Source organism: Emys orbicularis, chromosome 16 (assembly GCF_028017835.1).
Source record: "Emys orbicularis isolate rEmyOrb1 chromosome 16, rEmyOrb1.hap1, whole genome shotgun sequence".
NCBI lineage: Eukaryota > Metazoa > Chordata > Testudines > Emydidae > Emys > Emys orbicularis.
Genome location: NC_088698.1, coordinates 7,976,091 through 8,048,179, shown reverse-complemented (window position 1 = coordinate 8,048,179; position 72,089 = coordinate 7,976,091).

Here is a 72,089-nt window from a genome sequence, read left to right as displayed (position 1 = left end):
CTATGTGGGCCTAGGACCAGGCCCTGCAGCCTGGGGAGTTGCTGGCCTAGGGCTTCCCAGCCCTGCCTCACTGTAGATCCCCGGGTGAACTCCCTGCAGCCAGGCCTGTCTCTCTCTCCTGTCAGAGGGAGACTCTGCTTCTGGCTACCCTGGCCTTCTTATAAGGCTGAGTGGCTCAGTTTGGGGCGTGGCCCCAGTTGCAGCCACTTCCCCAATCAGCCGGGGTTTTGCTCCTTTACTCAGCCCCAGCCCTCTGCAGGGCTTTTCCAACCCCTTCAGGGCTGGAGCGGGTGTTCACCCCGCTACAGAGACACACAAATACCCTTTAAAATCTGGCCCTAGGTGTCTTACATGCTACGGTAACTCTTGAAAATCCCACTAAGCACCTATCTGCGTCTTTAGGTGCCTAAAACCTTAGGAGCCTGAATCCCTTTGACTTTCAATAGGACTTAGGTCACTTGAGCACTCTTACAAATGTTACCTATAATCTTTGTGCCTAAATGTTTCTACTATTTGCCTTGCTCAGCCTGTGAGTTGGTGGTGTGCATTATTATCCCTAAGTACCAGATGGGGAGGGACGAGACAGAGAGGTTTGGCTACTCACTTGCTTGGAGCTGAGCACGTGTTTTTCAGTGTCAGGGCCTTTATTATTTACTAAGCAATGCCAATGCCCTCAGTACGGTACGGGAGACCAAAGAAAACTGGATTGCTGCCTCGAGCCTGGAGAACAGATTTAGGTGCAAAGAGGGTGAGGACTCCGCGTTAGAGTGATACGGAGGGAGGGCATGAAGATCAGTGAGGAAGGAAGCACAGCAGTGAGCGTAAAATGAGGAAGAGATGATGTGGGACTCAGTGGAGCAAAGAGATGAGTAATGAGGCGTAAGAGTAGAGATGCAGGTGGGAGCCTTGAGAGAAGAAGTTTAAACGAGGATTTTGCCCCTTCCCCGAATCTCCTTCCTCTGTGGCATGATGCATTGGCCACAAGGAATGAAGGGTTGGTTCAGATCGGCACTTGGAAGCTGGCATGCTTCTCAGGATCATCTATGAACTCTTAGGTCTGCGATACAGGGCCAGAAATCTGGTGGGAACCGGCTTTTTTGTGCGGTTTCTGGTATATCCAGCTGTTTTAGAATAATATTACCATGAGAATGGACTTATCCATCATGGCGTTTTGGCAACTGTGGTTCTGCTTCTGTCTGAACCATGAAACGGGGCATGTGAAGGCAGGAGGGGTTTAATCAAGCTTCTTCGCCGATCTGTATAAAGGTTCAGATTCCAGCACGGGCTGGTTGATGTTTTGTCCCATCTGGCCAGCCCATCCTTAGATCTGATCACTGGAGATCAGACAAGGTGGATCTGGTATGGACAATCCTCTCTCCCAGGGGGCCTGCTTAGAGGTTAGAACCAGGAAGGATGGAAGAGATGGTGACCTGCAAAGCATATTGCACAGGACGCCTCCACCATGCAATGATTCAGTGTCAAGGATTTGCTTCAAATGGAAAAGAATGGGGTGGGAGGGGCATAGGTGCATGCTGCTCTGTGGTGGTGGGGAGTGCAGGCCAAGTAGCCACAGGGCCCTATCTTCCTCTATGGGCGCACCACAGTCACAAACATTGGGGCAGGGAGCATGGCAGAGGGGAGGGGGAAGCCCATCCCTGCTGGCCCCTTTGAGCCATCGCGATCTGACAGCCCTTTCAAAACTGTGACTGTCCAGCTGCCAACAGGCCAGCGATGGCTCTGTGTGCTATGCGTTCTTTCTCTTGCCTCCAGGCCTGAAGAGAGCACAGCACTGCCTGGAGTGGCTTCCTTACACATCCTGCTCTTTTCAATGCCAGCGAGGGCGTCTGAGCAAAGACATGGGCTTGAGTGGCATGTGCCGATCATATTGGCTGCAAGGTTCTCAAAGAGAAGGAAAACAACCCCCTGTTCCTTGCCCCCACCCGCTTCCCCAGCCAGCCTCCCACGCGGCCTATCTCCTGACGTGAGCAGGCACTCGGTACATTCCCTTCCTTTCAAGTCCCCTCTTAATGTAAACCTCTCTCGCTCCCCTGTTTCCCACTCTAGCTGCCTGCAACAATGCCCAGAATGTTATTTCTCAGCTGAGCCTTGAAATCGTCCTCTTGCGAGCGCTCACGGGGTCGTTTCCACACAATGAGGGCGGTTAGCAATTTCCTCCGATCCCCATCTGCTACCTGCCTCAAAACGGCATGAGGCAATTTCCCTTGATGCTTCTGACAATTTCTGTTAAAGAAAACCTGAGTGCGTATCAATTAAATAAATATATTATGTAGGCACAGGCAGCCTTCAGGATGCACTTTCTATTTTCTGCAGTGCCCCTTGATGTCTTGCCTTCAAGATATTTTACCTCTGGTGGTGGCAGCAGCCGTGGGCGGGGAGAGGGGGCGGCTGTTTTGGATCAAGGGAGGCTGAGTTCCTGGGAGAGAATGAGCAAAGCCGAAGGAAGGAGGATTGTGGCACAGGAAGATCCCCCTTGGGAACTAGCTAACAGATATTGGCTTGGACTTAAGAAACGGGGTGTAGGAACCAGGCTAAATTTAAACAGATGAAGAGACCGATAACAGGAAACCAGCCAAGCATTAAGTTCTGTGAAGCTAAAAATCAGGTTGTCCCTCTACAACCAAATGCGTTTCTCTGTTGTTTCCGACTGGACTGGGCAAAGCACGAGGGAATGTACACTCAGGGCCGGCCCTGTGGGTTTTGCTGGATTGTGTGTGAAGTAAGACGTAGGGCTGCTCCAGGCAGAGCCTTGTGTAGTCTAGAGGGAGGGGGATTTTGGCAGCTCAGGGCACTTGTCCCTGGTCTATGCACCCGAGTTGAATTGGTGAACTTGTCACTCAGGGAGGCTGCAGGGGGAGGGAGGTCGTTGAGTGCATCTTTCAAGTGGGGAGGAATGGTTCACGGAGGAATCGCAGGCCTGGCAGGGGATGTAGATGCAAAGTGGGTGTGTTGGTCTGGGCATAATGAGGCTCCTGAAAGCACAGAGCTGTACACGTCTGCGCTCAGCCTTGGATCAACTGCAAATATCCTGCCTTGGCTAGCCTCGATGATTAACGCTTTGGTCGGTTAGGACCCTGAGCCATGAACCAGACCTGCCAGATCCCTTGCTTTGCAGTGCCCATAGGGGTTTCCCAAGTGAGATTTGTCTGCCATGTCCCTTAAACATGGACTGGGAGCTAGCGGTTCATTGGACCGGGAACCCTTGTGTGGAGGCAGAGTGGTGGATTTCACAGCATGTCTCCTATTTTGAGAGAAGGTGTCACAGCCAGGGCATGGGCAGTCAACCCTAGTGGATGGAGCTGGAGTCAGGCCTAAGGGGTAGGGCCAGAGCCAAGAGTCGGAGCCAGAGTCAGAGGCCAGGAACCAGAGCAAGGTAAAGGAGCAGGACCCCTAGACCAAATGGCGCTCCAGGCAAGGAGCATCTTCGGCACCCCTGCCCTCCGTTTGTTAAACTTTTGAATATCTTACAGCAGCCCAGCCTGGTGCCCCCTCACCCAGCCTGCCACCCCAGGCGGTTGTCTGGGTCACCTGCCCCTAAATCTGGCCCTGCCTGGACCAATCAGACCCTATATGGGTGGCACATCTTGTGGTACTTGGGCCCACAAGTTTCACAGCGTGTTGAGCGCTGCTCTGACAAATGGTAGCGGGGATGCAGCAGTCACTCGGGGACTAGCAGGCCTAGGTTCTAGACCCATGGCTCCTCCCAGGAGGTGATATTGAAAATGGAGTGATGAGAGCTCCATGTCACCCCTTGATCTCACAGCTTCCTTGATGTCTATCCAGGATACAGTTTGGAGATGGTGCTATCTATAGTACATGATCTTGTAGTGAAGCTGCTGGGAAGGGTCCATCCTGATTTTGTTTCGGTGCCTCTGAAAGTGCGCTGGGTGGTCACAGGCAATATGGAGATGTGGTCCCAGCTCCCTGAGGAGCTCACAGAGACAGCCTTAGGCCATCATTGCTAACTGTACACTAATCTGGGCTGCCTCGGGTTTGGGTGCCCAACTTGAAACCCCCAGCCCTGAATTTCAGTGTTGCTGACATTTTGAAAAGCAGGTTTCGAGGTGTTTCAAGTTGAGCACCCACAAACTGAGGCACCCAAAATCTCTGGCTTCTCTTCAAAAAGTGTGACCTCAATAAGTAGACCTGACAACAATCTTTGCCATTGACCTGCTGGAGGTTTTGGTGATTCATGGATCTTGCAGGATAGATGCGATGGCTTTTGCTTTCTCTACTTAGAGAGACTCCAAAGAGTGGTAATGGGTACCTGCTCCTCTCCCCTAAGGCTCACCGCAGCCCCGCAGGGCTCCAATTGTAACCTCACCTGTCCAGTACACACATGCAGCTTCCAGAGGAGACAGAGAGGAATTCTGTCTGCAGGTTAAGACAGCCACTTTAAAAATTAATATGCAGATGACATTCACACCCACACCTGTTTTCCATCAAACCCAGGCACTGCTTTCCCAGTGTCCAAGAGAAGCAGGGGCATGGATGGGAGCAAATTGGGTTAGGATCGACCCAGATTACATGGGAAGCGATGCTGAGAGGCATGGAAGTACATAAGGAGGGTGACTGGGCCAGGACTGTGAGTGTGTCTCCTACCGAAGACAGCTGTCTGACCTTTGTCAGTGTAACTCACAGGCCTAGGGTCATACTGTGTCCATCCTTGCTCTTAGGTTCTCGGGTGTCAGCAGTAACACTGTTTTATTTCACAGTTACCCCTGAGGCTATGACCATTCCTGCGGGCTGTGGCCCTGCCCACTGCAATCATCAGGCATGTTTCCTCCAGGCTAGGTTGTGGCAGTGCACTTTAACTGGAGTTATATTTGAAAAACATGTCACGGCTTTGGCAGGTACAGAATGCAGTGACTCATCTGTTGTGTGGCGCAAACCCTTATGAGCATAACCCAAGTGCTTTGCATCAGCGACCTGCTCTCTACTGAGGTCTAGGTTGGACATTAGGAAAAAGTTCCTAACTGTCAGGGTGGTTAAACACTGGAATAAATTGCCTAGGGAGGTTGTGGAATCTCCATCTCTGGAGATATTTAAGAGTAGGTTAGATAAATGTCTATCAGGGATGGTCTAGACAGTATTTGGTCCTGCCATGCGGGCAGGGGACTGGACTCGATGACCTCTCGAGGTCCCTTCCAGTCCTAAAATCTATGAATCTATGAAAGCAGTCCAAGGCATCGGGGTGATCCATAAAGTCTAGGACCCAGGCAGGCTTTTTCCCTGGAACCTGCTCCTGCTAGTGAGCTACCAGAACCTGTCTTCAGTATACTTCAGGGTGCAGTCCTGGGCTACACTAGTGGGGGGGTTCGAACTAAGATACGCAACTTCAGCTACGCTATTCACGTAGCTGAAGTCGAAATACCTTAGTTCGACTTACCTGGCCGTCCTCACGGTGGCGAGTCAACCGCCGCGGCTCCCCCATCGACTCCGCTTACTCCTCCTGCCGAGGTGGAGTACAGGCGTCGATTCAGGAATCGATTTATTGCTTCTAGACGAGACGCAATAAATCGATCCCCGATACATCGAAAACTACCTGCCGATCCGGCGGGTAGTATAGATGTACCCTAAGATGTATCTATTTGATCAAGCTCTTCTAGACTGTGAGACTGATCCAACACCCATTGCAGTCAGTGCAAAGACTCTGACTAATTTAAAGGGGCATTGGATCAGGCCTGTATTAATGGCAGGAGTCAGACTATTAAATACCTCTTTTGTGAGGGTAGTATTTATTTTTTAAAGACTAACGGGCTCTTAATGATGGGTTAATAAAAACATAAACAAAAATGCCCCAGATCAGAATCCAGCTCTGAGTCTCCAAGTGGTCCAGAATATTGAAATATCTAATATTTTTTAATATCAATGTACTATCAGATATCTCCTCTCCCAGTGGGCTATGTCTTGCCCTTACAGAGGAAGGGACTCAGGTAATCTAGCCATGTCCCTTCTTTGAAAAGCTTCAAAGAAATCAACACATCTGGTTTAAAATCTGAGCAGATTAAGAAAGCGAAAGCTGTAAGAAGTAAAAAAAGGAAAGGATCATAAACCTCAAGGAATTTTACACGTTGGATGTTTGGCTTTGTTCAGTTTTTGTTGCAATGAGGCTTAGTGAAGATTAATTAAGAATTTGCCCCCAAACCAACTGACCACTATTTGCAGAAGGCTTAAATGACTCTTCCCTTTGCATCAATATTCACCTCAGATTGCCCTGCATGCAGCTAGGGTTTTCCTTAAAACCAGGGGCGAAAGGGAAAGTTGCTCTCTTGCTGTCTCTACTCTCCCTCTTTCGTTTGGGCTCTTAGCCTTTCATGTTTTTGTTTGACATCTAGGAAAGAATCATGAGGTGCTGAGTATTATTAACTTCTAAACACCTAAGAAATCAGTAGGAAATCGCAAACATTTCGGCTCCCTGACAGTCTCCGTAAATGACCCGTCCGAAATCCCACGCCTTCTGAGATGAAAAGAGGGAGCCAGGCAGAACGGAGGAGAGAAGGGAAAAGCGAGGGAGCGAGAGGGACACGCAAAATAAATGAGAAATATGATTAACTTGCTTCCTCCGCCAGTCCTACAGCTGGTTCTGGGTATTTAATAAACAGGTTGACACTCCAAGTTCCCCTCATTAGGTGATCACTAAGGTCTGGGCTGTCATAAATCAAAGAGCCAGGTTATCAAGGCCTGTGATCTTTAACTGTACTGGGGCGCCCAACTGTCTGCTATAACGAGGCCTAAAAAAGTGCAAGCTGTAAAGAATTAGCTGGCCGCGGCCCTTTAATACACACACGCAGGGGCACGGACGTCACGCCGTCTGTGGAAAGGTTAGCCAGGTATATACAAGGATGGGCCCCTGCCCATGGGCAGGAGCAGCCTCTGCTCTGGTGTGTGTACATGTGTGGTGTTGTGTATGAGGTTCCATGCAGGGAAGTTATGAAATCTTTGGGCTGCACTGTCCTGGCCCTTGCATGGGTGCCTGGTGTGAACGTCCAAGGAGCTACCTCAGCTTATGATGCCCGGTGCAAGGGACAATCTGCATGCTGGGGAACCACAGGGACTGCTCCCTCCATCCGCCCCAGGGGAGCCAGCTGTTCCAAAGGGGGCTGGGGAGGAAGCAGTATGTGCCCCCTATCTCTATATGCAGTGTCCAATAGGCCAGGCATACCAGCAGAGAATCTCTGTATGCACTGGGGAACCTGGGGAGGAATTGTCTCCCTGTGGTGCTCTTCTTCCCTGGAGCAGCTTCATTCTGCACTGCCCCTTACCCCGGGCACTGCCTAAATAGCACAGCTTAGCCGTGTGGGAGTATGGTAGCAGGGCCGGCTCTAGGTTTTTTGCCGCCCCAAGCAAAAAAATTTTTGGCTGCCCCCCACCCCAGCCCTGGGCTCTCAACTCCCCCCACCAGTGCCCTCCCCCACCCGCACCCCCTGCCACCCCAGCCCTGGGCTCTCTCTTTCCCCCCCACCCACACCCCCTGCTGCCCCAGCGCTGGGCTCTCACCCCACCCCACCCCACCCGCGCCCCCTGCCGCCCCAGCCCTGGGCTCCCCCCCACCAGTGCTGACTCCGCCCACTCCCCCCCTCGCCTCCAGCCGGTCCGGCGCTGGCAGGGTCAGGATAAGCAGCGGGGGCTCCCAGGCCGCGCCTCAGCCCAGGGTCCCTCCAGCCGGGGCTCCCGCCTCCAGGACCAGCCTGGACCCGGGAGGGCAGAGCTGGGGGGACCGCCCCGGCAGGGGGCTGAGGAGCCGGGGCAGGGCAGTCCCAGCGGGCGCGGAGCCCCGGAGAGCGGACACGGGCCCCGCACGGCAGCGCCCCGCCCTCTATGGCCCTGCTGCTGCTGCTGCTCCTGGCCGCCCTGCCACAGTCCCTGGACAGCTCGGGCCGCTTCGCCCAGCCCCGGCTGCGGCGCTGGGGGGCGGCCGCCCTGCGGCACCTGCAGGCGGCTCTGAGTGCCCCGTGGGGCAGCCCCCAGCCCAAGTGTCCCCTGCTCGGAGCCTGCCTGGCCCAGCCACAAGGTGCGGGCGCTGCTCCCCCACTTCTTCCCTATTGATTTTAGGGCACTGTGCACCCTTGGGGCACACATTGAGAATGGTCCAGCCCTTGATGTGCAGGGGCTACAACTACACGTAGCCCCTTCATGAGCTCCCCAACTGGTGTGTATGTGGGGGGCCTGTAGCGGGGTGGCCACCCCGCTCCTGCCCGGAGGGGTTAAAACAACCCTGGAGAGGGCTACAGCTGGGAAAAGAGAGGCTGATTGGGGGAAGCAGCCACAGGTGACGCCATGCCCCAATCAGGTCATGGCTAGCCCTAGAAGAGGGCTGAGGGCCAGCAGCTGAGAGAGACTCTTTCTTTAGCTTTCAGAGAGAGAAGGACCTGGCTGCTTGGGAAGCTGAGGAGGGAACCTAGGTTGGAGCAGTGCTGGGGAAGGGCAGAGGGAGCTGGGGAGCTCCAGTCTAGCAAAGCCCCAGGCTGCAGGCCGAGTTAAGGGCCCACAAGGGTACTAGGGCTGCAGAGGGGCAGCCCAGGGATAGGCGGAGGCAGCTGGTCCAACCCCCCTGGCCGATGATGAGTGATTAACAGACTGCCGTCTGCCCCAGGGAGCGGGGGCTAAATGGAGACTGACAGTAGTCACTGAGGCAAGGTGGGGATAGGGGGTTGGGGGTCCCCCTGGGAGGGGACACCCAGAGTGAGGGGGTACTGCGGTGGGCAGAACCCCTGAGCAAAGGGCACTGGGGTCTGGGAGGGACACGGGGCCAGCGGCAGGCGAGACACCGGCCTGCAGAGGGCGCTCTGGGCTGGAAGAGCTAATTCCCAAGACGACCAGCAGGAGGCGCTGTGCTGGTGAGTCGTTGCCCTGCCACAGGGGCATATAATATATTTACTGGGAAGACTAAAACAGGCCACGCGCTCAGTCCCCTGAAGTGGAGGGCAGGAGGCAATGTCTAGCGCCGTTCAATAGTGACCCCCTGTGGATGTCTAAGGAGCAGTGTTGTCGGTAATGCTCTGGAGGACGGCTCAGCAGAAGGATGATGGATGTGACAATCCCTGCAATGCACATGCATGTGAATCAGGGGCATTTTCAACAGGGAGATCATGGGAATCCTAGCCAGTATGAGTTGGATCCCTTGGGGTACTGGTAGAGGGAGACAGTGAAGGGTCTAAACCGTAGGGATGACCATTGTAGCCTCACAAGCTAGGACTTAGTTGCTGTTCCCTCATTTTAGAAAGAGAGACATGGATCTGTAGAAGCAAGAAGACTATAGGAAATTAGCTTAAACAGCAACAATTGCTCTTCTCGGTGGCTAGAGGCCCCTAGTGCCTCCTTGTAGTGCACCAGAGTTACATGGCAGTCAGATGTAGCCACACACCGTGTCCCATCATGTGCGAATGCTCCTGTATACCTGTCCAGCAGATATGCAGCTGATAGGAGAAGTGATGTCCCCAGAGTGAATCCAAAGCTGTAATTCCCTCCAGGGGCTGTGATGGAGTCACTTCGGGGTATTCCTTTGCTGTTTATAATGGTTACGTGGGTTTCCTTTCTTTACAAGGTTGTAATGCAAGACATTACCATGGGGGGGGGCAAATCTAACTCCAAAGCATAACATGCAGCCCCTTGGACATCAGACCATGTGGTTCATATCAAGCTGTGAAGTGGAAGCATCAGGTTCGCGGCACTGATTTTCTCCCTTGCTCTGCCTTCAGTGGGCTAAAACCAGGGATGTGTTTGGGCCATTATGGGTCAGATTTTCTAACAAGGTCACATTCACACTGGGGCCGGATTAAGTTCAGCTGCCATTTAAGTGCCTGCTTTTCAAACCAGCTCAGCGTGCAACATGCATCCAGTGTACTGGGTTCTTTTTGAAAATCTGGCCCTGTGTTTATTTCTAACTCTATAGGCTAAGGGTGGGATGTTCAAAAATGTCTACATGGCTTAGGAGCACAGAGGGAGATTTTCAAAAGTTCAAATGGCAGTGAGGTGCCTAATTCCCATGGAAAGCCAATGGAAGTAGGGCACTTAAATGCCCCTTTTTTGCATTTGAGGATCTGCCCTGTGCCCTAAGTCACTTAGGTGCTTTTTAAAATCTCATTCTAAATCCTCAAAAAGAACAGGAGTACTTGTGGCACCTTAGAGACTAACAAATTTATTTGAGCATAAGCTTTCGTGGGCTACATCCCACTTCTTTGGATGCATCCGAAGAAGTGGGATGTAGCCCACGAAAGCTTATGCTCAAATAAATTTGTTAGTCTCTAAGATGCCACAAGTACTCCTGTTCTTTTTGCAGATACAGACTAACACGGCTGCTACTCTGAAACCATTCTAAATCCTGACATCTTGATTGAGCTTTTGCTCAGTTCTTACTCAGGCGAAATTGCCGTTGACTTTTCTTGGGTAAGAAGGATATGGATTTTCTTACACTTAACTTTCTTTTAAGTGCAAGAAAAATGTAGAATAACTTTTGCAGCAATTTATCTGGTGGACTGAAGTGAACAAATGACTGTAATTAAAGTGCCTGATGTTTACCTGAGATACAACCAATCTCCCAAGTCTACCTGCCGACAATGAGCTTTCCAAACCTGTCTTGAAATCAAACCTGTATGCTTGAAAAACATTTATTCTCACACTCTCCTAGATGCCAGTATATCATGAAACTGGTCCAGTATGTTTCACATTCTCATATGTACAGTCTATATTATTAATCACCAGATTGTGTATCAAGACCTTGGATTTCAAGCTAGGATATGAGATACCAGCCCAACCAAACAAGTGAAAGTCTTTTAAGCTACTACAGGAAATTGCCAACACTCCCAATTTGTGAGGGGTTTCCTGTGCTCTGGTTAACTAGTTCCTTACTGTATCACGGACCATGAGTGTGACACACAATACACACAAAGTGTTGGCTGTCTATACCAATAAACATGACTGCCAAAATGTAGCCCAATGAGGGATGTGTCAGTGGTGTCTGGCCAGGGAGAACAGGTTTCCTGGATTCAGACATCAGGGAACAGTCACTTTGGTTCAGCCTATTTAGCTTCTCGTATTTTGAAATCTTTATTTGTCATCATGTCCCTGAGTCCACTTGCCTTAATTCTATAGCAAGGTCTTTGGATTCTGCAGTACCCTGTTGGAAATTCTGCCACAGCTTCAGATATATTTTTCAAGGGGGGGGGGGTATCTGAAATTAAATCTAAAATGAATACTACACTCTATTATATATGCTGTTATTGAATGCCATTTATTTTACGCTGTGCCAGTGATGTCAGTTTTCAATATGCTGCAGCATTTTCTACTGACAGCATCAAGCTGCCTCATAAAAGTTATTTAGGAGGAAGCTGGGGGTTTAGGCAGCTGGTTTGGGAACAATTTGGGTTTTTGGCACCTGGGAAAGCATGAGTGGCAGTTGGGGAATAAGCATATTAGCTTGATGATCAGCAGTCAAATAGTTAACACCTTTAGGTTTCAGATTTAACAACCCATTGAGATGAATGGGGCAGTCCACACCTCTGAGAGTTGTTGTTTCAGGCTTTCTACAAACTCTGGACACAGTAACCCCCTAGAGCCCCCAGTGGCACTGTGTCTCCATACTAGTCCCAACAAAGGAGCTTAGGGTTTCACCATCTACTCTATTAACACTGGGCTAAATGCCATTTAAGCACATGGCATCATTTAAATGTGTCCCTCTTATGCAGCTGAGCCCATTGTACTTTTTATTTTTTAGAAATTGGTGAGTTCTCCTCATTGAACTTTTCACTGTAACTGAGTAATATCCCCAAACTAATCTACCCATATTGTCCATTGCTGTGTCTATATAGCATCTGTATGGTGATAATTAATACATCAGGAGCAGGAGCGCCGCCAGCTTTTCTGCTTCCCTAGGCGGTGGAAGGTCCCGCCGCCGAAATACCACCGCGGTTGCCACCCCCCAAATTGTAGCGCCCTAAGCGACCGCCTAGGTCGCCTAATGGGTTGTACCGGCCCTGATCAGGAGTCCCAGATCATAAGTCAAATCCGACAACTTATTACATTGCACTGGAAAGCAGTGAAATACTGATTTGGAATGACAGTCATCTCCTAACGGAGGAAGGTCAAATCATTGACTCTAATTGCATATCAAGGGAGAGCAATATTAAATAGCCTCGAAGGAACCCCACGTGTGATCTTTCGAATATTTCAGAAGAGACCAGATTATTAATATTGGGTCAAATATTCTCCCCAGTTCCAACATTAGGCACCCCATTGATTTAAATAGGGTTTCACCAGTATGCACTGTTTGGGGGAACAAGAAAGGTGGCCCATATCAGGCAATTAGCTTGACTGTCTCCGAGCCAAACCCTATGTTATTGCAGATGGAAGCTGTCTCTACTCGAAAAAGAATTTGGCTGGAAAGGCTATTTCACGAGCCTTGTTGAGTTAACTATGACTTGACTCCTGTGAATCCATTCCCCTGTTTCATCCGAGAGACACTTCTGTTATAGCTCTATGAGCACCTGTATGTTACTGTAAATTGGGTGAACGCACCAAAAATCTGCTATCCTGACATCCGAGTGAATGAAGGTACATCTTTGGGCCCAGTGATCACATTTATTTTATTTCCCTCTCTCCACCACTTTGTCATGAAAGCAAACCCTGTTCATACCCTCATGTGATCTCCATTTCGTCGTTTAGAAACTCTTTTTCTGGGGAGGACATAGCCTTCCCCTACCGCCAGCATTTCTGACACTGGCCTTGATTCCAAACGGATTCTTTTGTGAGTGCATGGATGGCAAGAGGACTGTGCCAAAGCATTTGAGAATGCATATTTATACTTCCTAGCCCCTCTCGGATGTAGTTGCCCACCACAAGAACACGGTGTAATGAGCAGTAGCCTCAGCACTGGCTAACCTCAAAAATGGAAGGTTGGCGGGTGCTACAGCTCAGGACGGGTGAGAAATGGCCGTGCTGTGAGAGCGTGGGAGTCTGCACATGTGTGCCGTGTGGTTGTTGGGTGTCAGGACTGGAACATCAGGCAATAGATGCACTGGTTGAGCTGTGTGGTGGATCAGAGCTGAAATAGCGGGGAGGACTACAGTCCGATTGAGATACCCATGCAGAGTGGTGGGATGGGGGTGGACAAGGACTATAATAGCAAGGGCTCTTGCAGGCCCGAAGTGAGGTACATTATTGACAGATCTCTCTCTGGAGAAGTTCTCATGTTACTGTATTTGCCTGCCCTGTTTGACGGTAGCCAGTGCTACCTTTCTTTTACACAACTACTCTTGATTGATTTATCAACACCCCTCCCTCCCATCCCTAAACTGTATGTTCATCCCAATAAATTCAGTGGGACTGCTTGAGCTACAAGTTTGGTGCAGAAGTTGGTCCTCTGCTAATATTTGTGTGTGGGGGGGTACTACTAAGCTCTCTCTAAATCCCATGGTCCCACTGGCGAATCTTTGTTTGGCAACTTCTCTTCCAAAAGACAACTTAGGTTTCATATCTACGCTGGTAAACTCTGGCTAAGCATCATTTAAGCACCTGACGTCATATAAATGTGTCCCTATTATGCAAAAATTATGTTAATTCCATCCCGATTAAGCAGCTGTTGAATTCATTAGGCTAAAGCAGTTCTCTGGGAAAAGTCACAAAAATTCACAAACTTGATTCATTTGGAGTGGGCTGTACCATTAATGGTATCTATTTTTAGATGGTTTTCTCTTCATTGGCTGATAAAGGGGCTTCATCCATTGATTGTGACCATGGGGATTTGGGCTGACCTTGTAGTTTTACTTCCTTTATTATTATTTATTTTATTTTGTTGATACAGCTGCTGAAATATTCAATGACTTTTTATTCAGGCTGCTGAGCACTAGGTCACCAGAGGAGTTTTGGACAATGAGGTTAATTAGCTGTTTGGAACGACTTAGCTAGGGATACGGTGAATTCTCTCACCGGAAGTCACCTTCAAATCAAGACTGGATTGGTCTTGCTAAGAGAAATGCTCTAGCTCAATCACGGGGTCTTGAGTCTGGTGCAGGAATTATTGGGTCAAATTCCACAGCCTGTATGATGCAAGGAGGTCAGACTAGGTGATCTGATGCCTTCTGAGCTTAAAAAGTTATGAAGCTTTCTCAAGTGGCCCCACTGTCTTCAAAGGCATTACTCATGTGAGTAAGTGCTCACTTGGGTAAGTGTTGCACAGCCTAGCCCAAATAAAGTGTGTGTATGTATGTGTGTGTGTATATATATGTATAGATAGATTATGTTAATTCTGTCCTGATTAAGCAGCTGTCATAAATTATTGGTTTTACAATCTAATTTTATGACACACTAAGGCCTGGATCCAATTAGTTCCACACAGGCACAGATGACTGGCTTGGGAAGAGCAACTTGGCCAAACCATGGTTTGGCCGCCTAGGTAAAGGGCCAACGAGGATTATGATAATATTATTGGGTTAATTAGGTATATTGTGTGCATCTTTTCCTGGCACTACTTTCCTTGTTTTGTTCGAAGCAGGGCAGTATTTATTTGAGCATTTTCATAGAGGAAATGAACAAGAGAGAGATGAAGAGTGAAACAGAGAGGCCTTGACATGTTTAACTTGTTACTGTTTTCATGATGTCATGATTGAAAAGGAAACAGGGGAAGCCTCAGAAACCAAAGCACTTTTGGCTGCCTCTCTGTTAGGATCACCCGGGTGAATTATTTTTCTTTCTCCAGTCAGGATTATGGCAGATCAAAGAAGAGCAGCGCTTTGGTTAACCTGACATGGGAGCTTCATCCTGCCCCCTGAGAGACAGAGGGGGAAAAAGAAATCCAGGCCCAGGCTCCATAACAACCACGAGCTAGACTGGGTTATGAGCCATGAGAGCCAGGAAGAATGCTTGGAAAGATATATTGCTGCCATACTGGAAGAGATACTGTATCCCAAGCCAGAGTGGTTTCCTGCTATTACAGTGGCTGCTCAATAACAGCAAGGCAGGCAACCGGACAGAGGCCTGTGGTTTTAGGCCTGCAGCAAAGGATTTGGGGTGGGTGGGTGATATATCCTCATGCCTTTTTCAGTTAGTGTGTATTGGAGATGTAGGTAATTCCCTCCTCTGTTTAAATTGACTTGATTTCCTGGCTGATTTTATAACTACAGAAACGGAGAGATTTGACACAGCAGGTCACCATTTTGCCTGGATTTGACATCATCACGCAGCGCTGCTTTGTGACAATGAAAAATGACACTGTGTGGAGTGGGTGTCTCTGCCTGTTGAGTTACAATATCACAGAAAAGGGTTGTGTTCTGGGCTGTTGGATCCAGAAGAAAACAAACCTTCACTAGGTGCTGGGATGGGGATCAGGAAAGTGGGATTCGGCATCTCTAATTCCCATCCCTGGCAAAGCTCACAAGTCTCATAATCAGTTTGATTAGTATTGTAAATGTTTGACTGCTGCTGAACATTCTGGGCCTGTTCAGCTACCGTACACTTTTTTAATGGCCCACTGCCAACTCTTGTAGATAAAGTCAACCCCCTTGGCCTCAGCAACAGGAAATAGGATGCTGCCCCTTTAAATGGACTGTAAGGAGTATGGAATTACGGCTAACTTGGTTTGGAGCATTTGTGTAAGGCTTTCAGGAAGAGATAAACCATTAATCATGCACAATTACTCTGACCTTGCATGAACTAAAGCCTCTCTGAACACATAAGATTACTGTCTCTGGGGACCTTGAGATCTTGACACGATCAGCTTAGTACTAAGGCATTGGAAATGGCTGCACAAAATGGCTGGGTGTCTGGCCACTGTTTCCCTTTTGAACTGGTGGCTATCTTTCAGTCCAAAATAAGTGTCTGTCTGACTTTCCAGGTCATTCATAGTCTAAACTAAGCAAAAATTATTTAACTCAGGCCTGGAATATAGCTGTATGGGCGTGGGAAATCAGAGTCATAGGACTGGAAGGGACCTCGAGAGGTCACCTAGTCCAGTCCCCTGCACTCGTGGCAGGACTAAGTATTATCTAGATGACAAGGGGAAGGGTGGTTTGGGAGGATAAATGTTTCCTCTCTAGAGGTGGAGTCCATCTTCCTTATCTCCTACAGCAGTGGTTCCCAAACTTGTTCCGCCGCTTGTGCAGGGAAAGCCCCTGGCGGGCCAGGCTGGTTTGTTTACCTGCCGTGTCTGCAGGTTCGGCCGATCGCGGCCCCCACTGGCCGCGGTTTGCCGCTCCAAGCCAATGGGAGCTGCTGGAAGCGGCAGCCAGTACGTCTCTCGGCCAGCGCCACTTCCAGCAGCTCCTATTGGCCTGGAGCAGCAAACCGCGGCCACTGGGAGCCGCGATCGGCCGAACCTGTGGATGCGGCAGGTAAACAAACCGGCCTGGCCCGCTAGGGGCTTTCCCTGCACAAGCGGTGGAACAAGTTTGGGAACCGCTGTCCTACAGGGACCATCTTTTTGTTCTGTATTTATACAGTGCCTAGCACAATGGGGTCTTCTACCCAGGTACCTTACTAGCACTTCCCCCCGTTCCATACACCTCTCCATAACTCCACACAAACTCTAACAGCCCCTTGGGTGTACGGATACCCCTCTATCTTCACTAGCATTAGCGTGATGGGGTCAGGGAATGGGAGGAGGGGTATGCTCAGAGTTTGTAGGTGATGGTCTATAGTGAGAGTACGTTTCTAAATAGTGCAACAGAGGGGCACGCTACAGGGCCACCGGACTCAGTTTAGTACTTCACATTCTTGCCCACTGCATCTATGTCCATTTAATAGCTCATGCAGAGCCCAGTTCAGCACTTCCTTATACCTTCTTCAGTTATTTGCACCAGTGCAAACTGGCTGTAAGACACCACTGTTCTGGCTTGGTAATGGTTTGCACCAGCTTTGCACTGGTAAACACAACAGCAAAAAGAGAAGAGCAATAGTGAGTCTGGGACCTAGTGAGCACTGTGACAGGGTGCTATCCCCGGCACCCTGATCCCTTGCATTGCTGCAGTCTGCTGCAGGCCCAGCTGAGGGCAGTTATACACTTTCTGGTGGGGGACTGAGAGCACCTGGGTGACAATCGCAGGGCTAACAAGGTAATTGGGGAGAATATAAGGGGAGGAAACAGGCAGCAAGAGGCAGACCATGAGGAGTTCAGGGGGTGAGCCTGGACTGGGGAGTGAGAGCTGCAGGGAAGTCTAGCCTTGCTGTAAGCCTGTGTTAGACAGTATTATTGTGTAAGAGGGAAATAAATGCACACCTTGGTAAAAGATAAACAGGCCAGTGTGTGACTGGGAAACCGTATGAACTGGTCAGGCAGTGAAGTTTGTGGGTAGTGATGGAGCACCCAAGTGACAAAGGCCTCAGCTTGTACTGGTATAAATATTTTGGTTAGGGATGTGGTTTGTTAAAAATGAAATATAACCCTTAATGCGGGCACTGTTACACCAGTATAAAGGTGTCTTATACCATATGGGAATTGCTATACTAGTATAATCATCTTTATACCTGTATAACTGGATCCACACTGGGGGAGTTGTACTGCTTTAATTTACACCAGTATAATTAAACCAGTACAACTTTTGTGTGTAGACAAGTCATTAGGAGCAAAAATCCTGCGGATCTCCTTAGTCTCACTTCAATAGGAGTTATTCAATAGGTTAGGTACTTTTGAAAATCTCACTAGGTACCTGTCTGCCTCTGTAGGTGCCAAAATACCTTTCAAAATCTGGCCCTTAGGCACTTTTGAATATTCTACCCACAATGTTTAAGGACTTGATTCTGCACTATTGACCTCTATGGGAGTTTTGCCATTTGCGTCAATGGTGCAGGATCTAACCCTAAGACACTAGTGCAGAGTTGACTTGTTAGCTATCTTTATTCAATCCTATCTTGCAAACACTCATCTCTAGGGGTCAGTCTAGCAAGACGCATTTCTTATAAAGAAGACTAATGCTGAATACACCTGTGCTAACCTATCCAATTTTTTTATGCATAATCACTTGTGCTTAAACCAAAGGTTTCCTGAATGTCTTTCGGAATTTGCTGATTTGGTCTAACATGAAATGCTGTCTCTCCTCTTGCTTTTCATTACAAATGTGACAAAATCCTTTGAAAAGTTGTGATATGTCCTGGATTTTTAAAAAGGTGCAAATATTTTTCAGATAAATTTTTGTAGCATTCCCCCTGGTGAAATGATAGGTGCTGCAGGAAAAAACCATAATTTACATTTTTCTGGAGACGAGATTTTAAAAAGTGCTGTTTCTCTCCTCTTCTGCACTGCATGCGGGCTGGACCTACTTGCCCTCTCCTCTAGGCAGCACTCCTCTCTTTTTTTCTCTCTTATACTGTTTGCCTTTCTTCAGTGTCCCATTCTCACTCTTGAACTTTTCCATTCCAGTCCTCCGTACTCAACCTTTCCCAGATGAATAATGGACACACAAAGACTTCCATATTAAGAGAGACCAAAAAGATGGGTATTGTTTAATTTGGAGAGGAGATGAATGAGAGGGGACACAAGGGTATACAACATAATGAAGGATATGGAGAGGTTAGGTAGGGTGAATAGGCGTTCCCATTCTCCTAAGAAGAACTGGGAGATACTTCATGATTGAAAGATAGCACATTTTAAACTAATAAAAGGAAATACTTTTTTCACATAAAGCACAATTAGTCTGTGGAACTCATTGCCACAAGATGTTTAGGAGGACTCAAAAAGTACTAGACAATTATATGTGTAACAAATATATCCAGGGTTATAAAAGCAGGGCCGGCTCCAGCTTTTTTGCTGCCCCAAGCGGCGAAGCCAAAAAAAAAAAGATAAAGCTGCGATCGGCGGCACTTCGGCGGCAGCTCTACCGCGCCACTTCATTCTTTGGAGGCAATTCGGTGGCGGGTCCTTCCCTCAGAGAGGGAGTCAGGGACCTGCCGCTAAATTGCCGCCGAAGACCTGGACCCTTTCCATTGGCCGCCCGAAGCACTTGCTTCTATTGCTGGTGCCTGGAGCCGGCCCTGTATAAAAGTAAGGATTCTCTTTAAAATGCAAGATTTTTTTGGAAGGGATGTCAACCCTAATGCTTCAGGGCATAAGCCAGTTTTGAACTGATGGGAATTAAGATGAAACCTCTGCTAGGGGAAAGTTATCCCTTAACTGTATACTGCAGGGTTTCTTGCACCATCTTCTCAAGCATCTGCCACTGGTCATTGTTGGTAACAGGATACTGAACAAGGTGGACTGCTGGTCTGATTCAGTGTGGTGATTGCTATGGTTTTAATCAACCAGTGGGTTTTACATCAGAAGGGCATTAATGGGATCCCTGCCCCACCTGGAAAGCACTATGTGGAGCCCCTGCCTGTAATGACAGCTTGGCTTCAGAAGGAGCTGTCCAGTACTGGCTGGAGAAGATAATTATCATCCTTCTCTCTTTCTTTCCCTCTCTTGTATGCACTTTCCCCTAATCCCTTTAAAGGAACATTGCCAAGAATAGTTGCCTGGTTTAAAAGTCACAATAATTTATACCAAGCATCCAACTTCTAATTCACCTGCTATGAAAAAAATATGGCTGCTAAAGCAATTGTTCTGCTAAATGCACAGACCTGGTTACAATTATACAACAGCAAAGCAGAGTACAGTATGTTTTTCACAAGCATCATGATTTTGTGCAACTTCTTTTCTCACTCAGCCTGTTTGCTGTGCTCTCATGCCTGTTGATTGTTCTTGAATCGCCCCGCCCCCCCTCCCCCCCCCCCCCCCGCATAGTAAAGTGAAATTCTTGGCCTTTGAAGCAGGAATCTTCTATATTTACTGTAATGCCTGTGTTTAGGGCTAGAGCAGACAGGAACACAAAGGCTGGTGCTCAGTGAGTACATGAACACAAGCTGTGTGCACACACTGAGGGTTTTGAAAGCACAACTGCTTGGTCAAAGTTTGGGCCTCCTAATCTTGAAACTATTTTCACTGTCTCCCTTTTTCTCTTTCCTTCACTCTCTCTCTCTTTTGGTGGAAGATGACAAACAAGTAGAGCAAGAGAAGTAGAATTGTGTGGACTTAAGGGGCTAACTCAAGCCCGAAAACATCCTTTTTTGGGGCGACTGTCTGAGTCAAGGTCAGTGAATGGAGAGGAGAAGAAACAATCTAAGGAGCTACCTACCATGACACTGAGAGTCAAGGAAGATGGTGCAGCAGTGCTAAACAGAAGCCAGTGCATGAGCCGGCATGACTGGCCAGCTAGGGATTTTTTTCCTCCAACCTTGGAAATGGTGGTTACTCTCTTTGCTACCTGTTTGGCTAAGCTATGGCTGTGTAGACATCACATGATTGAAATACATTGAAGGTCATGCTAGACACTGGTTGAGAGTGTCATCTAGAAGGAAATCCATAACAATGGTATAAGATGGGAAAGACAATGGTTCCCAAAGCCACATCATGCAGTCTTTTTAGTCACAGGAAATTGGTCATCTGACCAATCCCCTCTTGGTGCCCCCTTGATCCCAGGGAACTCGACTAGACGACCTCTCGAGGTCCCTTCCAATCCTATAATTCTATAAAACAGTCCACATGAATGAAACTCTCCCATTAGATCCTTGTCCGTATATATTGGGGGGAAGAATCACCTCCTTTAAGAGGGGTGGGGAATCCCTGTTTTATATGTCAAGATACCATTTATGTTCAAATAACTGCCCTTTCTTCCCTTACATCCTGGGCAGGTTTATTCTGCCAGTATCTCAGAATTCTCAGCCTTGAATTTGCTTGTATTCTAGACAGAGGTAACTAGGAAATAAAAGGCAAAATGATTACCCTGCCTGTTAACAACCATTGGAAGAGATTTCCAAGGGATGTGGTTAATTCATCATCACTTGGAGCCTGCAAATCGAGACTGGATGTCTTTCTTAAAATATGCTCTAGTTCAACCGCAAGATATTGGTCTTGATAATGTTCACTTTACATAGCGAGACAGAATCATTCCCTCCACTGCAGGAATTGCTGGATAGCCTGTTTTATGCAGGAGGTCAGATTAGATGATTATATTGGTCCCTTCTGGCCTTAAAATCTATGAATCTATGCAAACACTTAGTGCTAAATTGTGGGATTAAGCCACATCCTTGCATTGTGTGTGGCACAGAGCTGCATGGCCCTAGCAGGAGCTCCGGGGGGGAGGAGGGGGTCTGGTGCCTCCTGGAGCTCCTGGGACATGCAGGCACAATGCATCTCTTGGAGAGGGTGCAGCATGCACTCCCTGCCTCTCTTTCAATCCTTGTTCACTTCAGGGAGGATGTTGAAGAAAGGCGGAGGTGGAATTCTGGGTGGAAATCCAGAAGGGTCAAAATGGGGAAAAAGTCCAGGGGAGAACATGGCATTTGCACAGCTGGTTCAGAACAGAGTCAATAGGGCTGGCTTCTAATCTCACGTCTGCCAGGACAAACCAGGAGTGACTCCACTGAAGCCAACAGAGTAACATCAATGTAAAACCAAGAGGAGATCAGTAACAAGCCATCTGTTTTTATTTCTTTAATCCTGCTGTGTCATGTTAGAACAAATCACGTGGAAGAAGGATCCATCATGAGATTTAAAATAGGAATATTTTACCAGCGGAGGGGAAATGACAACCCACTGACACTGGGTTTTAGTCCATATTCCAGGCTAGGTGATGAAAGGACCCCCAGTAATGAGCTGCCTTGTAGTCAGTGTCGGCAGGGAGCCTGAGCTTTTTTCTCTTATCCCAATTATTTTAAAAAACGCTGAGCACCTCCAGCTCGCCGTGAAGTCCAGGCTAGCTGCAGCTGTTCGTCACCTCTGAAAATCAGGCCACTAGCATTGGTTTCACCGGACCGGGGTCGAGGCACAATGGTGGGTTCATGTGGGTGATGCTTGCTTGCATAACTCATGCTACACTCATTCAGTGGACAAGAGAGCATCAGTTTCCACAGCTACCAGGATAAATTAATTTAGAATAAAATGATATGTTGAAACTACTGAGACTTATCCCAATCAACTCCTGCAACTCAAACCAAACATCCAGGGAGAGGAGTTCAGGTAAAATTGGACGCAATGTGGAAGCACCCTTCGTTTTAGATTTGGTTTTGCGCATCCAAATCCTGACCATCAAGATTTTGCACCCAAGTTCATGTGGGTGAAGCTTGCTTGCATAACTCACAACTCAAAACCCAGTCCTGTGTTTGTCCATCTCTAGTTACGGATTAAGAAAACTCTCGTATATGAATGCTGGGGGCTCAGTGTAGCTTCACTGATGATAATGCAGGTAGGCCAGTTTATGTCAGCTGAGTATCTGGTTCAAGAATCATTTGTAACTGTTGGGGCAGAGAGAACTCTAGGGGTTAACGGGAAGAGCATCCTTCATAATTAGGACCGATCAGAAATGGAGCAAAATGTGCTTGTAGCTGAATCAGATGCCCTCTAAGCAGCCTGGAGTCTGGAGCTGGGATCTGACGGACACTCGGCGGAGAATGCGATTTTTATCCGTAATGGCCGAGGAGGACGCCTCACGGTCTGAGGCGAATGGCAATTACCGGACCCTTTTGTCACATCCCCCGCAACCAAAGCAAAAGAAAGGAAAATTAATGAAAATAACAACAGAGAAGGATCCTAACTAGCACCCCCTCCTCCTCCTCTTTTTTTTTTTTTTTTTTTTTAAATCAGCTGCCCTATATAAAAAAGTGTCTCAACCACCAATGTGGAAACAAGAATTTCCCCCCTCCCTCTCCCTAATGAGCATAGAGACGCCAGCTTGGGGGCTGCAGCCAGTGTTAAATTAGCGGAGAAGGCCATCTGAAGTGGACTGACTCCACCGTAAACTGCCTTAAGTGTCTGTTTATTAAATCACACCATCGCTTAGAGTCTGCCCTGCTGCCACATCAGAGCTGTCTGCACACAGACAAACTCAGGGCGCTCCCAGGGGAGCTGGATACTGATGATAATAATGGGGGGTGGGAGAAATACAACCCACCACCAACAATGGCCCTCTTGTCAGATGCCCTTATGTTATTCTTTAACGGCAAAAAGGACTTTGTTGCGGCGGTGAATGTTTCTACTTGTGACAGTTGAGAAAACGGAAATCCTGGAACTTTAAAATCTTCCTCCTCTCTCTGTTGGGTGGAAGGCAAGCTACAACATTAATTTCTCCACTGAACTAGCTTGTATAAGCACTGGAGCTGCAGTCTGAGTGAAACTGAAAGTGCCAATGAATTCTGTTGTTGGGAGGCCTGGTCTAAGCATAGCACTGATCGCCAGGGACCCCTGAGCCCCAGTCTCAGCTCTTCCGCAGACTTACTGTGTGGCTTGGGGCAAGTCACTTATTAGCTGGGATCCCCAGAAGCCCCATTTGTAAAACAGGGACGACAATACTTACTTGGCTCATAGGGAGCTTTGAAAATGGAAAAGTGACTGTTTTATTAAAGCAGCATGAAGATTATGGGATTTCTGTGTGTTTGTACAGAACCTAGCACAATGTGGGCCTGATCCTGATTGGGACCTCTATGCATTTCTGAAAAACAATAATAGACTGCTGTTTGAGGTGTTACCCTGGTGCATGGGGATAAGAGCAATATGCAAGTTGTAAAGACATCTGGGGTGTGATTCTCCACCCCGGACTAAGAGCAAGTCCCATTGACTTCAGTAAACATTTCTTTTACCTAGAAGTCGGAAAACTGGGTCCCATGGTTAATTGTAAGCTTCACAGTGGTAAGATGGCCCTGGGAGCTGTTTCGCTTTTCACTGATGAACTGCAACACAAAGTGGAGACAGAGACATATCAGTTCAAGATAATTTTTGTGCCACATTTAAATGTCCCCCATGTCATGGGTTGGATAAGAAAAACCCATATTCCAAGGAAACCTGTGAAATAGAAAATCCACAAAAGAAATGCCCCTTCTCTCTGGAGAGAGATGGATAACAGGATGTCTGACATCTCTGCCCCAGCTGGTGCTTTCAGACTGCATGTCACTTTATATTATAGCATTCATGAAGTATAAGGAGAAATCTAGGGAAGATATGAAGTATAAGAAAATCTACGGGACTGCACTGGTTTAATGATTTCTAGAGACGTGGGTTCAAATTGTACTTATGTCAGCTCTGTCACCTGTGGAATGAATTTGGTGGTCTCAGCCTAGTCCCTAGTAGACATTTGTTTATATCCCTCGCCGCACAGTTAGTTAGTTTGTTGCCTCTGCACATGGAATAGTAAAAGAGGTTAGAGATTAGGATTGTGCTGCATTGGCAGCACTTTGCAGGGGATGTTTGTACAGCGCTTGTCTCTAGCTAGTGTTGTTCATTGCTTCCTTTCATGAGCGCTAGACTCACTGCCAACGTGTTAAGGAAAAGAGACATTTCTGGTTGCTGGGTATAACCTTATTGGCTGGGAATTTCAAAGGTGCCTAAGGGAAGGAAGTGCCCAACTCTCATCGAACTTCAATAGGATTTAGGCACCCAACTCCTTCAGGCTCCTATCACAATCCTAGCCATCATGCTCAAGGCGTCCTTAAGAGTGGCGAGCCACATCCCAGAGTGGTGTGGGTATGTATACGCGGGCCCGAATGAGGGTCTACATTTGCTTCAGGCTTCTCTTATGAGTTGCTAAGGCTTGCTGAACAGCCAATCCTCAACTCAGACCCCTTCAAAGGCTCTGCATTTAAGATTCAAACATGTTTATGCCACATGGCGTCTGCTAAGATGAGGAACTGACTTATACTGCATGGATTTCCGTTTTGCTGTATTATGACAAATTGCTGCATGATTTCCCTGTCAATTCCACTGCTATTCACACGCCCCCATACCCCTCCCTGCCAAGCACTGCACATGGGCCTCTGGATACTACAGCGCATTCCTGAGGCCTGTCTCCCAGGATAACAGGTTGGGCAGCACAGCCAAGCTGCCTCAGCAGAGGTGGTTCTTTGTCATTGTAACACAGAGCGAGAGAGCAGCAGTTGTTAGGCACGTGTGTCCCATGCAGGGGATGTACTGAGTGGAATTGAACGGGACAGGAGGGCTGCTTTCCATTTCCCCTTTCAAATGCTGGGCACTAATAATCTCTTCCCATCATCTTGAAATTGCCAAGTAATTGACTCCTGCCAACCCACCGCACAAACCTCCCTGATTGACAAAGCAGGAAGCTGGTGACAGCAATCACCCGAACGTGTTCAAATTAGCCAAACTTCCCGACCCGAGCCGGGTCAAGAGAGGCAGCTCAGAGGTCACGGGGCAGCGGAGATGGAGGCCTGCCCCACTTCCTCTGCCCTCCCATGCCTCTGGGCCATGGAGAGATCAGGGATCCACAGCTGGGGCACATAGCACCTGAGCGGCTGGGCCAACAAAGATCTGTTTATTCAGGATATCTGCTAAGTGTTAGCTGAAATGGCAGGGGGGCAAAGGAGGAAGAGCCTGTTTGTGTGAGTGGCAGTCTAGCAGTTGTGTTCTGTGTGGGTGATCCAATGTCAGAGTCTTGGGTGCGTTCGTTCTCTCTCTCTCTGTGTCCTGCGGGGGATTCCTTGGTTGGGCTGGCTTTGCTGCAAAGGATCAAGATCACCTCAAAAAGCTGATTCCCATCCAATTGCAAGCTCACAAGATACCTGCCCGAGGATTTGTGATTCTGGTGCCTGTGGAAGTGATGGATCAAGAGCACTAAAGTTGGGCCTGCTGTGCTGGTGGCCAAAGCTGTGCCAGCCTCCCACGGGGAGCACTGTCCATGCGCACACAGAGCTGCTTGGAGCAGAGGGGAGGACGCACACAGCACCACTGTGTGGTAGGGAGCGCCATGAGCTCCCTCACAGGTCCGGCCTGCTCACCGCCGTGTGGGTGAGCAGGCAGGGGAAGGGGAATGAAACCCTGGCCTTGCACCTTCCATGCCTCTTGTCACTCCTTTTGTGGGGACGGCAGCCATGCTTGTGGCTTCTGCCCGGGAGCACAAAGGGGAAAAGGATCAGGCCTGGGGAGGCTATTTGAGACTCAGAGAGAAGTATTGTTCGAAGGGCTTTAAGCATCACCCCTCATGTCACAAGTATAGGATGGGACTGGGGGGACTTTTAAGACCAGTCTCCTTGTGCATTGGGTTCTCTGCTCATCTTCATTCCTTTGTGCAGAGGAGCTGGGGAAGGAGCCGTCTGCCTGTGACAGCGCTGTGTGTGCGCTGCGGCAGGTCGGGACCTCTGCCCGTGCAGGGAGCATGGCCCGCAGGCCTCCCACATCTCCGCACAGAAGCCCAGTCTGGGAAGCTCTGTCACCCCCTGATAAAGGTCACTTTTACATCCCGTTTTCTCAAAGGTCGTGCCATGACCCCAGGTGCTGGAGAAGAGGAGGATGGCTTCCTTTTATGTCCTTTATTTGATCCCACATGGCAAACAAATATACTTTATTATTTGCCTTGCCTTCCCTCCCCTCAAAGGCTGATGCCCCACTCACCCCCAATGCAAGAGCACAAGTGATTTCATGCCGTGCATGGTCCACAAGCTGGCAATAAGCCTGGATCAGTAGATTTCTCCCTTTTCACCACTTTGTTCTGGGGCAGGGCCACCCAGAGGATTCAGGGGCCTGGGGCAAAGCAATTTCAGGGGCCCCTTCCATAAAAAAAAGTTGCAATACTATAGAAAAACTATATTCTCGTGGGGGCCCCTGTGGGGCCCGGGGCCTGGGGCAAATTGCCCCACTTGCCCCCCCCTCTGGGCGGCCCTGTTCTGGGGCCACCCCCTCCTGTGTTCCTGTCCCCAGGATTTTTTAAAAAGGAAAAATCCTTCAGCAACTGCCCGGACCCCTGCACTACCACTGTTGTAAGCTGCAGGATTTGAGGCCATCACCGTAGTAATGTTTTTGGTCCCCTCAGAGCTGGGGAGGATGGGCGAGCAACCAGCCTTTTCTAACGCCTCGTGAATGCCTTGGGGATGGGCGTGTCTCCTGGAGGGAACATTGCCTTCCCTTCCTCTTTCTACTAGAGCCCATGCTTGTCACTGAGAGGTGGGGGTAAGAGAGACAAAGCCTGATCCTCAGCAAGTGTAGATTCACGTAGTTCTATTGAAGTCAATAGACAGATTTACACCAGCTGATGTTCTGGCCCAGTGTCAAGACTCTGGCCACGATTCATGAGCCAGGAGGCCATCTGGAGGAAATGGTTCATGGATATTTTTTCTTTAAGTACAGAGAGGAAGGTTGGCCCCATGGCTGGGGTGCTAACAGGAGACCCAGGTTCAAATCCTTGCTGTGCCACAAACTCCCTATGTGACCTTAGTTAAGTCACTTAGCATTTCTGTGACTCAGTTTCCCATTTGTAAAATGGGAACAATAGGACTATGCTGCCTCACTGGAGTCCTGTGAAGAAACATGCATTACAGATGCTGAGATGCTCATATATAACATGTTGGGGGACATATAAGTACTTAAGATATATTACCCATCCTAGGTGGTGCTGTGTGTTTGTCTGGAGATATACGATGCATGTTTTTCCTCCCAAGATCTTGCTTATCCACTAGCTGTCTACAGAAGCTCTGCCAACAGCTTCAGTGCAAGTTATGAGCGCCCAGCCCCTCTGAAGAGGAGGTTTCTTATTTAGGTGCCTAGTTAACTTTAGGTACCCAGGATTGGAAATGACAGCCTACATTTTTAAGTGTGTGACTGCTTGGAGGGAAGGAAAAGGTACATGTTTTATTAGGTGACATGGGAGAGTCCTGCAGACTTAAACCCCCTAGTCACATGCCAAAAATGTGTATTCCCCCAAGAGCGATGTTTCATTCAGAATTAGAGCTGATCAAAACTTCTTCACTGAAACATTATTTTCATTGAAAAATGACTTCTTGTCTGTGATGGAAATTTCCGGTTTCATTTCAATTTTCCAGTTTTTTTCCCCATTATTTTCCTCCCCCTCTCCTTTTTATTTTTTAAAGAGGAGGGAAGAAAAAGGAGGGGGGGAAACAGAAAATGATTTTGTTTGAATTTTGTTGCCAAATCAAAATAGTCCCCAAAACCAGATAGCATTTTACCTTGTCTATTCAGAATATGATGTAACCTCTGAATCTTGTATAAGAATCTTGTCTCACCCCCTCCATTCTCCTCCTACCTGTTGGGCTGTCTAGTAGTTGGGGTCTCTGAAGACCTTACTAGCTAACAGGGCACTTTGCTATCTGCTTTACGAGCTGGATTTGGGCCAGCTATTTAGTCCTGGCTTGAAATCCGTGTGAGCTAAGGTTTTGGAAATAGACAGAGAGCTGCCCTCCTCAGAACTGGTGATCTTTACTGAAGGATCTTGCAAGAATCAGCATAGCCCTTCACTGCACCCTGCTAACTGATTAGGGCAAAGGAGTCCTTTGGTTTGATTGGGTTGGTGTTTGATTATGGTTATATTTGTACCCTAATCATGTTTTCATGATGCTGCTTGGTGCCCTGGGCACCTCAGCCAAGCTGTATAGGACTAGGGCTTTTGGGAGTGTTTTCTATATAAAAAACTTTGGGGCCAAATCTCGAAGTCACTGGGAAATTTACTTGAGTAAGAACTTTGGGATGTTGTTGTTTGTCTGTTTCTTTATTTAGCACCTTAACTGTTGACCATGACCACAGTATCCACAGTCAGGACTAGGATGTGGGTGGTCCAGCCTAGTGGTTAGCGCCAGGGCCTGGAACCAGGAATCAAGCCATGGGTCAGAGCTGGAGCCAGGAGTCAATATCTGGAGCCAGACACTGGGCAAGGGAGCAGGGAAGGAGCAAGGCTGGGAACCAGGCAGGCAGAGGCGTGATCACAGCTGCAGGTATAAGCACTGAGCAGCCAGTGACTTGCTGCTGAGCTTAAATGCATGTTAGCTCCTTTCAGCTGTAGCCCAGGCCTGGCCCAACATAAGTAATTAATACATAGAGGGAGGCCTCATATTTTGGAAGATAGAATTAGGGATGTAACTGAATCATCAGGTTGAAAACAGAATGTTTGGGCAAAATAAGATAATCAAATAGGTCAGTAGGCTAAGCAGACAGAATGTCTGAGCCAACTAAGATATGAGGGAGACCACGCAGGGAGCTGTTTACTATGAACTAGATAACCAGGGAAGTTAGGAATGTAGAAATGAGGTAAAGAGGAATTTGAACCATGGTCAGTGCGTGGACAGTGCATGATGCACAGGGACTGGTTCCTGCTAAGTAACCAAGCCAATCCAAAAATGTGTGCTGCAGTGGACAGTAAACGCAATGAGATATGTAGTGTATAAAAGGGGAGAGGGTTTCTGTGTAACTTTGGAGCTGTGATGTATCCTGCATCCACCTCCTCTGTGTTTGAATCTGATCAGGTAGCATAGCACTGCTGTATGCCAAATAAAGATACCTGAGTAACAAAGGCTTGGAGTCTAACTGAGTGCTTGGGAAGCTGAATGGAAAGAGGACTCGGAGGGACCTCCACAGAAGCTGGCTGGGCCAATCAGGCAATTCTGCCACAGCCCAGCTGGGCTCATTACTGCCTGAAGCGGCCAGCCAAGCTCAGCGGAGGGAACTCAATCCCATGGTTCCCAACACCGCCTCACAATCATTGTGTTTATTTCACAACGCCCCTTGGAGGTAGGGAAGTGCTATTATCCCCGTTTTACTGAGGGGACACTGAGGCACAGAGAGGCTAAGAGCTAGATTTGCAGAGGTATGTGGGTTTCAAGAGGGTTAGGTGCCTAAATACCTTTAGAAATCTGCCTCTAAGTGACTTGCCCAAGGTGCCACAGTAAATCTGCAGCAGAGCAGGGTCTTGAACTCAGGCCTCCCAAGTCCTAAGCAAGTGTCCTCCTTCCTCTCTGAGCCACTCCTAGAATCCTATGGCAGAGATCTAATTCTTCATTGAATTCCATAGGATGGTGTAAAGAAAAAGCTATAGAAAGGTTCTCGTCTGTTAATTTGCACAGGACTTTTCCATAAGGACTGGGCTGAGTAGTCAATGGAGAAGGTGTTGCACTGTCTTTGTGAAACATCTTTATGACTGGTCACAAGCCATTGTGGGTGCCCTAAACACAGCGGAAACTCATCTCTGCCCATCCTGATAAAGGCCACCTTGGCTGAAAATGTTTGAGATTGATTGTCTGGCTGCCCTCAACAGGGAAGAAACTCTTCTCGGTTTTAAACAGTTCAGTCTGCACACAGTTTGCTCTGGGGGAGCTGTGGTTTTGCTGTCAAAATGTGTTGCAGGTACAGGTGCAAAATATATTATTTTTAAGGGGATGCTTTTGCTTTTCATTGCACATCACCTCACACCCTGTATTCCCCTTCCGGGCTCACTCTAAGGATACTATTTTCCTGCAGATCTTTGACACACACTATTTTATATTCTGTATCTATCCTGGGCAGAGAGGTTCCACTGACATGATAATACCTAGATAGATTTGGGAAATCCTCCTTGACGTCCATACACGGAGTTGAACATGACATCCGTATGGTGAGATCAGCAGCCGTTGCAACTGATTTGCAAAACCAAGCAGTCAAATCTTTCCTTTTGTATTAAGAGTGATTTAACTGTGGCAAGTCCCTGGTGCAAATGTGAAGAAGAAAGAAATATTTATTGCTGGTTGAAATTTTTCACATGAAAACTTTTCTCATCCAAAAATATGGTTTAATAAAAATCAGCATTTTCGTCAGGAAAATAATGATTTGAACAAAGTTTTTCACTTTTCTGATTGGGAGGATGAAAACAAACAACGTCATGTCAACACACTGAGTATTTTCATTTCAATCAAAAATGTCAATTTTTCCATTTCAGCATTTCTGATTGAAAACTTTTCCGTATCATGCAGTTTTTCTAGATTTTTGTCTTTTCCATCGGATTCAGAACAGAAAGTAATTTCAAAATGTCAGAATTTCCCACAAAAGGAAAATTCCATTGTTCAAATAGCTCTGACTTTTCCTGGCATCACATCACTCATAATGCCAAAGATCTCCTGGTCCTATGGGAAGTGTTTTGAAAAGTCTTGTGTTCCAAGTTGTGAGTCAGAAACAGAGTTGGGCAAATAATCTGTGATGAATAATTTATTCAGTGAATTTTGTCTTGTTTTCTGTTTGTGAATTGTCTGTGAAAATATCATGTTTGCTCAAGTGTATCACTTGATAAGAATTCTGGTGGATAATTCTTTGTACAGTAGTTGTTTGTGAACAGCTTGCTACGTATATCAATATTTGAAGTTGGAGCTTTTCTGATTGGGTATATTAGACACAGGGTCCTGGTGCAAATACTTATAACGATGAATTAAAAATTAGCTTTTTGTAAATATTTTCTGATACACGCTTATAATTCACTGCATCTAAAAATGTTCTTGTCAGCAAGCTCATTCACCAGAGTATCCAGGGGGGGAAAAGCAAGTGCAAGAGGCATGTAAACGGAGGTGGAGTGACTTTTATTTTAAAATTATTACTATTTATTAGTAGTGTTATGGTAGCACTCAGACTCTCTCTTCCCAAGCAGTTTATAATCCAAGCGCTTGTCTGCACCTGGAAATTGCACTGATTTAACTAAATTGGTTTGGAAAATGTTAGAGTTTTGTTACCAGATTAACATGGGGAATAGAGGGTAAGTGACTTTGCCAGGGTCAGGCTGTGGGTCTGTGGCTGAGGCAGGGATGGAACCCATGTGTAATGACTGACTAGTCCAGTGTCCTGCCCACTGGACGAAAGTACCTCTAAAACGATGGGATCTCTGTGAAAATCTGTGTGCACTATTTGCTCTGCTCTAGTCAGAAGGGAGATTGTCCCACTAATTGGGTCTTAAAGTGACTATTTTATTCTGTTTAGGTTCTTATACCCGTCACCAGGGTAAGTGAGTGCCTATCTAAGGATCTCTCTCTCACTATTCTTTTCAGCTGTGTTTATTTTCTTCTCCGTGCCCCCACCTCCTGCCCATTCCTTACAAGTTCATGAAGAGCATTCAGACCCCATCAGGGGTCTCTGCAGATCCCCTAAGAAGATTAAGCTTGCTGAATATTTCATGCCCTCTGATTGACAGCTCTTGAGGACCTGTTGGAAGCCTGGCGCCCGCATTCTAGTTAAAAAGGGGGGGAAAAAGAGACAAGAAAATCACATACACAGGAAAAAATTGATCCTATGGGCCAGACCAGTGCTGGTGGAAAGCAATAGGCGGAGGTGGTCCCCCCCCCAACACTCCCACCAGTCTCTACTCTGAAATAAAAGGCAAGTAATGGGATTTTAAGAGCCAGGGAGTACTCAGATGACATGGTCACCCCCCCTTGGGGCTCCAGTGCACATGCACATGGTCCCTAAAGGGCCATTGTAAACCCCCGTCCCTGACTCTCTTTCTATGCTGGCGTTCTTCCTAACAAGCTGACCCAGCCAAACCGATGGCCCCTCATTAGAGGTTGAACTGAGGAGTGAGTCTTCGGCAGCCGTTTCCCCCCATTAAGGACTTGCGCTGCCCCCCGGTTGAAAGCAGGGGGGAGAGCTGGCGACCTGCAAATTCTCACCAGACTGCTCTAGGTTTCCCTCCTAATCATCTAGTTATGGGCGGCTGAGAAGTTTCTCCTTTATTTAGGAAGGCAGGGCCAAAGGGATCCCCTCGCAGTTCCTTGGTGGAAGTGGGAGGAGGATGGGGAACGAGAGGAAGGCTGCAAAAAACCCTTGCTGCAGCAATCAGCGAGATTTACTGCTGCACTCACCACAAATATTAGTATCAAAAACAGCAGGGCCCTGTTAGCCTTGTACCTGTGGCTCCAGGAATAAGCTCATTATGCAGAATCCATTCTCGGGGCATGGAGCAAATGGCATTTAACCTGGGACCTCCTCAGAGGAAGTGGCTGATGCAGACTCATTGACAATGAGTCTCATTCAGAGGGGGACTGATCCTGCCAGGTGCTGATCATCTACTTCAGGAAGTCGCCTGGCACCTCTCAGGATCAGGCCCCTTGTTGCTAATCCAATTCTGGAGGCCGAGTGAAAAGCTGATCTCTCCAGGGTTCACCTCCTGGAAACTCAGCCTGGAGTTTCCCAAGCTCTGTGAACCTTCACCCAGGCCAAGCAGGGCTGACGTGTGGGTTCACGCAGAGGGGCCAAACTACAGCCCCCCCAGCCGTCGTGTATTGGAGAAGGAGAGAGGGTGCAGGGAGTCCCTCCTTCCCCAGAATTGCTGCGCAGAAGGCAGCCGTAATTTGGCAGCCAGGGCTTCATGAGTGCAAGTGGTGAAGCATTAGGGATGCAATATTTACTTCCCTAGATGGGGCAGTTCGGGCAGGGCCAGGACTGCATCACCCCACTCTTGCAAACCTGCCAGTGGCTGCTGGGGGGCAGGAGGGAAGGCCAGTGGTGAGCATGCTCAGACCAGCATCTGAAGAGATAGGATACCTGCCCCTGCCTTTAGCAGGCCTCATGCCTTTACCCATGGGTGCCAATTTTATATAATTTTTGGTGGTGCCCAGAACGGGTCCAAGCAGAGCCGTCCTGTCCATAGGACAGACCGGGGTAACCGTCCCGGGCCCCGTGCTTCAGGGGGATGCGGGGTCCAGGGTAGCCTGTGGGGTTAGCGGGGGACCTGGCGCTGGCAGCAGCGAGCGACCCGGCTCCAGCCCCAGCTTGCCCTGCTCCGCCCCACCGGCTCCCAGTGTCGCTCAGGGGCAGAAGCTGGGAAGAGGATGGAATGGGGGCAGGAAAGGGGTGGACTGGGGCTGGGTTGCTCGCTGCTGCTGGCACCAGGCCCTCCACTAACCCCCCAAACTGCCCTGGACCCCAGGTTCCCCTGAAGCATGGGTCCCCCAAAAGCACAGTAAGCCCAAACATTGGTGGAGCCGGGCCCATGTTCTTAAATATTGGTGGAGCACGGGTACCACGGGCCCATATAACTCGCTGCCTATGCCTCTACCCCCGCACCACTCGGGCAGGGTATTTCTTCCTCTAATGTGGCTCTGGCTCCTAAGACTCTGAAATGAAGAGAAACTCACCAGTTCTTACATTTTAGCCCTAAGTCAAGATGAAAATTCTGTGAGTTTCCCTTTGACCCATCAGCTCATGGGTTCATTCAAGCCCCAAACTCAAACTGAAATGCAGAGGTATCATCCGCCTTGGATTGGCACCATGCCCATAGGTCAGCCTATGGATTTAAGCTGTGGCGTTTCAGGCAGAGACAGGTCTGATGTTTAGGTTTTAAGAAGTCTTCTCCATGTCTATAAAGCTCCGCTCTCCTGTCTGTGTGCTGGATCCCAGCTCCAACATTCTGTCAGCTCAGCATGCCTCAAGGAGACTTTTTAGTACCCGTTTTTACCCCTCGGAGGAGTGCCTTCAGCGCAGAGGTGAGGCATACTGGCCGGTGACATCGTGCATGTGAACTTGTACTGTTGCTGCCCACACCGTACATGGACTGTGGGATGAGACCTTGATATCTTTCGCAGCTCATGGGATTGTTAGGGCTGGAATGGGACCTGCAGTAAATCTGAATGGGCTGCTGCTTTGCAGCTCAGTGGGGCTGTCCATGAATGGGGTGACCGGGGGGACCTTTGTCAGAGTTGTTGCCATGGGCGAGGAGGGATGATGGCTTGTGAGAAGGGTTCAGGAACTCTAGTGTGTGTGTGGTAGTCAATCAGGAGGGTTTTTGGACAGCTGGTAGGAGGGTAGGTTGGGACTCATGCTGGTGGTGGCAAAGGACTGGCACGTGCCTGGGAGAATAGCGCTCACTAGCAGGGTGGAAGTAAGTGTGTCTGAAGTTGCTGAAGAGGGAAGGTTTTGGAAAGGAAATGTCACTCGAGGGAGGCAGGACCTGTTACTGAGGGGAATGCCCATTTCCATCCCCTCTTCCTGGCTTTCCATCCTCCCCCTTTGCTCTGTGACTCTCGCTTCACCAACCTGGCCTCAGATCTTGGGCCTGCTGTACTGCCTCCTCCTTGACTTTCAGTCAACTTCCTGCCTCTACTTGCTGGGCTACCATGCAGGGGAATGCAGGATGTGATCTGTGACATGCCAGGATCCCTCACAATGTCCTGTGGTCTTCGGTGAGGAAGACGAGGCAGTGGCAAAGGTCAGGTGAACTAGCAGGAAGAAGACACATTGTGACCGGCTGCATTGGTCCTGGATTTGGATTCTGTGATCTAGTGGGGTGGGGAATGCAGAGAACCACAGGAGGCGGCAGAGATTGGGAAGAGGAAGAGGCCTCTGGCTGGGTGTGTACTAGAGTTGGGACAACCCCTTCATGGCAGGTTTAGTTGAATCCTCTGGGATGTTGGGACCACTCCAACAAATCTGGGGCCATCTTGGTAGACTAGGATGGCTAGTCACCCTGCCTGATAGCCTGTGACATGAAATCCAGTCAGGATCTCCTTCATGGCAGTACAGATTTGCCTCACTTTGGCTCATCCTTCCACAGTGCTTTATCCAGGGGTTTTCACAGGCCTTAAAAACTCCCTTGTAGATCATTAAACATTGCTTCAGTATTTTCAGCTGAAGTGTGAGTGAGCAATGCACTAGATGAAGACCTCAGCCCACTTGAACATTGGACTTTACAGGGTGTACAAGGGACTTGGCACATGAAAGGTTCAGGCCATTTTAGAAAGCATCAGTTGAGCCAGTAAGTTATCTGATAACATCACCTATTTAATGTCAATTAGTGTTTTTAACAACCAATTGATGTCCCATTAACTTGCAATAGCAATCTTGGTGAAATGCCAGAACAGTCCCTCAATAGTGCTTATCCAGCCAAAGTACTCAGCATGGGGATGTGCAGCTCAGATTGCACTTTGCCTGAAGCCTGGGTTTGTTTTGTTTTGTTTGTTTTTGGTGTCGGAGGAAGAGGGGATCTTCACTGTGTTTATAATTATAAGGAACATTGCAAAAGGATTTATATACAGACAGGGTCAAAGGAAGCATTGGTTCCGGAGTCTTGCCAGTCTTGTCAGTGACCAGAAGGACTGAGAATCTGGCTGGGGGGAATTTGCCTGGGTACGCTCCACTGTTGGTAGGGTTCCTAGGGGTATGATTGTGGAGAAATGGGGAGAGAAGCCCCCAAAAGCTTGACCCTGGGTCTAGCCCCATAGCAAGTTCTTTAACACTCTACAGAGACCTCCATGCTGAGGCCTGGCTTCAAGTCCACATCCCAGTCTCTCACTTTCCTGGGGCTGGGATTGCTGCATAGACAGTGAGTGAGTTGCTTTGGAGGCCAAGGGACTAATGGAGTGCCAGGACTTGCTCAAAAGAGAACTTTTCACCTCCCCCGCCCTGAGGGGCAGCACCAATGGGCTCTGTTGGGGAAGTTGTCATAGAATATCAGGGTTGGAAGGGACCTCAGGAAGTATCTAGTCCAACCCCCTGCTCAAAGCAGGACCAATCCCCAACTAAATCCCCAAATGGCCCCCTCAAGGATTGGGCTTCCACTGGTGGAAGGGTGGTGCTGGGGATTGGGCTCAAGTGGTGACCTCAGGTGACGCATCAGGGCCTGATTCTGATCTCAGTTACACTCACCGGCGTGACTCAGGAGACCCTCGGCTGTCTTTGTTGGAGCCCCTCCAGATTCACGCTAGGCTAGAATCTGCCCTACTGTGTTAGTGGGATTGAAAAGTCTAACTGAGAGTCCCTGTCTCAAGAGACTCGAAGGAGGAAGAGTCACAGCAGCAGGGATATCTTGCAGAGGGTGCATCCCCTGCAGGCCTAATTTCTGCTTGAGCTCCACTCAGGGTGGTGCAACTCCATCCTACCCCCAACAGTGGGCTAGTCCTCGAAGACACAAATAGATAAGAACTCCCCCTCCACACACACACACCCCAACACCCTAACTGGCTCTCCAGAAAGGTCCAAGGTTGGGGGGGCTTGGCAACTAAGCTACCCTTTGGCAGCATAGCTCCCTGGAATGGCCAGCCAACTCTACCACAGCCACCTCCCTACCTCCTTTGGAACGCACAGAGAGAACAGGCCCTGTCTCTCTTCCCTTTCAAATTCCACCTCTTCCTTCAGGTAAATGGCAGGTACCACAGAGGAAACTGCAACTGCGGGTCATTTTTCTTGCTGGTGAGCCGAAGCCAAGCTGCTGTTCTGTTGGCAGATCTTTGGTTCTCTGCCAGCCACACAATCCCATCGGCACTCGGACAAAAGAAGTTCTCCTTGGTGCTCGCATGCCACCGGAGAGCCTTGCCACGGAGACCCTGCAGCATTTTCTGATCCAGGAGCACTTTCTAGCTCCTGGGTTACATGAAGGATGGTAATGAATTTAAGTTGCTGAGCCTGAGAATGTCTCCTTCTGCCTGGAAGAAAACATATTTCCATAGAGATCATGCATCCATCATCTTCAGTTCTCAGCCCCAGTGCAGGACAAAGGGCTCTTCAGCGTTACCCCATCCATTCATCCACCATCCATTCTCAATCCACTACAGAAAAGATCTGTTCAGGACCACCCCTGTTCACTAATGCATCCATCACCCATTTAGTACCCACTGCAGTGTTCAACACAGCCCCTACCCAATACTACCAGCGCTGTTTTGCCAGGGCTGCCGTGGCAAAGGGGACTGACTAAACTCTGCAGTCTAGTGCATTAACAGGGAGCCTTAGCATGGCAAATTCATTTAAGCCGACTGCGTGGTACCTCTGTGCACATTCGTGGGGCTGTGTCAAGATTGTTATAGTAATAATAAGGTGAGGAAAAACTAAAGTTTTTCATTAGGACGAGATGAATGGGGGTGAAACAAATAAGAACCCTGCTGATGCTGTCGCTCATGTTCAACAACAAAGTGGGACTGAAGCTTTTGTAAGGTTTGGAAATGTCTGGGTAATTTTTCTCCCTTTCAGTTTGTGGCTAGGATTGGAACCAGAGAAGCCAAAATACCACACTAAAGACTGTTCTTCTGGCACTTGTGGTTGTGAGCAGAAGCAAGAAGTACCAGAAATCACGCAAGATAATTGCTTCCTCATAAGATTTGCAGCCCAGTTTTGCAGAGTTGGGAGGTTTGCTCCATTTGCTTTAACATCCAGTAAGACAGCAAACATCTGGGTGCCTATTTGAGCCAAACTTGGGGCCCCATCTTTTAAGGAGCTACATGTGGGTGGGGCCCTGCATCTGCATAGCGCTCAAGCTGCTTTGAACGTTGTGCCTTTCTAAGGTTCTGCTCATTGTTCACTTCCATGAGTCCAAAGAATCCGGGGTTGTGATTCAGGCTGATATTTTCTCCACTTTCATGCGAGAACAGAGCTTCCCGCTGGGGATGTGATCATGTTTCTTGAGAGTTTCCAAATTTCTTCTAGGAAAAAATATTGCTGAAGGGAAATTCTGTCATTTTCACTCATGAGAGAGCTTTCCTGAGGGATAAAGGGGCAGCTTTATGCCTGCAAAAACGGCATTTTCGCTTTTGAAGAAACCAGGTGAAAATCTGAGGCAAATCCACACAATGTTTTGGTTTGTATGGAGTGGGATTTTTCACCAATGTTGCCAGTGGTGAGCATTTTCTACCTAATCTGCTCTATCTATTTTAAAGGGCCAATACGCTGTCTGCTGACTGCAAATGTCTAAAGGCAAGGGGGAAGGAAGGAGTTAAAGATTCTGACTCTCTCTAAGCCATCCACAGCGGGGAATGACCCAGTTTAGAAGGGTTAACAGTATTTGGTTTTTCAGAACTATTTGTTATATCAAGTTAGTGCAAGCAGAGGTCACAAAGGTCACCACGCCTCCCTCTCCATTCCTAGCCCCCGCTCCTTCCCTTGTTTCTTGTCTAATCTGATGACCTCAGACACAGCTCTTTCCTTATGATGTTCTTGACAGCATCTTCAGACAATATGCAGCTTGACGCCAGTCGTCTCTCCCTTTCTCTCCTGCCCCTCAGGAGAAAGCCTTGCATGCTAAAAGGCACTTTGTGCTGTGGGGAGGAAAGCCGTAGCAATTTGTTCTGTGGTTTTTGGACATGAGTAGCTCAGCAAACGGTTTCCCTTCCATGAGCACCTCATCCTCTTTCTCTTTCTTTCTTACTCTCTCTCTCTCTTAAAAGCAGTAACATCCTTCCATAATTCTGACGTGCCAGGAATAGCTTCCTGATCCTCTCATATCCCTTTCGTCTCACGAGGAGACATTGGCTGTAGCTGACTGCCCTGCTCTGAGAGCCTCCAAATGAGGAAGATTCTGTTGTGGATGGGTCAGCTTTTGTGGCCTGCATCATGCGGGAGGTCAGACTAGATGACCATATTGGTCCCTTCTGACCTTAAAGTCTATGAGTCTATGAGTCTATGAGTGTTTTTGGAGGGGTGCAAGGTGATGTGTTACCGTCTTTGAACACCAGATGGTGACAGGGAGCTTGTGGCTACCTTTAGCAGCCAAGGGAGGGTGGCTTTGCTACAGCAACCTGAGATTTCAGTAGGGAAGAGTTTATTGTTCTGAGGATTTCTCCCCGCCCCTTCCCTCCCACACACACAGAGTGGATCTTGGCGAGGTATCTATTTGTGGCCTGATTTTCAAAGGTGTTGAGCTCCCACAAATCCCATGGAAGTTAAGGGAAGCTGTGGTTGCTCAGCGCCTTTCAAAATCAGGCCTCCGGGGGTTGTTTATTTTCATGTGCAAGCATTTTTGAGTCTCACTAGCACTGCTACATTATCCTGGCATCAGACTGAGAAGCAGAAACAGAATAGAAAATGCCTAACCTGCCCTCAAACCAGGGAAGACCATGGCTGTTGGTTAGCATCATGTGCTTTCTCATTCTTCTGCACATATGACCCTCTCTGGTGCAGCTGGCTGGCTGCTAAAGATTGTGTTCCCTCATGGTCTTTTCCAGGTGCCCATCCCTGCAGCTGGGGGAACCATACTAGCCTTTGGGGATGAAGTTGGCAGGAGGTATAATGGGTTATTTTTCTTGCTTTCCAGCTCTTTAGTCTGCCATATCAGCAGTTAGACCTGGTTTCTAAGTTGTGTGCTATTCAAGGGGGCATGGAGTCTTCCAACCCTGAAAATCCTGGGTCCCCTGAGGGAACTAAATGACCACGGTTAGGAGTGTTAAAGTTATAGCTGTTTCTTGCAGTGCTCCCAGAGCTGGGCTGCTGCCAGACCTCAGCATTTTTAATAAAGCAGAGTGAATAGTGGGGGGAAAAATGCCTGGGTATTTGTTTAAATTCAAAAGCAAATTGCAATTCAGTGTTGCTTGCACTACTCTAGTTCTTGCTTCCTGCTAACATTCAAGTTCAGGAGCATTATTAGAGCAGATGTTCATTAAAAGCAAAATTCAGGGTCAGTTCTGTTAGGTCAGTTTTACATCCATGTATCTCCACTGAAATCAATGGAGCTGCAATCTATCAAAGCAGTGTAAACTGGTGAAACGGAGGAGAATCAGGCCCTCTAGCCCAAATGCTCAAGTTAGAATGGTATATTTGACTGTCATGTTTCAATGTGCAATTTACCTCTCTGTCGGTTAGTTACACAAGTCTCATGGTATTGTTTCTGTTTCCCAAAGGGATGACTAACCAACAGAGGGTGTGAGAATTCTGACTATTACCAGTTAGTGCTTTGTTAGTTAAGTTGGCAAACAAAAAAGGGAAACTTTCTTGAATACATTTTTTGTGTCAAATTATTTGTTCAGCTCTAATGCTTACCATGAGGCCTGAGAACAAGGCAATTTCCAAGAGCTGGATGGAAATCAAGATAAGTATGATAAATATGTAGCCCTTTCCATAGACGAATGAGAGAAATGTGATCTAGTGGATTATGCTCAGGTGTGGTGATCAGGATATCCCGAGTTCTACTTCCAGCTTGCACACTGCCTCTTTGTAGCTCTAGTCAAGTCACCAAGCTTCTGTGCCTCTGTTTCCCTATCTATAAAGTCGAATCATACTATTTACTTATCTACCGCACAAGGATAAACTTTGCTCTTTTACACCGAAGCTGATGGTGAATAACTGGAATGTACAACAATTAAGTTCTGAAGCCACAAAGTTGCTCTCTTTTGGGGTGGAGGCAGTTCTTCAACTGAACACCTGCCAGAGACATTGAGACAAAATTTGTTAAATGTAAACCTTTTGTGAACCTAAGTGGGGCATCCCTGAATGGTCATATCACCCCTCTGGGGTCCCTGAATATTTCAGATTTCTGATCAAGGATGTCTTTGAATGTGTTAAATCAACCCCCCCTCTGGAATCTCTCCACGTTTCTGCTCGCTGTTCAAGGAATGTCTCACATTTCTGCTCCCTCTCTGAATGTTTCAGGTTTCCAGAGCAATGTGAGGTTGCTGAGTTGTTTTTTACACAATTCTCCCTTTTCAACTTTCCACCAGCCTCAGGGCTTTGGGTTTCTGGAGCGATGGAAAAGCAGACCTCTCTGGGGTGCATTTATCCTGCTTGCTCCTAGTTCTTTCCTGAGCAAGGCAGATTACTTGTGCCCTCCTACCTTTTAGCATCCTTCTCATCTGCCAGGACACCTAGCCCAAAGGACAGTGCCATAAGGAGAACATTTCAAATGCCCAGAAGATGCAGTCTCAGAAATACAAAGCAAATTGCTTCAGCAGGGAGGAAAGCATCAGAACATGAGTGGAAACTAGCAGGAGGAGCTGTGAAAGGCCAAAAGTTTCCAGCCCAAAAAGACTCGGAGAAAGGAAGGGAGTGAGTGTAAAAAGGATTCCCTCTCTCTCTCCCTTCCCTCCCCTCCCCCCGTCCTTCCTCCCCACTCCTCCCTGGGAGATGGGAGAAGAAACTTGGCAAGCCATCTTGTCGCCAATCAATCTGTGGTGTAACAATTAGCACTTAAGCGCCACTCACGCTAAACACAGGCTCAGAAAACACTTAAAGAAGAAGAAGGAAAAAAAAAAACCCCAACACAACAACACCGGGGGAAAGCTGGAACGGATCAATGCTGTGCAGAACGGGAGGCATTACTGGCGAGGCCGATAGCACTTTAAGTGTGTGCTCTTCACATCGAGCAATTAGCTAGCAGGACCACTGTAGGGAAGGCAACTCCACCACAGGCCCACGCCCTCCCCCCTCCTGCCCACCGTTTCCCCCAAGAGGTGTTTGATGACAGCTTCATTTGTTAGCATGATTCCATAACTGGCGGCGCCGGCATCCTTTCCATTACAGAAGGGATTGTGAGGGGAGGCCAGGGAGTGGGCCGTCTTCCCCTCCCCCCACACACAAAAAAACCCTCCCCATCGAGCCCATGGTAACAGAATACAGTAGACACGGAGTCTGTCTGCGCGCTGGCTAAATTGATTGTAATGGGTTTTTTAACGTGGTGAAAGAGCCGACTGTTTTCTCGCCTCTAAGAAAGGAAGGAGGAAGTGACTCCAGTGGCTGCGGCCCATCAGATGAAAGTAAACTTTTGTTTAGTAAAGAGCAGCAGACTGCCTTCGGCTTGTTCTCGGCAAGGCTGGACTTTAAAGAAAGGACAGAGGGTAAAAAACAAGCCCTCCCTGCTTCCTGCTCTCAAAACCACCCTGATGTCTGGCTGCGCTTCCCAGAAACACGGCGGAGCCTAGTACAGAGCCTAGTTTTCAGATGGTGACAAAGGGCTGCAGCCTTTAGTGGGACTTCTCGTACGCTTAGAGTTCAGCATGCCCTGAAGTGCCTGGCTGACCTGGGGCCTATCTCAGGAGGGCACACACAGCTCTCCTGAGAGGAGATGGAGGGGCTGAGCTTGGGGCAGGGGATGGTCCTGTCTTAGGGCATCCAAAGAGCATCTTTGTTATTTAAATTAATGGAGATATCCTATCTCCTAGAACTGGAAGGGACCTTGAAAGGTCATCGAGTCCAGCCCCCTGCCTTCACTAGCAGGACCAAGTACTGATTTTGCCCCAGATCCCTAAGTGGCCCCCTCAAGGGCTGAACTCACAATCCTGGGTTTAGCAGGCCAAGGCTCAAACCACTGAGCTATCCTTGATGAATGATTATCTGGGGCCGAAATGCTGAGCTGAGACCTTGATGCAGAATGGGTCACCCCAACTAAGGCTCTATGGCTTAAGAGCATAGTTTTGCATCCCTGCACATCCTGGCTAATAGCCATTGCTGGACCTATCCTCCATGAACTTATCTAGTTCTTTTTCGAACCCTGTTATAGTCTTGGCCTTCGCAACATCCTCTGGCAAGAAGTTCCACAGGTTGACTGTGTGTTGTGTGAAGAAATATTTCCTTAAAATCAGATCCACTGTTAGCATGCAACGCATAGTTCTCCATGAGGCCAATCTGTCCTGATGCCATGCAGGAAAGAAAATATTGGTACCCTCTTCCCCGCCTAGCACTCCCTCAGAGCAGCAGGGCAGCTTTTCCATTTAGTGCTGGAGAGCTTTCGGAAAGGGTCTGGTTACAGGGCCCTGGGGTGGTGCTCCTCAGCTCCCCATCCCCACAGAGGAGTCGAGGAGCAGGAGGAAAATTATTAACCCTCTCATCCAGTGATGACATAAAACTTCAGGGCTTAAGTGGTGCATAGGCCTTGTACTAGTCTTGTGCTGGCTCTCTTCCATTGTGCATTCAACTTCTTCTTTTCCCTCTACAATGACCTGTTTGTGTCCACGGACAATAAGAGGGATCCTGGAGGACGCTCCACCCCAACGAGAGAACAACGTTGGGGTGGAGCGTCCTCCAGGATCCCTCTTATTGTCTCCTCACAGGCCTGGTGTGAGCTTGACGAGTTCTCCCGGCTGACGGGGGCAGGCCAGGCGTCCCTTAGGAGCCCTGCTGCTCTTGAGTTATTTGGAGATGGATGCTCCAGAGTGATGCCAGGGGCTCTAGGGACAAAGCCTAGTTTAGGGGAGCATTGGTCCGACAGGCTGCTGAGTCCTCTGCCTCCACAGCACTCCCAGGCCCTGCCAACAGGTGGGGACTTGTGTGGGTAAATCGAGGCAGGCTGGCAATCACATCCCTTTTAGCAGCACTCAGTTCACTCGAGGAAACGAAGGAATGTATAAATAAAAGGCAACTCCCCCTCCCCCAACTAACCCTGAAAGGGCAGTATTCAGCTAGAATAGGGACATGTCACTGTAGCATCATGGTCCTGGTAACATTAGACCAAGGTCATGAAGGAATTTGAGCATGGCACTGCCCAGGAGTTCCCTTGGCGCTTTCTACCTTGGTAGTCGTATTGCATCACAGCCAGGCAGCCCTGGTGAATAAATACATCCGATAAAGCCTTTGCGCCTCCCTTGAGTTGACCCATATCCCAACAGCTCTCGATTTAGAGACCTCTTCCACTGGCCACCACCCAGATAGGAAGGGGGAAGCTCAGAAGGTCATTCACTCATCAGCAAGTGGCATTAAAATGGAAAGGGCTGGCCCCTTCAATTATTAATCACCAAGGAAGGTGTGGGCAGGCAGGCAAGCTTGCTTCCTTCCCAGGGCGTGAAGCCCTCGGCTAGACACAACAGCAGGTGAGCAAGATAGGTCTGTGCATCCCGTGTGGGTACTGGATACAGCTCGTGATCCATGGCATATTGCTAGGGGAGAGGCAGGATTATAAAATTTGGCCCTACAGGGGTGACTGATACCCTGCAGGGTGTTAAACACCCTGGGTTCAACCCCGCCCTCAGGCTAATTTGGGAAACAAACACAACCTCAAAGTTAGGGCCTGAAAAAAGGAGAGGGGAGGCTGATTAATACAACTCTCTGTGCTACTGACAGTAGAAGCTGCTACAAAGCTTTGCACAGGCTTTTCTGCCACACAGGAGGCTTTAAGATGATGTCAGATGGGGCCATTAAAGCTGTGCAAACGATGACGAGCACATGGGGGAGGCATGGGAGACTCTTAATGGGTTTGTTTTGGAAGTGTCTGCTGGAGCTGCTGAATGAGGCCCATGAATTTTAAAAAGCCACTAGGAAACTCTCTCTGTGCCTGCTGAAATGAGTGTTTTACCCTCCTTCTTTGTTCCAACCCACTACGGATCTGACACGCTGGATGCTCGTGAACGTGTGTTTGCAGCTCACTCACTTGCCTAGATGCACTAAGGTTTGTGCCATAAAGCACCAAGACCGTTGGATGGACTGAAGTCTCCCAAACCCGTGGTATAAGGAGATGGCTTCCATAGGAACAAACCATTGAACTACAACTGCTGGGAAGAGCAATGCAAGCTGAGTGCAGAATGTCCGTGGACACAAACAGGTCATTGTAGAGGGAAAAGAAGAAGTTGAATGCACAATGGAAGAGAGCCAGCACAAGACTAGTACAAGGCCTATGCACCACTTAAGCCCTGAAGTTTTATGTGAGAGTTAAGTGATGCATAGATTTTTTTTGTGCTGGCTCTCTGCACAGAGGTGAATTTCACACCAAATGGGTAATTGCACCAATTTAGAGAGAGAGACATAAATGTCGGCCATTATTGATTCACATAAGAACATAAGAATAAGAACAGAAGAATGGCCCTACTGGGTCAGACCAAAGGTCCATCTAGCCCAATGTCCTGTCTTCCGACAGTGGCCAGTGCCAGGTTCCCCAGAGGGAATGAACAGAACAGGTAATCATCAAGTGATCCATCCCCTGTCGCCCATTTCCAGCTTCTGGCAAACAGAAGGTAGGGACACCATTCACTTTTCCAACAACGAAAGAAGGGAACCAGACAGATCTCAGGTTGCCACTGTCTACAGTTGACCAAGAGAAGGTTCCATGAATGTTTTGATCAGCAAAGAATTTAATCTAAAACAGGGAAATTAGAGATGATCCCAACTAGCAAATCCAGATCCAGTCCTGCACTTCCTCCAAACTTTGGAGGTCTTTGGCTTTGAGTCCATTTCTAGTGGGAGTGAATCACATCAGTCCCTTGCAAACTCCAGGCCAGGGCTTACGGAGTCATTGTGCAGCACAGGCTGCATTAGCCTTTCTGTGTACCAGAGAGAACCAGAGGATCTGTCTGTATCCAGCAGACTCAATAGAGAATCTCCCTTTGCATTACAGGAACTTCTATCTAACCGCTAGAATTGTACCCCAAATGGCCACATTCGTACAGGAGCATGTGTATATATACGTTACTCACATATCCTGCTACTTCACTCACTAGACCACAACTCCTTTGGAGGGTCTGCCAATAACAGCTCCTAAAATATCCACATGAGAGCATTGTAAAGCTGCCCATAATTCATCCCTTGGGGAGACAGCCAGTGCTTAGTTTGCATTGTAGTTTACATGTGTACAAAATAGATGTAAAAACACCATGAGACCAGACTGGTAGCATTTTCCATCCAGGTTGCACCCTTGTAAATGACGACACCGGGTGCAGGGCAGAGCACAATCAGGCCCCCAGTTAACAAAACGGGTTCCGTTAGTACTGGTTGGAAGATGGGATGAATTTGTTGGGCAAATTTTCACCAAAATGATTGACCCTTTCTTTTGTTGGAAAATTTTGAAATTTAACATTTTTTGACGTGATGTAGTTAATTCTTTGTCAGGTATGAAGCAGAGGATTATTTATGTTTTTTGCCGTGGTATTCTCAATCACGTATGATGTTATCTGATGACTTTATGATGAAGTGTCTCATATCACCATTGAAACTTGGCTCTCTGCTCCTGTGTAGGAATGCACGGCTCTTTCTGTGGAGTTACCCTACACTCGGGTCCTGTATTGAGATGCAAGATAATTACTTCTGAGTCATGCCGGCAGCTGGGTCCATTCTCCAAGTAGACTATCAAGGGGATGGGAATGTCTCTTTGGGCCTGGGGAAGGAGAACAGAATAGGTCTGAGAGGAAAAAGTTTGAAAAAGCCAAGCTGGAGGAGAACTCTTAGGCTTAGGTTTATTCTGTGTTGTTGTTCTTGAGTTACCAGTAACAGAGTATTGTGGGAAGGGGATGAGTGTGGGCTGCCGGCTCAGGGTCTGAATGCGTGATTCAGCCCATTCACAGGGCAAAAATAAAACTTTGGTTCTTTTCACTTTGAGGCAGCATCTCCTCCAAAGTGGGTGAGTGAGATGGCTCCAAACTGAGGGTCTTGGTGACACGATGGGGAATCTATCGTTTGAAATACAAAGGTGCGTAGATATATCCCCAGAGTGTGTGGCTGAGCCTAGGAACCAGTCTCCAGACTCTCTCACGTGGCAGCACGGAATCGCCTACCATGAGACCACTGGTGCTGTTTTACTCTCATGTCACAAACAAAAGCGCTACCTCTCCTTCATAGTCCCAAACCCGGGCAGAACTTGGGTTCCTCAATCAGTTCCCGGGGCGGGTGATTTTGTGGAGGTGTCGTAGACTTTAACTGCTGTCTGGAGAAGGAAATACTCCATTTATCAGCGTTCTCCCTGCCTCTGCTGTGCTAGCGGGTTGCAGGAGAGGAGAAAACCTGGCAATATGGTCAGTGCTCTGCCCACTTTCCCAGCTGTGAGTCCTCAGACTCCACGAGCACAAGTGTGCTGGAAGAATCACCTGGAGGAAAATCAGCTTGAAATGTTTTCATTCCCAGCCACCACCTTCCAACTCTGGCTGCTGAGAGGAGAAGAAAAGGCTTTTAACACCATTCAGTGACCCAGCTCTAAGTACACTCTCCTGGATTTGCTCTAGCCGGGGAGAGAGGAGGTCAGCTCCGGGGGGCTTGGAAGAGTGAGAGAAACCGTGTCAACAGGCTGTTCCCGCCATGTCTGAGTGGTGAATGATGAGCGTGTGACACGGCAAAGGCAGCAAGGGTGCTCACCTGGAAAATGTTGCAGGGAGGCTGTCATGGATGTTTAAGTGCTGACAAGATGTGTCTGAGAGATCCTTGCAGTGCATTTAGGAAAACAGCAGTCTCTCTCTCTCCTGGTTCATGGTTCAGAAGAGAGCCTGCAAGCCTGCTTCGTGGTGAGGAAGGTTGCAGCAGGTTATGTAGCTGAAGGGGGAAGTGGAATTATTTAGCACAATGGAATGCTGCTTTCTGTGGGGGATATAGTGCCCTCAACATTCCCTGCTCCTTGGGCTTGGGCTGAAATCAGTGGGAATGCTCTCATTGGCTCCAAAGGACTTTGGATCAGGCCCCATCTCACCAGTGTCCCCAGATCATTAACCCACTCGATCCACTGTGGTGTTTCTTCCTCTGGGAGGTTGTACCTGGGTTGGCTCAGTTGCCTGCGGGGTGCGTCTCTCTTGGTTGGCAAACACAGCCCAGAGTCTTTTGCACTTTCGAAGTGAGGATGCTTCAAAAGAGGCTTTGGTAGCAGATGTTGCAGAAGCCTCTCAAGACCCCAAGATGCCTGTGGGGATGGTGAGCAGCAGAAGTAGACACACCATTTTGGAAGAGGATCTGCATTTCTGAGGAGAAATGATTCAGGTCTGGTCTGACTATGGAAACTGCAGGACTACTGGGAGGCCTTGAACTCGGTTCTCTGGCATCCCAGTAGTGTGCCTTAACCACAAGACAACACTACTTCTCAATGTAGAGCAATGATTTGGTAGCAGCCTGGGTGTAAAACTAATGGATCTTATAAATCCCCTAGACGGTTTTGAAAATCTGAACCCTACTATTTATAGGTATTGTTATCACTATGGTAGCACTTAAGAACCCCATGGATGAGGACTCCATTGTGCTAGGCGCTGTACAAACACAGACCAAAAAGATGGTCCCTACCCCAAGGAGCTTACAATCTAAGTAAGTCGTAAGACAATGGGTGGCTAGAGAGAGACAGCAAGAGGAGACAATAATGGTCAGCATGATTGGCAGAGGTCTTAGCACAGCAGTTGCCTCACCATTGTCAAATGTTTTGCAGGCATCACAGCAAAGGAGGGTTTTGAGGAGGGACTCAAAGGTGGATAATGAGGTAGCTGTGTGGGTATTTAAGAGGAAATCTTTCCCTAAGGGGCAGCAAGGGAGAAGGCACAAGGGGCTTCTTTGAAAGTCTACTTCGGCATATTTTGACCCATCCGGCAGCTTTAGAATCCCATCTGTCCTGTAATGTATCGTTGAATAACAATAACTTTTCCACAGAAACTCAGTGCTTTTCTGCAGGAAAGGTGGAATTTGAAGTTGTCAGAATTGTCTAATGGGAATTATTGGTCTGTAGTCCCCTTGTCGGCTAGTCGTTAATTAAATAGCAGAATGGAGATGAGACTGGGTGAGTAATGCATGTGAGGGGAGATGGTGGGTGGCTGCTTCTTTTTTTAACAGGTGTATCAGTTTCCCCAGGTGAAGGCAGGCTTATAGCTGAGATGGGAGTGAGGCTGTCACCAGTGGCATGGTAGGAAAAACCTCATCTACTGTCTTTCAATAAGACGGGATGGCCAGATTCTGACCTCCCTTTTACCAGTTTGATGTTGGTGTAACACCATTTACTTCACAGGAATTGCTCCTGATTTACACTGTGGTAAGAGATCAGAACCAGGCCCTTAGACTTTTATTGATCTGACCTCTCTGTCTCAGCAGAATCAAGGTAAAGGGTTGAAGTTTTCCTTGGCTTTTGAAGGGGCAGAAATTTGAATCCATTTTTGTTTCTCTCCTGTCACTCGCACTCTTAATTACTTGACTTCTCTCTTTCCCCACTAGTCAGATGGGAGAACTTTGCAATGTTTAGCCCTTGAGCCTGACCTTGCATCCTTACAAAGACCAGAGGAGAGGAAAGAGGTTTAACTGGATTTAATTGGGGACATCTTTGCCCATCAGCCCCTTCCCGTGGGTCACATGGCAGGGGGGAGGCTGAGCTGGGGCCCTAACTAGTTGGTCAGGATTGGAAGGATGGAAGGAAGGGGAATGGGGATCTGGCCACGTCAGAGCCGTGCAGCTGTCAGGCGGGGTTACCCGGCAGACAGGAGATGGTGCCTGCAGGAAACAGAGATGGTTCCCACCTGTCCTGAGCTAATGAGGATGTTTCTGATGTCAATAAATGTTTCCTGACCACAGCAAAGGGGCAGTAATCTCAGCAGCCTGCCCATCATGAACAAGAGAGGAGAAAGAATTGAAGGATGAGAGAGACAAGCTCAAGATGGAGGAAAGAGGAGAGAACTTGAAGAAAAAGAATGGAAAGAGTTTGACTGAACAGGAGATTAGGAGAGGGGAAGGGGGAGAGGAAAAAGAGAGAACAGAAGGAAGAGGAAAGCAGGGAGAAAAGATGGCAAGAGAGAAAAGGGAGAAAATGTAGATGGAGGAGAAAGAAAGTAAAGTAACTGAAGGAAAGAGAATGGGCAAAGAAAGAGAGAGGTGATAGGAAGAGGGAGCAAGAACAATGGAGAAAAAAGAAAAAGGGGTGTCTGGCTTGACTGGGCCCATGGAATGTAAACCGACAAGAAGAGAAGTGACACTGTCTGCCCTGGTAGAGGCTGGAGTGGAAGATGGCAAAGCTTAGTCCGTGGTAAGATGCTGAAGGTCAGGATGGTGATGTGTGAGCAGAACAGTAGGTGGGAAGCTTGCACAAAGGATATGCTGGCTCTGGTTCCGGAGCAGGGTCTCTTAGCGCTTCTCTAAAAGCACCTTGCCAAGATGGGTTAGTGTCATTTTTACCTTCATTTTAAAACTGGGGAAACTAAGGCACAAGAAAGTGAAGTGACTTGATCAAGGTCATAACATTAGGGCAGTGCTAGAGCCAGGAATAGAACTTGACCTCCACTCCAGTGCTCTATCTGTGAGTTCACTGTGCCTCCCACGTGCCTCCAACCTTTGATTAACTGGGAATTTCTGGCATGTGGATCATTGGGATTATACCAAACTGGTGATTGTTTACAATCCCCCCCTGTATCCTGCTAGTGCTGCAGGTTCTTGGCATCCAATTTTTGAAAAACATTTCAGTTTATTCTAAAGAATTCTGCTTCCTCTTGGGGCTGGTCCACACTAAGCCCCCAGTTCGAACTAAGATACGCTGCTGAAGTCGAAGTATCTTAGTTCGAACTTAAAGGTACTTACCGCGGGTCCACACGCGGCAGGCAGGCTCCCCCGTCGACTCTGCCTACTCCTCTCGTGGAGCAGGATTACCGGCGTCGACGGCGAGCACTTCCGGGATCGATTTATCGCGTCTAGACAAGATGCGATAAATCGATCCCAGAAGATCGATTGCTTGCCGCCGAACCAGCGGGTAAGTATAGACGTACCCTTGGAAAAACCACCTTTCCTGTCCCAATACATAACCTGAGGGAAAGCAAATCGCATCTCTGGCTCATCTATCTTAAATATCCTCAGCACTTAGATGGTTCCCATCATATAGAATCACATACATCACAGTTTTTTATGTACTTATCCTTACCCCACTCCCTGTGAGATAGGTCAGTATTATCCCCATTTTACAGATGGATCACTAAAGAACAAAGAGGCTAAGTGACTTGCCCAAGGTCACACAAGAAGTCCGTAGCAGAGCAGGGAGTTGAACCCAGGTCTTTCCAAGCCTAACCTAGTGCCGTAACCACTGGACCATCTTTTCTTTCTTACTCACAAAGCACATACCTGGCCAATAAAGCAGCATATACCAAAATAGTTCAACTATTTGCTGAAAGCAATTTTCGGGTGTAGATCAGATTGTAGTGTTCATAGTCCTTGTTAACCAAGACAACGCAAGTTGAGATCTGTTCAATTGACTATCACAGCCCAAGGAGGCTGAGAAACCTCCCCTCCCACCAATTAAGTCAACAGAGCCAGGATTTTCACAAGAGCTCACTTTCACTGAAATAGATGGTCAGATTGTCAAGAGCTCAGCGCTGCATGTTGTTCATCTGAGCTCTTCTGAAAATTTGGCTGTAAGTGTCACAATGGAAGCTGCAAGGAGTTGAGTGCTTTAGAAAATCTGGCCCCAGTGGTGGGTGCTCAGTGCTTCACAGCATGGCTCTGAGAAGTTTTAATAATCTGGCCCTGGAGTTGAAGGTGCTTATCTCCTTCTAGGGCTGGGCCCCACATTTGTGCTCTTGCTTAGTTACACAGGTCATGTGGTATTGTTTCTGTTCCTCGATTGGATGACAGATACACTTACCCCAACACTTAACCAACACATTTTCCATGGTTGGAAATTTTAAAATCCAGATTGGATGTTTTTCTGAAAGATCTGCTGTCGTTCAAACCGGAATTAACTCTGGGAAGTCCTATGGCCTGTGTTATGACGGTCAGACCAGATCAGCGGTTCTCAAACTGTGGGTCATGACCGCGAAATGGGTCGTGACTCTATTTTGAGGGGGTCGGCGGGGCAGAAAGCCCCAGCCCCTGGAGCCCCATGGCTGGCAGGGGGATGAAGCCCCAGCTGGGAGCCCCGAGCCGGGCTGAAGCCCGGAGCCCTGAGCTCTGTGCCCAGTGGGGCTGAAGTCCCCCACCCTGAGTGGGGCTGAAGCTGCGAGCCTAGCGGGGCTGAAGGAAGGGGGTCACAATTTTTTCTAGTGGGTGGGGTCATGGTTTTTTTTAAGTCCAAATGGGGTTTCCAGCACACAAAGGTTGAGAAACACTGGACTAGATGATCATATAGGTCCCTGTTGGCTTTATAATTGATGAATCCAATGTGAATTGTGAATTTTACAATGAAATATACTATTTAAAATTCATCCTGTGTTGGGTAGTCACACAAGTAACCAGAAACAACAACATGTGACTTACTGTATGTGATGAAGCAACAGAGCATGAGTTGTATATTCAGTTACGTAATTCAAACAATCTACAAATCAAGCACTTTTCAACCTTAATTTGGTCTCCTTGTGTTTATGCCTTAAAAAGTCTGTCTTTCATTACATAATATTTCTGTTATGACAATATATAACATAACACAAAATGGAATTTCCTCTTCAATCTTATGTACAGTCTGGTACAGTACATATAGTATTCAAACTTGGCTTGATTTATTTTTAATTACCAGTAAAATCTACCAAACAAGTCTAGCTCAAAGAAAGGCTGAACTAACCCTGCCTAGCTCTGAACCTACGAGATTTGAGACTTTATATGTGCACCACTAAACAGTCCCCTCCAGCCGAGCCTAATGTCTCCGGTGCTACTTTGTGCATGTTTTTGCATTTTTTTCAGTCAGCTTCTGTCTGCAGAAAATTATGCCCCTCTATGTCCCAGTTTACACTATGTAGCCTGAAAAACTCCCACCTCTCCTGGGACTTGGTGGAAGGCAACTGAACACTAATACAAGGAGGGATGTTCTTTGCTGCTTCCTTCTGTTCCTCCAAGCAGGGAACTTTCAATAATACTTCTTCATAAGTCTTAAGGCCAGGAGGGGCCATTATGATCTTCTGAGTAGCAGAGGCCAGAGAACCTCACCCAAGGATTTCTGCATCAAGCCTATAACAGCTCTTTGACCAGCAGCATCACTTTTAGGGCCTATCTTCACAGGAGTTGGGAGGGTGCTTTCCAGTGCAGGCAGATAGATATGGGCTAGCTCTGCACGAGCTCGCACGCTATACCCAGCAGTGTGGCCCCAAGTGGCCCAGGTAGCGATTCAGGCTGGCCATCCCAAGTACTTACCCAGGGGACCAAGGCAGGATGGTGCTCACGGGGCTAGCCTGAGCAGCTGTGGCTACACTGTTATTTTTAGCATGCTAGCTCAAGCAAAGCTAGTGCGTCTGTCTGCTTGCACAGAGAAGTGTCTTCCTAGCTGTGCTTTAGACATACCTGAAAGGGATCCAGTCTTGACTTAAAGGCTGCAAGTGATGGAGAATCCACCCGAAGCAACACACATTAACTAACAAACCAGCACAGCTCCCTGTCCTGTAGGCAAGTATTATTAGCCTTGATTTAGATGTAGGGAAACAGAGATACCCAAGAGGATAAAAGACTTGCCCAAGATTATGCAGTAATTCTGTGGCAGGGCCAGGAGCAGAACAGAGGTTCCAAGATGCTTAATGCAGTATGTCAGCGTACCTCCCAGGCATGTCTCTCCATTCCTGCGTATCATCCTTTTTCCATGACAAATCTACATGCAGCCAACTGGCTGTATCATCTACAGCAGGGGTGGGCAAACTATGGCCTGGGGGCCACATCCAGCCCTCTAGACGTTTTAATCTAGCCCTCGAGCTCCCGCCAGGAAGCGGCATCCAGGGCTTGCCCTGCTCTGGCGCTCCAGCTGGGGAGCAGGGTCAGGGTCTTGCCCCACTCCGCACGACTCCCAGAAGCAGTGGCATGTCCTCCCTCCGGCTCCTATGCGTAGGGGCAGCCAGATAGCTCAGCACGCTGCCCCCACCCCAAACACTGCCCCCGCAGCTCCCATTGGCTGGGAACTGCAGCCAATGGAAGCTGCAGGGGTGGTGCCTGTGGACAGGGCAGCACGCAGAGCCGCCTGGCCGCACCTCTGCGTAGGAGCTGGAGGGGGGACATGCCGTTGCTTCTGGGAGCTGCTTGAGGTAAGCGCCGCCCAGAGCCTGTCCCCCAATCTCCTCCCATGCCACAGCCCTGATCCCCCTCCTGCCCTCAGAACTCCTCGGTCCCAGCCTGGAGCACTCTTCTGCACCCTCAACCCCTCATTCCCATCCCAGAGCCTGCACCTCCAAGCGGAGCCCGCCCGCCCTCCACCCCCCAATTTCGTGAGCATTCATGGCCCGTCATACAATTTCCATACCCAGATGTGGCCCTCGGGCCAAAAAGTTTGCCCATCCCTCGTCTACAGCCACAAATCCAGGTGGTGGTGCTGGGGGGGGGAGAGATTGGTCAGTCAATCACCCAGTGCTTCCCTCAGCTTGAGCATCAAATGACAGGCAGAGTGTGCTCTGTGTGTCATCCTGTCAGGTGCTGCTGCTGTTCCAAACCCACTTCTCCATATTTCATCACCAAGGCGTGACCAAGTAAAATACTTTAGCACATGAAGTCCTGCTGACTTCAATGTGATTACTTGCGAGCTCAAAGCAGAGCACATGTGTAAATGTTGTGTTGGCCCAGTGAATGCCTGATATGTGTGACAGTGTTAGAAATCTGACATGTGGGCCAAGTGCCTACAAATGACAATGTCTGAAAATGTCTGTTTTGTATTAAGCCAGCATCATTCACCTGTGTGAAGTAAACCCTACTCCATTTTACAAAGGGGGAAAAACTGAGAACTGTTAAGTAACTTTTCCAGGGGCCACTCTAGTGGACAAGGATTATTGGCCCCCACTCCCAAAACATCTGAGTTCTAATTCTGGTTCTGGTGCCGGCTCGCTCTGCACCCTTCAACAAATCACTGAGCTTTAGTTTCACTATCTGTAAAGTGGGGGCAGTGACATTTACTGCATAGGGCCGACGGGAGGCCTAACCAAATAATGTTTGGCTTGGTTTGTTCCTTTAGAACCCACTGAAATCTTCAAGACAAGCCAAGTTTGAACATATGGAACAATTGTAGTTACACACAATACTCAAAAATGGCTGAACATAGTTTGTTAAAATCTATTTTAAAAGAAAATAGCATCTGGGCAAAGTCTAAGCATGGATACCTTCTGGCCAAAAGGAATTTGTTTGAGAACATTAAGAGCAGTTGGAAAAGGAGGGATGGTAAGGTACCTTTCAACTCTAGATGGGTTATTTCTGCCAAAGTTATATACATGATTTTTCCTTTTTATGTACTTCTGCGCTTTGTGGTTCTGGTTGGAAGTGAGTGAGGATGTTCTTGCTGTATTTCCATCCCAGCCAGAGGCAGGAATACTGAGAGTCTCTCACAGAAATCTGTTTGAATGAGATTTTTCCACTCCAGTTTGGATAAAGTATAAAGATGGAAAATGCTTGTCTGAATGAAACCTCTGAACCTTTTGAGGTTTGCTCATCACTAGAGTTAATGGCATAGTTAACTTACCCCCAGATGAATAAGTATTTTCACAAATAAAAGCACTGAGTTTGGCTCACTGTGCTTCTTAGGGTCATATTATTATTTATTCATTATTCATTTATTCATTAATAGTCGGATGACCGTGGGTATTAGTGAAAATGGTTGCGAATGATCAATTTAATGAATTTTAGTAGAAATGGGTAGTTGACCTGAAAATTCATACTAGGCGTCCATAATTTATTGTTGCTCTGTTTCAAACTTTTCTACTTGAGTCAGGGAGCAAAAACAACACACTGTGACTTAGGAGACCCAACTGCGCATTGTGACCAGCAAAGAGTAAAAGGGGACTATTTACAAACAACTCAAAGACTGAGAATTGTTTGGTAGTCCTCCCACCGCGACCCCCTTCTGACAACAAAAATTACTACGGGACCACAGGAGGGTGGACAGAAGCCTCAGCCTGCCCAAGCTCCAAAGCCAAAGCCTGAGCCCCATTGCATGGGGGAGGGGGAGCAGGGGAAACTGAAGGCCAAGGCTTCAGCCCCAGGCCTGGGGGGCCTGTAACCTGAGCTCCGCCACTCTGGACTGAAGCCCTCGTGTGTCAACTTTCACCATGGGCAAAGGGACTTGAGTGTCGGCTTCAGCCCCGGGTCCCAGCAAGTCTAATGACAGCCCTGGTGACCCCATTAAAATGGAGTCCCGACCCACAGTTTGAGAACAGCTGAATGTGCCAATGCCTCCCTTCACGCCCACCTGGTACTAATCCCTTATCAGCCTCCTCAGCATTGAGCCCAAGGATTGGGCAGACAGAAAAAATGAATTCATCTTTCCCCTCCTCGAGGTGATGCCTGTGGGTCAGCTTCAGGCACTTTGGGGAAGCTTGCAGGAGTGCTGCCTATGCAGTTCGGGTTCTGCAGATAAAGATAACTTCAGGCTCCGGTCAGCTGTCGCCCTGTAACGGCCCACCATTGCTGCTCCTGGCCAGGAGCAGGAATGGGGAGCCATCAACTCATTTCCTATCCAAGTTTATTTCTGAGTCGAAGTCTGACCACTCCGAATCTGAGTTTTATTCACACAAAGAAGCCAGCCCGTCCCGTGCAAATTCCAGAGGAGCTGGGTTGTGGACCAGGCTTTTGAAGGGAATTCTCCTGCTGTCCCCGTTTGGAGCTGGGGTGTGGGGGAGAGGTGCAGTGACACGGCGGAGCTCTGAGGAGATCAAATAAACTCAGCCCTAGTGTCTCAGAGGCTTCTATAGAGCTTCAAGACGCTGGGTCTGTCTCCCCTCTCATCTCCGCCCCCCTTTTCCCTTTGAAGAAGCGTGTGTTGATGTAAACGGACAAGGCAGGGAGTCAATAAAGAGGGTATCAGAGAGCCTAGGAGGAGATTGCCTGCAGCAACAGAGAAGACACAATTACTGCAACAACTGTCCAACCAACCACAGCTAGGAGACTCCACTTAATCTAATTGAGTGTGAAGGCAGGCTGGAGACACAGGACCCGCTCTTCTTTCCCCCCTCCCATAATAGAGACACTATTGGCTGCTAATTGGCGCCAGTGGGCTGGTGCTAATTGTGCTAATGCTCTTGGTCTGAGGGAGAGGCATGTGAAGGATGAAGGGGTATGCTGGGGAAAAGGAGGAGAGGGAAAGAGAGACAGTGATCATAAAAGTTGGAACAGGGCTTTAATTTCATATCAAATATTTAAGTAAGTGAGTGGAGGATCTGTGAACTCTCTTTGTGGTAACCCTCAAAAGGCCTTGGAGAATAGGCCCCCTGTGCTGGCAATGACTATGAAGAGTGCTGTGTTCCCCTATCCCCATCTTTGTTTAATTAATTGTGTGAATTGCTAATGCCCCTCTCTCTCTTCCTCCCCCCCCTCCCTTGTGTTTTCTGCCACTGCTGCTCCTTATTTCAGAGATGGAGCATTTATTGTATATTATTGGAGTAGCTCTTAGGAGCCCTTGTCATGGACCAGCTCTGCTGTGCCACGTGCATGCCAAACTTTCACTGATCTCATGGGCTTGAGCAAAGGGAGCAACATACTATCACAAGCTGTGACCTTCTGCGTTCACCCTAGCTACACAGGGCCAGGCCTGATTTGTACCTGGATAAGAGAGGTAAGGCAAAAACAGGTGTTGATGAATCTGTTTGTGGGAGTGGTAAAAATCCCAATCCATCTCCCATGGACTTCAGTAGCTCATGAATCAGACTCTAAGGGCTTCAAGTATCAGGGGGTAGCCGTGTTAGTCTGTATCTACAAAACCAACAAGGAGTCTGGTGGCACCTTAAAGACTAACAGATTTATTTGAGCATAAGCTTTCGTGGGTAAAAACCTCACTTCTTCTGATGCATAGAGTGAAGAAGTGAGGTTTTTACCCATGAAAGCTTATGCTCAAATAAATCTGTTAGTCTTTAAGGTGCCACCAGACTCCTTGTTGTTTTTGTACTCTAAGGGCTTGTCCACATGAGAAAATGTTGCCACTTTAACTATACAGTGTAGCTAAAGAGGCACACATACCTCCCCAGTATGGATGCAGTTACATCAATATGAAAGTGCTTGGCCTGGCATAGATTACTGTGGTTCAGGAAGTGGAATAAGCTATAGTAGGCTAAGGCACATTTACACCATTAGAGCTGCATTCACAATAGGCCTTATACTGGAATAACTGCTTCATACCCCTAAGGAACATCGTTATACCAGCATAGCTTTTCTAGTGTAGGCCAACCCCAAAGTTCGAACCGTATCAGTACCTCAGCTTTGTGCTAGGGCCCACTGTGCGCTGGCAGTGCCATCTTTCAAATGAGCTGTAGGACTGAGGTCTTTGACCCAGATTCTCAATGCTGGCCTTTGTTTATTAGAAATCTATAGTTCTATCTGCGGGGACAGGTTATTAACTCTGGTGGTTTGGCCAAATTTGAACCCAGCTGGTTACACACCATTTAGATAATTTCCCCTGCTGGATGTTCACATGCTTCACCCCTGTGGCACCCCTTCGCTCTACTGTGACTCACTCTCCCAGAATCCTTTGTTGTTCTTTTCACAGTCCTTTGTTCTCTTTTGACACAAAGGGACACACAAGAATATTTTTAGTGTATAATCCTCTATTTTCACTAAGACTGGCAAAAGCAGGAAATTATATCTAACAACCTATATGATATATAAAATAATATATTTTAAAATATATGAAACTTTAAAGGTAAACAGGCCAAATTCTAGCCTCAGTTACACCAGGTAAAATGAAATTTACTCTGCTGAATATGTCATCTGTGTTCCTTGATCTGCACTGAAATAATGATCTAACCCAGCAGCCCCACTTGAGAGCAGGACCCCCACTATGCTCCGTACTGCATATACACATAGTAAGAGATAGTCCCTTACATGGTGTATCTTGTATAAGATTCATTGCAATTTTGTAATATTGGTATGGATTATATTATAAGGGTCACCTATATTCCATACAATGTCACAGGAACCATGAGACAATACTGGTAAGCATGACAGGCAGTAGTCTCTTGATACCAGTGGCACATCTATTTGTGGGATTGGGGTCTTAATCTGGAATGACTCTGTTTTCTAAATCACTATTGGTGTGATCCTGCACTGACTGAACTGGCAACACTCATATAGACCTCAGTAGGTAAGGGGTCAAATCCTATATAACTACTGAACATCCAGTGTGACAAATAACCATAAGCACTGATTTGCAAAAGCCATTATGACTAGGCAGGTGCTGAGTTGTTGTTATTCTCTTGGTGGGCTAAGAATTGTTCAGATCTTATTTTTGTTATCCTGTTTTCTACACTCTCTTACTACCTGCCTGTTTGTCTCATCCACCTGTTATGCCTTGTCTTTTAGGCTGTATGCTCTTTGGGTATATCTTCACTGCAGAGGTAGCCCATTCTCTTACTCAGATGTTACCCCTAACCCCCATTCTGTCCACACATAAAATCCTCTCACTCAAGTTTAGTGGTGCTTTCAGCCCAGGCTAGCTGGCTTTGTGTGTGTGTGGGGACGGACGGATGGTGATTTAGAGCCCAGGTTCTGCTTTCACTCAGCTTGGTAACCCGCCCATTGTGCAGTGAGGATGCAGGCAAAAACACTTAGGAGTTGATAGTCCTCCAGTACCTTCCCACAATTCCCCCTGAGTGCCCAGAAAGACAGACAAGTTCTTCCACAACTCACTGGGAAAGAATCAGAGAGCAGCTCAGCTCACTGCAACCTAAAGAACCATGGGATATGCTCCCAGAAGTCCTAGTGACACACACAGGGGAATGCAGCACTAGTGACTCAGGTATGTCTTTGTAGAGTGGCTGCACACGCCAGCCTAGGTTAACCTAGGTGCTCTGACAGGTGCCGATGAGCAAGGCCAGCTGTGCAGTGAAGATGTACACTTCAGGGCAAGGACTGTTGTTACTTTATGTTTGTGCAGCATCTAGCACAATGGAGTGCTGACTTGTTTGGCCTCTATGCATTACCGCAGTATACATCCTTAATAATAAATAAGTAATTTCATAGCTTCTCTTGCCAGGATACTTTGAATATACAATACAGGTACCTAAGTTCAGATAGCAATTTCTTTCTGAAATCTATTTTTGGCCCTTGATCACTAGATAATTCTACACTTTTTCCCTCAATTAGCACAATGAACAGATTCCTGTGTGGGAGGATTATGAATCCAAAATTCTCTGAATCTGTCTTCTTCTCAAAACATAATCACAGAACTAATGTGCGAGGCCTTTAAACTCACTTGACAGCCTGTCACTTTCACTAAAGAAGTCTGACATGCGAGTGAAAGCACCAGAGTGATTTGTTTTTGAAACCTGAGTTCCAGATCCCAAGTTTACGAGCAATTGCTTCTGTCTCACAATCAAAAGATGCATGTCTTCTCCATGCAGAGACCAACTCATGGAATATGGCAGCCTCAAAATCGTTGTAAGTTCAGCAGCAAAGCAAGCAATTGTAGATCAAAGATATATTGGGCCAGACTTGCACCATGCTCAAGAAAATATTGTACATGACTTTCCTTCCTCAATTCAAACAGATGGAGTAATAATTTGTCCATATGGAAACCATCTGTACTTATGTGCAATACAGGACAATCATTCTTTAATGGTTTTTATGACTTGCTGAGCATCATCAAATCCTTTTCCTCTGATAATCAAGCATTTATTCTGCAGCCAACATTTCATGGTGGATTGTACAAAGTGTCCAAAAAGCCTTTGGCACCAATAGCCTTCATTCTTCTTATCAATCCACTCCATTTCCCAGTCTTTCCATGACAACTTCTGATCCATACCTGATGAACTAGCAGAACCATGCTGCTTGGTGAATCAGTTTAACAGAGATTTAAATAGATTAAATTTTTGCTGCCATCCTTTTTTCTTTTTCTTTTTCTTTTCTTTTCTTTTCTTTTCTTTTCTAAAATTGATAGTGTTTAAGGACATCTCCTTGTGTCTTTCCATGAAATTAAGTAGCATTCTTCAGAGGTAGTCATGTTAGGCTTGATTTCTGAATATCATGTCAGCTCAAATAAAGCAGACGCCACCAGTGGCCCTGTGACGGGGTGTATAAACTCTGCACGAGAACTGAAGGGGTTAAAGAACAGCTCTGAGCCCTGATGACCCTGCTCAACTGCACCTGCAGAGCATGGGCCAGCTGGAGGTGGAGCCAGACAGCTCAGAATGGGGCTGACAAGGCAGGGAGAAGGACCTTCCCTGGGATCTCCTGAGGAAAGGTGCTGCAGAAATCTTCACCTGTAGGAGAAGAGCCCACCTGCTGAGCTCAGATGGACGGAAGGTTCACGCAGTCTGCATGACTTGGATAACAGTGTGGGTGGTAGGAAGTGAGCTTGTGGTGCTCACAAGCAAGACTGGAGTTTGTTCTAACACCCATTGACTAGAAACCTTGCAACTGAATTCCCCTTCCATCTTGGTGCCTTTAATGAGGATTCTCCAAGGCTGCCTAGTGTAGTCTTCTGTTGCCTACTCTCTTGCGTACCTGCTTGATTTGCCTCTGGTAAAGTTAAAACGGTTCCTGCTATATCAATCATGCACCCAGTGACTTGTGCACAGCACTTTGTTCTTTCCCTGATGTGTCTTTTACGTACTTGTGGATGTTTTCCCACAGCTGATATCTCTCTGGATATGGAGGAGCAGGACTGCACTTCCTTTTGTGGTGCATCAATGCGGCACCTTCAGTGGTTGAAGGGATTACAGTTGACTGATAAACAGTGAGGTCCTCCCTCGTCTTTAGCAGCAGGGTCCTGATTCAGCAACACGCTTGAAGTCAATAGTGTTACTCAAGTGCTTGAGGTTAAGCACATGCTTGAATGCTTTGCAGACTCGAGGTCTTTGTGGCACTTACACCCTCTGCCAGCATATGAGTGTATGAAGTGAGAGACCGGGTCTGGAGATCAAATCCAGGTCTCCTGAATAGCAATCCACATCTCTAAGCATGAGGTTGTCATCTGGCTCAGCAGTGAGTTGATCCGCATTGCTTTCAGGTTTCAGGCTTGTCTGCACAAGGACTTGGAGTGTCAAGCCAGGGTGTAAATGCAGAACGCGCTAGCTTGCCGTGCACCGAGTCACTGTGTAGACCCTGCTACCGTGCACTAAAAGTTGCTAATGCGCCTTGATCAGGGCTTTAAGGGAACAGATGTTGCTATGTCCTCTCTGTACTTGCTCCCCCTCACAGCCCAGCATCCTCCCCCACAGACCCACTCCCCCGCGCCCTGCCCCCAGGCCTTGCTGAGCCAGCACAGAGCAGGGATCCCCCCTCCCAGCACAGTGCTAGGGGGCAGGACAGCTGAAGCTCGGGAGCACAGAGCGGCCCTGGGGCCCCACCCAGCCCTACCCGCCTGGCGCTGATAGCGCTCATGGCGGGGGAGGTGTTTCCTTGCATTGGCGGGGGGGAGGCAGCCTCCAACTTCTCAAGCCTGTTGCTTCCACAGAGTGGCAGGGAGAGGCAGGCCCCGCCCCTGGGGAGTCCAAAGCAGATGGTCACCGTCCCAGCTGGAGCGGCAGCAGCTGAGGGCTCCTCCCCACCCCTGTCTCCGCTGGCAGCTGCCTGCTGGGGACGGGGGCAGAGAGGAGCCCTCAGCCGGCCGCTTGCCAAGAGGAGGAAGCAGTGGGCAGAGGGGCGGGGGGGAGAGGTCAGGGGGTGGGGAGGAGTCGGCAGGTGGGGTCAGGAGCAGAGAGAAGCCCTGGCCGGCTGGCCGAGAGGAACAAGCGGTGTGGGGAGGAGCTGGGGGGTAGAGAGGAGCCAGCTGCTCCTGTCGCAGTGCAAGTAGAGTGGGCCAGGACAGGCCAGGGCCCCTTTGGAGCATGGGCCTGGTGCCAGTGTCGCCATTGTAAACCCGGTCCTGGCAGTCACACCTGTGCCAAATACAGAGGTAAAATAACCTCTCTACTCCTACTAGAGATTTCCCCTGTTTATGCAGCCAAGGTTTGCATTAGCTCTTTGGACAACAGCATTGCACGGGGAGCTCATGTTCAGCTGATTATTCACCACAACTCCCAAATCTTTGCAGTCTTGGCTTCCTCGGATAGAGTCCCCCCATCGTGTAAATATGGCCGACATGCTTTGTTCCTAGGCGTCTACATTTACATTTAGCCATATTAAAATGCATATTGTTTGCCTGCACCTAACTTATCAAGCGATCCGTATTGCTCTGTATCAGTGACCTGTCCTCTTCATTATCTACCACTCCCCCAATTTTTGTGTCATCTGCAAACGTTATCAGTTATTATTTATGTTCTAAGTCATTAATAAAAATGTTAAATAGTACAGGGCCAAGAACTGATCCATGTGAGACCCCACTAGAAACACACCCAATTCAATGATGATTCCCTGCTCACAATTACATTTTGAGACCTATCAGTTAGCCAGTGTTTAAATGTGTGCCATGGTAATTTTATTTTGTTCTAATTTTTTAGTCAAAATGTCATGCCATACCAAGTCAAATGCCTTACAGAAGTCTAAGTCTATTACATTAACATTATTACCATCAACCAAACTTGTAATCTCATAAAAAAGATATCAAGTTAGTTTGACAGGTTCTGTTTTCCATAAAGTCATGGTGATTGGCATTAATTATATTACCTTCCTTTAATTTTGTATTAATTAAGTCCCGTATCAGCTGCTCCATTATCTTACCTGGGATTGATGTCAGACTGACAGGTCTATAATTACCTGGATCATCCTGTTAATCCTCTTTAAATATTAGCACAATGTTAGCTTTCTTCCAGTCTTCTGGAACCTCCTTGGTGTTCCAAGACTTATTGAAAATCAGCATTAATGGTCCAGTGAGCTCCGCATCCAGCTCTTTTTAGAACTCGTAGATGAAGTTATCTGGAGCTGCTGATTTAAAAATGCCAACGTTTAATAGGTGCTATTTAACATCCTGCTGAGATACTAGTGGAATGGAAAGAGTATTATTATATGATATGACTACATCATCTGTTTTTCCCCAATACAGAACAGAAATATTTATTGAACATTTCTGCCTCTTCTGCGTTATTTTGGATAATTCTACCATTTCCATCTAGTAATGGACCAATACCAATATTATGATTCTTTTTGTTCCTAATATACTTAAACTCCTTCTTGCTGTCCTTAACTCTGCTTGCCCTAGATTTCTCCTTGTGTCCCTTTGCTCCCTTAGCAGTTTTTTACACAGGAGACTCACATAAGATACTGTTCCAGATGACTTCTTCTGGGGTTAGCCGTTCTTTTAAAATTAATACTTGAGGGATGGGTGTGTGTCAGCGGCGTATTATCGCCTAGGCCGACAAATTTGCAGGGGCGGCAAATTTATAATAGCAGCATTTTTGTAATCGCGGCATCAGTGACGCCGCGATTCTACCAATCATAGCGCGTATTGAAACCACCAATGACCGCGCGACACCATTTAGTAAGCATACTCGCGAGAATCCTAAATGTTGTTAATATGACCGGAAGGAAGAAATTAAGCGGTTCTCAGTTTTGGATCCATGCGCGGTCCCGCGCTATAAGCAAAATTGTGCTATACAGATGCGTGTTCAAGTGAGGGTCTGCTGTACTTGTAATTTTATTTATAATAAAACTTGTAAATATTCAATTATTTTAATGAAATTTAGATTCATTTTAGTTCAAATGAATTTGTAAAAAAACTAAAACAAGTTCATGTGGGGTCGGGGGTGGCAATTATTTCAGTTTGGTTGCCAAGGTGAGTCAGCAAAATACCTCTGGATCTTTACACGGGGTCCTGGCATCAGACATCTTGTCACGGGAGGGAGTCGGGGGGGGGGGGGGGGGGGGGAGAAGAGGGTAAGCCTCAGGGAGGCCTTCTTACATAAAAAGAGCAGCGATCATAGCTGCTTGTAATTGCTCCAACCCTTAGCTATGATTTGGAAACACTTCATGGTAGTTTGGGCTGAGAACAATCTGGTTTCTTAGTGAATCTATACATGCAGGGTCAATGCCTGATTTCTTTTTGTGGTGATGTTTCCCCTTTCATGGATGATTCCTGTTTAAATACAAGTACAGCCTATGTCATAATTTATAAGGTGGCAATCCACTTTAAGGAACAGGAATATACAAGAATTAATGTGGGTAACAAAAGCAGAGCACTACAAGTCTCCAGATGGCTGCCTGCAGTACAGCAATCGCGTCCTACATGTGCCACTGAGAACCCAATCTGAAGGGAGTGCTGGGGTTTGGGTCGTGTGTTCAGGAACTGGAATTAGGCACCCAGTAAAAGTAAACCGAGTATCTTCCAAAGCATAACAGCAATTATTAGAAAAGCCGTATGCCAAATCTCTTCAAAGAAAGAATACAAATGTGGGGCCAGATCATACCTGGCCTTAATCCAGCTGTGCAGGGCAGTAAGAGGGCATGAGGGCAGAGGGAGGCAGCAGGGGCTGTGTGTCTCTGACTCCCTAACCCAGCATGTGTGGGGAGTGGGTGGAGCCTGTGTTTCTTCTCCATCATATCAGAGGGCTGGCAGGCCATGGATAGGGTGACCTAGGGTTACCATATTTAAGGTTTTAAAAAAGAGGACACTCCACGGGGCCCTGCCCCTGCCCCTGCCCCTTCCCCGCCCCAACTCCGCCCCCTCCCCTGAGCGCCCCACATTTCCCCTCCTCCCTCCCAGCCACGCGAAACAGCTGCCCGAGCGCTACCGGCTTCACGGTTTGCCGGGCAGCCCCCAGACCTCCAGACCATGCGCCCCCGGCCAGGCGCTTCCCCTCCCGGGGTCCGGCTGTGCTGGGGAAGTGCCTGGCCGGGGCGCAGCTGGTCTGGAGGTCTGGGGGCTGCCCGGCAAACCCTGAAGCCGGTAGCACTCGGGCAGTTCGGCTTTTCAGCTGCACAGAGCTAAGGTGTCTGGGGGGAGCAGCAGCAGCTGCTGCCGTAGTGGGGAATCTGCCTGCAGCTGGCAGCCTGCTGGAGCCGCTCAGGTAAGCAGGGGACTGGGGCAGGGATGCCGGCATTTTCCCGGACATGTTCGGCTTTTTGGCAATTCCCCCCGGACGGGGATTTGAGGACCAAAAAGCCGGACATGTCCGGGAAAATCCGGACGTATGGTAACCCTAGGGTGACCAGATAGCAACTGTGAAAAAATGGGACAGGGGTGGGGGGTAATAGGTGTCTATATAAGAAAAAGTCCCCCAAAATGGGACTGTCCCTTTAAAAATGGGATATCTGGTCACCCTAGCCATGGAAAGTAATCTGCATCCAGTAAATGAGTGGCAAAAACTATTTCTTCCAGGAGCAAGGAGGGAATGGTGAAGGAATTGTGCCTCTCTCAGGGCTCCTGCTGAGGGAAGTGAAGCTATGTATAGCCCCTTGCACAGGCCATTGAGCAAAAAACAATCTAGACCATAGGAAGTAAAACAACCCACCTCTTCCCTATTCCTCCCACAAAGAAAACCAAATAAAAAACTCTTAAGGCCAACATTTTCAGAAGTGGCCACTAATTTCAGTTGCTTTAGTTTTCAGGTGACCCACTTGAGACACCCCAAATCAGAAGTGAAACCAATCAGAATTTCTTTGGTATTATATGTAGAGCCTTGTGCTAATAGCCAAGTCAGCGGTATCCCACGCTCCACCAGCTCTTCCTCAAGTTTTCCCCTTGTTTCTACTGGATGCTTTTCACAGGAAGTGATCAGCCAACAGTGGATTACAGCAAACTTTCAGATAACCCATCACCATATCTTTCCCCATTTCAAGGGAAAATTTGGAGCAGAGCAAATAAAAAAACCCTTGGCTAGTCTTCTCTTCTCTTCTCTTCTCTTCTCTTCTCTTCTCTTCTCTTCTCAAATCGCCCACAATGATGGCATTTTAATAAAACTTCAAATCATACAAGACAAATGGCTGCAAGAAGAAAGGTCTGATAGAAAAGAGCATCAAAAATGGTCTTGGGAGGTAGTTTGTAATACTGATTTTTGTACAGAGAGAATCATACACAGGTAACACCTCAAAATAGGGCTAGATGAGAAATTTCCATCAAAACCATTTTTCAGTGGATTGTTGGATTTCAGCAAAAAAATTGTGCGTGTAAAGTGTTTGTTTTCTGTGGAAAACTCTTACTTTGTCAAAAACTGAAAAACCAAAAATTGAACAGTGTTTGGTCAGAGATTTTCAGGTTTTGGTTTATCAGCAAAAAGTTAACATTTTCCATGGGAGTGGGGAAAGAATTCTGACCAGATTTCGTTACAAAGCTGGTTTACAAATGAAATTTCTGTCTCTGAAATTTGTTTTTTGGCCCAAATTGGGATGAAAGGTTGACATCTCAAAATATTTCATGGACTGGAAGTTCTAAAATATTTTGATTTCACAAACCTTGAAATGACCTTCTTGAAATATTTTGTTCTGATCATGTCAAAATGTTGTAATATAGGATTGACTATTACATATAACATAAATACAATAGAAAATGAATGAAAAGTTTTAAGTTAGTTAAAAGTCAAAACAGAACGATAACGAAGCAAGAAAGTTGAAATGAAATATTCTGTTTTGAATTGTGTTAAAAAATTTCTCTTGAAAATGGAGTAAAAATCAAGATGCTCCTACAAACCGTTTCAATGTAACAGCATTTTCGGATGGAACAGTTTTCCATCAAAAAATTTTCAACCAGCCTTTCTACCGTTATGGCTGTGTTTGTATGTGCATGCGTGCACACAAAGTAAAAATCCTGAGTTTTTAAATCAACCTTTGAGGGCTTCTTTAAGCAGCACACAAAAGCTCCAGGTATGCAAACTCAACTTTTTCCACCCTGTCCAATGCTACCTTTGAGGGCCATGTGCTCATCCCCTTCTTGCCTTCAAGTAACACCTTACTCCATGCGTAGCCCCATTGACTGGAAAGAGATGTTTTGTGGGATAAGGGACTTATTCAACTTGAGTCACCATCTGGCTCTAAATGAGTTGCTGCGCTGCAGTTACCATCTCCATTACAGTGCATTGGCTCAGGCGCAGACTCTGTGGCTAAGATTTACAAACCTGGTTGTCTAAAGTTAGGTGCCTGTTATGGATTTAGGAGCAAGTAGCTGCCATTGTCTTAAGTTGGGTGTACTTAGAGCTGCACAGCATGAGTAATGGCATTCAGATCTGGCCCTCAAGCTTCCTTGCAGCTTGAACAATCAAAGTGTCTCTGCCAGACTTCATCAGTCAGATGATTTTAGGCTGGGACAGGTTCTGCCAGACTTTTTCTAGTTGAATAGTACCTTCAGTCTATGATTAGCCCCATTGATTCCAACAGGACTGGGAGAAGTTCTATTGTACAGCTCTGATCTCATAGCTGTGAATATGACCTGCTGATTTAATCACTGCTGTGAAACAACCCTTCCTGCTAATTCGCAGAAGGGGAATTTTCTATATTGTGCTAGGCACTGTACAGACAGATAATGAGACCAAAACTGTGACAGATGTGGCAATTTCCTTGAACAACGTTATTGCTTGTAAAGAGCTGTGTGGTAACTTTATAACTGCTGGCAGTTATGCTGTTCACAAGCCTTTGAAGAGAAAGCAAAGCACAGATGCCCACCTGTTTGGTAGTCTGGCTTGCTGGGGATATCACCGTGTAAGCAGGGAACTGTACAGCTTCGAAGATCAGTGCCCTTGGTGGACCATGAGGGTGAATACCCTCAAACCTGAGCATTTTCCAAAGCTCCTCACAAACCAACAGCACTGAAGTGTGGCCACCTCTGGGGTGAAGAGCAAGAAACAACACAGCATGTTGTCCAAATGGGGGGATTGCCTGTGTATAAGAGCATGCAGGCATGTATGCACAGGTACAGCGAGCACACACAGGCTGATGTACACACACAAGCAGCCATGCTTGAACATATGTTCCTCCCCATGCATGTGAAGGATTCAAAGCACATAGGACTACACCTGCCAAATGCACCACTGCGGACACTCAGGGCCTGATCCTCCACCAAGGGAGTGTTGCCATTGTTGAAAGACAGAGCGGAAACAGGACGTCCCTCCCTTTTTTGTTTCCTCCTCTTTCCTTTTATTGTATTGTGCTCTCTCTGTAGTTTGGAGACTCTTGGGTCTGCTCCCTTGATGCTGTCCTTTTATTTTATTTTATTTTTATTTGCTTTTAAACCCCCTTCTCTCCTCTCACCAACTCACTTCTTTTGCAAGGCCATGCTACATGGTCCTGTACTGTGACTGAACTGCACACAGCTTGTCCCCAGGATTATCCAGCCCAGAGCGCCTAGTTTTTTCTTTCTCTAGGATTGTAGAACCACACCAGGTCCCTTCCCACTTTTGAAATTGCTTCGTAAATCTTAGAACTAATGACAAACCCCGGCACTGACCCAAAACACATTTAGCCAGACTGTGACTTTAGGTACCACCCCAGGAGACACCAGGCTTTAGGGACACTCTTCAGAGCAGGGTTGCCAACTGTCTAATTGCACAAACCCAAACACCCTTGCCCTGCCCCTCCCCTTCCCGAAGGCCCTGCCCAGGCCCCCCCCTTCTCTGAGGCCCTGCTTCTGCTCACTCCAGCCCCCCGCTCCATTGCTCGCTCTCCCCACTCTCACTCACCTTCACTGGGCAGGGGGGTGGAATGGGGTGCGGGCTTTGGGCTGGGGCTGAGGGGTTTGGAGTGTGAGAGGGGGCTCTGGGCTGAGCCTGGGGCAGGGGGTTGGGATGCAGGAGGGGATTCAGGGCTGGGGCAGGGGGTTGGGGTGAAGGAGGGGGTTCGGGTGCAGGCTCTGGAAGGGAGTTTGGGGGTGGTGGGGGCTTGGCTGGGGCAGGGAATTGGGGTGCAGGCTCTGGAAGGGAACGTGGGTGTGGGAGGGGGCTGGGGCAGGAGGTTGGGGTGCAGGAGGAGGTTCGGGGTGCAAGCTGTGGCTGGGCGGTGCTTACCTCGGGTGGGTCCCAGAAGCGGTGGCATGTCCAGCAGTGGCTCCTAGGCTCACGGATAGCCAGGTGGCACTGTGTGCTGTCCCTGCCTGCAGGCACCACCCCCGCAGCTTTCATTGGCTGCGGTTTCCTGTTCCCGGCCAATGGGAGCTGTGGAGTTGGCGCTGGGGGGGGGCGGGCAGCACACAGAGACCCCTCTGTTCGCGCCTCCTCCTAGGAGCTGCTGCTGGACATGTCGCTACTTCTGGGAGCGGTGTGGAGCCAGGGCAGGTAGGGAGCCTACCATAGCCCTGCTGCGCCACCGGACTTTTAGTGGCCTATAATCTCCCGGATGGGCTTCAGTAGCCTCCGGGAGATCCAGCCTGATTCTGGGAGACTCCCGGCCAAACTGGAAGGGTTGGCAACCCTACCTCAGAGGCACAATTTCTCTTCAGCTCTCCTCTTAGAACACCATAAGAGCGGCCATACTAGGTCAGACCAATGGTCCATCTAGCCCAGTATCCTGTCTTCTGACAGTGGCTGGTGCCAGACGGTTCAGAGGGAATGAACAGAACCAGGCAGTTTTTGAGTGATCCATCCCCTGTTGTACAGCCCCAGCTGCTGGCAGTTGCTGCAGGAGGGAAGTTACCACGGTATGTAGAGGGCGCAGCTTACTTTTGATGTTTTTTGTGTGTGAGGCAAGGTAAGGCCCATTGCTAATAGGAGAACTCTCTATGCTTTGCTTTGAATGGGCAAGAGGCAGTTTGGAGCCCTGCTGGAGCAGGTACCTGCTGAAACTCAGGCGTGTGGCCTGTGACCCAGCCTTTTATGGGCTTGGTCGGGCCTCACGGATCCCAGGACTTTTCTTGGCACGACCACAAAAGCTGCTTTGAAAGGACGGGAGGAGAAATTGAGAGCTGAATCCTACAGAGGCTGCTTGCAGAGGGACCTATGGTGGTTTGCACTAACTCAGCATCAAGGCTAGATTATTTTCCTGGTTTAGTGAAAAATGAACTTCTTTGCTGGTAATTAGCTTTGTTGGCAAATGGCAAAAGGTGTACATGTGTGGACAGCTAGGCGGATGGATGGCTACTGTTGCAGCGGAGAGTTGAGGGAGGCAGCTGGTGGGCTCAGGTGAGAAGAAAATCTTTTCAGATCCCTTTGTGGGCAGGTATGTGAGCCCTGGACACAGCTATGTTGCAGAAGCAACCGGCTTAATGCAGAGGCGTTGCTATGCCAGCACCAGTCAGAATGAGCTCCAGCTCTGTGACCCTTCCCAAGTCTCCCTTTGGGGCCTGATCTTGTTGGGGGCTCTGCAGCTCCCGAGCATTGCTGAGCGTCCTAACATCTAAATGGTACCAACATGCATGGAGGGCAAAATACCAGCTAGCCAGAAACGAGTGTGACTTTTCTTTTCAGCATCAACGTATCAACATTCCCCTACTTGCCCCTAAAGTAGCCAGGAATTGTTTCCCAAGTTCAAGTCTAAATGCTGTTTTATTTGACAAATGCAGCCAAGTGGCAAGGAGGGACTTTCTTCCTTTCTTTCTTCCTGTTAGGACATATTAATTGCTCCTATCTCTGAGGAAGAGACTTTAATGATGTTTCAAGGCTAAACAACAGGAAAAGATTCCTTTCCCGTCACCCCGTCCTTCCTCCTTTCCTTGATCATGTTTCTGTCCTGTTCCCTCGGGCTGTCCCATTGCCTGATCAGATGACGTTATTAAGAGTCATTATTCTTGGATTTCTGGTGACCCTTCACCTCCCTGGGGTGCAGGACCATTTGCCTCCAGGGGCAGAGGAGGTAGCTCATGCGTCATTACGTTGCTTTGAGGCCTGTGGTCAGACAGGCTGAATGCTGATCAGCCTAGAGGAGGGAAGCAGACTCGAAATGAGCACGAGGACAAGAGGCAGCCTGTGTCACATTCAGACGTCCAAGGAGCCCTGGAGTCTCAGTTCATTAAAATCTAAAGGATTAGAGGTGAGTCGACTGGTATGGCTAAGGCTACCAAGTTGGCTAGGGAGATTCAGTTCAGTGTCCCTTTCCTCTGATTCCTACATCCAGGACAGAGACTGCAGGGAAGGTCTCTGTCAATTACCCTGAGTACATCTGCCCCAGTTGCAGGGTAACTGTCGTCTCTTCTTATGTGGCATCTCCATTACTGGAGGTTTGCAGCCATGGTGGCCCATCCTGTATGGTCCTTTGTTAATTTCTTTGTGGATGAATAGTGCTAATTGTGTTAATGTATTTTACAAATACATGCTATCCAAAACTTCTAAAGAGTTTGATAAGCTTCTCTGTCTGCATTAGATGGCTCTGTGGT